Genomic DNA, 72,089 nt, shown 5'->3' on the forward strand with positions numbered 1-72,089 from the left:
CTTGTTGGTGAGGCTGATGGCAGTTGGGAAGAAGCTGTTCTTGTGGCGAGTGGCTCTGGTCTTGGCAGACCTCAGTCTCTTGCCGTGGGGGAGTGACTTGAAGAGTTTGTGGCCAGGGTGGGAGCAGGGCCGTAACCAGAGTTCCGAAATAGGGGAGGTCCAGCAAGGGGAGGCGGACTCGGTGGCGCCCGCAAGGGCGCCGCCGAAAAAAAATTTAGGGTTTTTTTTCCCCTTTTTTAGCCATATTTAGAGTAATATATCATTTTAAATCAACATTAGGATTATACTGTTGTGATGTCATTATTCAGTATATTTTCTTTCATGTCACCACCTGCTCAGCTCTCCTGTCAACATAATTGTAACTAACAAACACAAACTGTTTTAGCCAAATTCATATCAAAATGACACCTACAAACACAGGTACACAACCCAAGCCGTACACAACACACAAAGTCATCATCGATAATAAAAAAAACATACAGAGGGACATTTATTTATTCCTGATAGGAACGATTGAAAAATAAAATAAAATATATTATGTTGTTTTTAACTTTACACCACCTCTTTTTGTTACTTATTGGGTCATGAAACTGAAACCATGCATATAGCCACCTGCATACCTGACTTCGGGAGCTTGGCAATTGGCATCATGCATGATTATCCAGTAGCATCCCAACGTGTCACACAGGTAACATTACTTATGAGACAGACTAGACACTTACTTTCTTGGTTGTTGCTAAAAAATCTGTCAGTGTCACTCACTGTCTGTCGTTCACTCACTCACTGTCTCGCAGCTCGCTCACCTTCAATTATCTCGCCAGGCAGACAGACAGTCATCACTCACCACCATGCTGCTGCTCTCTCGGAATCAAGTTACCGCGGACGCGGCGTCAGATGACTTCCTGCCTGACCTGACTTTCGTTTCAAAATAAAAGCGATCCCGTGTTTTTCATGCTTTTCCATGCAGATTGTTTTATAATTTTTTTTTTTTTTTTTTTTTTTTTTCTGAAATATTAGGGGAGGTCCGGACCTCCCCGTCCTCATAGCTAGTTACGGCCATGGGTGGGAGGGGTCGGCCATGAACTTACGAGATCTCCACCGGTGTGTTTGTGCTGCAGCTGAGCCTGAGAGTAATATATAGTGACTATAGGAAGGGCAATCTTCACTGCCTCCCTCAGACACTGAACACCACTGCACACTGAATTCTGAATAGAAATGAGAGGATGAATGTATTTCTCCCACTGGAAGGCATCAATTATGAATGTATTCCCTCTGAGGGAATCTACCTGTTTAAATAGATGCTGTGACTGTCCCTCAAGGCTCTTTGTTTGTGTGTGTGTGTGCGTGTGTGTGTGTGTGTGTGTGTGTGTGTGTGTGTGTGTGTGTGTGTGTGTGTGTGTGTGTGTGTGTGTGTGTGCGTGTGTGTGTGTGCGCACTAGCTTGTGACTGCTTACAGTCACAAGCTAGTGACTGGGAACTGTGAGAGCAGGTCACGTGGGGGCTGGGTTTACCTAGGCCAGGGGTGGGCAACTATTTTTCATGGGGGGCCACATGAGAAACCCAGATTGTTGCCGGGGGCCGAACAAATATTGTCATGCCGTAACCCATGGATGGACAACTTTGATGATGGAGAAGGCCACAAAAAAAAATCCTCGCTACCAGATTTTGCTGAGGGCTGAACGGCGCCAGCGTGAAAAATTTGGGGCATTTGAAGCCAGGTTTAGAGGAATAACTAATTTTAAATTAACAATTGTGATGTCATTATTCAGTCTTAACCACCAATATTTGATCCTTTTCCTCACTCACTCCTATGTCACCACCTGCTCTCCCTGCAGGGCTTGAAATTAACTTTTTTCACCACCTGCTAATATGGCTGCTAGATTTTAAAGTTACCAGCCAATTAGAATTTCCACTAGCCGAAATGTTTTTCTTGAAATAAACCAGAATATGAGTGGGTTAATTTAAGCATAAGTATCAGTGAGTGTCCCGGGATTCTCAAAGCCTGTGTTGAGGGTCACACAAGAACAAAAATGCACTCTTGAAGCTAAATAAATCCAAAACCAACAAGTTAATTATTTAAATTTCTACAATGTAGAACAGTCATTTCTTACACATGAGATTACTTTTAGCCTTTTAGTCATAAATATTATTGAAAGATATTCCATATTCCAGACTGAAATGCTATAACAGGAGAGTATTGCCCAGAATGACATGAACATTTGGACACTTATTCAGCAGGTATATTGCATGTTGCGTTCAAGTGCACTGTAAAAAATTTTTTTTTTTTTTTTTTGCAATTCCATCGCGGGCCACACAGGGGGCGCCCGCGGGCCGTATGTTGCCCATGTATGACCTAGGGCTAGGCTATGTGCGCACACGTGTGTGTGTGTGCGTGCATGTGTGTGTGTGTGTGTGTGCGTGTGTGCGTGACTAAGAGTGATTCTCATTCTGCCTGCATTACTATTCCACCAAAGTACAGTACAAAGACAACCCAAATGCACACGATAACAAGCATCATCAAACAATATAGCTGTTTTAATTTGTTTTACTTGTGGTTAATGGCCTCATGCATATTAGCAATTGTCTTGATAATTTATTTTATAATTTGCTATATTCTGCCCCCCCCCCTCATCCCCCCCCTCACATTTTTCCAACATTGCGTTTTCAAACAGCCTCATGCATATCAGCATTCGTCATATTTGCTTTCTGTTACTTTCTATTTCCAAATTAACTTGTATACTTGTTCAATGACCTTTGTTTGCTTCACTGCTGCACTGGTATGCAGGAAGCTGTGCGAAAGAGGGGAAGGGGAGGGGCTGGGGGGCAAGGAAGGACTCAATAGCACAGATTAGATTTGAGTCCCATGATGGGACAACAAGCAACAATGAAAGCCTCAACCGTTAAACACTTCAACAACAGTGTATACAATTACTTGGTTTTGAAAGTTGGTGAAAACTTCAGGGAATTTACACCACATAGGACAGTTCATTGTTAAAATAGTGGCAAACGCATACAGTAGACGTCCCTGTTCCACAGACCAAAACCCGTCAACAACCCCCTCTTCACTGCTGCAGTTCATAACCACTTTTTATCATTCATCATTCATCTATGTCCACATCCAAAAATAAATAAATATATAAAAAAAGACCACAAGCAATAAAGATGGAATCAGGACATGTCCAGGAGCTGCTTGATTGACATGTGATGTCATAGCGTCCCCTCCTTGTCCACAACAGCTGAAAGAGACTATTCTGGCCACCTGTTTACATTTCTTCTTTTTCTTTGCATGTAAAGACACACAACTCAAAAAGACAGACACACATTTACAACAAATCTGTTGTCACCATGTTCTGCACATAGCTGAATACGTTATCAGACAAAGAGCATCTCTTCTAGACCTTGGTGTGTATCAGCCTTGCTGCTTTGTCCTATAAGAATACACATTCATTCTCACAAGCTATCAGTGTCAAAACACGTATATGTAGGTTCCTGCTGCTATATATTGATTAGAATTCAAGCGCTGTGTAAGTAGTAGGACCAAATCATGCAGTATTCAGGATGGAGAGTGGTGGGATTATCTGGCCTGATGTCTTTCTGTGTTCTGCCAGAGGCTCTCCAACAGCCATCTCACATATTCACAAGCATCCATCACTGCCTGAAAGGGTCAACGACTAGCCACCATCTCACAGAAACACACAGAGAAACACACAAACACTGACACACAGACACAAACACACAGACGCACAGACGCAAACACACACAGACACAAACACAAACGCACACAGACGTACAGACGCAAACACACAGACACACAGACACAAACACACACAGACGTACAGGCGCAAACACAAACACACACAGATGTACAGACGCAAACACAAACACACACAGATGTACAGATGCGAACACACACACACACAAACACACAGACGCACAGATGTCACAGACACAAACACACACACAGGCACAAACACACACACACACACACACACACACACACACACATGCACACACACACACACACACACACACACACACACACACACAGTAACACACACACACACACACACACACACACACACACACACACACACGCTTCATTTGATCCTGTTGTTTTCTTTCATCAAGGTTCTGTTTCATCTCAGTGTCTTAAGGCCTGCATAAGAAGTGTGAGAGTCTGATGACAGAGTGAGGAGGCTGGCTGAGGCAGCCTGTGTGTGTGTGTGTGTGTGTGTGTGTGTGTGTGTGTGTGTGTGTGTGTGTGTGTGTGTGTGTGTGTGTGTGTGTGTGTGTGTGTGTGTGTGTGTGTGTGTGTGTGTGTGTGTGTGTGCACTTCAGGGCCTCCAGGAGCCTGACCAGAGATGTGTGTACAGTGTGTGGGCATGAGCGAGTGTGCATGTGTGTATGTGTGTGTTTGGTCTGGTGTGCATGTGTGTGTTTGTGTTTTTAAGAGGGCCTTGCTGGAGCTGATAATAGGATGATGCTTAAGGACCCGGTTTCACATTTTGTGCCTAATTTCACAGCCGCAAAAATCATAGCAAGAAGGGGGGATGGGTGCAAGCGAATCCATCCACACATTTGCATATCTGTTCTAATCTGAACAGATAATATGCTTGAAAGGGCAGCCAATCCTCACAGCATTAAAACAGAGAGAGTTTTGTTTCTTTGATGGGCATTGGGTTGATATGAGGAGATTCAGTTTGGTAGAAATAAACATTTCAGGTTGGGTGAAAAGCAGTGTTCTGTTCCCTTGCTTGTTAGCTGGGCCTCTTCTCACTCAGTCTCTGCTGAATATGGCCAAGGGCGCCTGCTGGCTGCCATCACTGAAGACACTCATTCATTTACCTGGCATTCGGACGAAACAACTCCTGTGTGCAACATTAGCGGGCGCACGCGCGCGCACACACACACACACACACACACACACACACACACACACACACACACACACACACACACACACACACACACACACACACACACACACACACACACACACACACACACACAGCAAGGTACAGTAGGGAGGGGGTATGACCATGAACAAGGGCATCTATAGCTTAGAGTTATACATCAGACATAATGCAATATACAAAGCACTGATTCACACACACACACACACACACACACACACACACACACACACACAGACACGCACGCACGCACGCACGCGCACGCACACACACACACACACACACACACACACACACACACACAACACTCATATTCATAGTTTGATGTCTGCATTTGCGAGTTTATAAAGAAAAAGTTAGCTAGTTATTTCAGGGTTGGTTATTTATGTCCCTCCAAATTGGACTTCGTAGGTTTTCACCCATCAGAGACGATGTGCTAACCTTGCAAGCCAACTGGATTCTCTCGCGAGATCTTGATCAGATGTGAAAACAAAACCACCCATCTGGCAGTGTCAGGTTAACGATGTGCTGCCTACACCTACACTGCTTTTCTATTGGAGTCAGGACTCTCAGGAGTCAGGAATTCAAAAAAGGACTATACAGTAGCCCCTGCTGGTGCAAGGGAGATTATCCACCTCACCATCATGCACTGCTCTACTCAGCTTGGACTCTTTTACTGACTCCACCTGACTTCACCTCTGTCTCCCTGTCCCCATGATCAACTCTTGTTGAAGGGGACAGACAGTGCATGGCCTGCATAGCATACGTCTTGAACAGATAGCCATTAAAACAGCTGCTGTGTAAGCCTGTCTCTCTCCTTCCTAACTGCCTCACAGTTCTGGTGGCAGATATTGTGATTAACTGACACTTGTGAAGTCTATTCTAGGCTTTTACGTTTTCTTTTCTGAGTATAGAGACACACCACAATTTGTGATCCATCGTGATGAATGAAACAATTTGAAACCTGTTTGCAATTTATCTGTTGTCTGTTTGCCTCGAACTTCTTCAACAAACAAAGTGTGAGTTTCCTGTTCTCACACCTTTTTGTCAGATGCTTTTGCAGATAGAGACAAAGGAAATGAGTGTGGTCAGACTGGCAAGAACTAGTATGTGCTGCTTAGTGTGTATGTGTGTAGGTGTGTGTGTGTGTGTGTGTGTGTGTGTGTGTGTGTGTGTGTGTGTGTGTGTGTGTGTGTGTGTGTGTGTGTGTGTGTGTGTGTGTGTGTGTGTGTGGGTGAGTGAGTGGGTGGTATGGGTGGGTGCGTGCGAGCATTGCATGCATGCACATTCATGTGCATGTACCATCCGTTGTGAATGCATGCTTGTAAACTAAGTGCAATTTACGCTCAGATTTCTTAATTTGTTTTTATTCAGTTATTCATCAACCTAGAGCTAGACATATTTCTTATGCAGAAAGTCCCTGATTTCATCTGCAGGGTAACTGAACATGTTGAAGAAGATATTTGAGAACATTTGCTTGAAGGAGTAATGCGGTAGAGAGAGACAGGAAAGAGTTGAAGAGAGAGAGGGCCGGATGTGGGTCAGTGGGCCTATACACACCCTGTTCCATCACTTATTTTCACCCTGACTCAATTTCCCCAACCACATTCAACAATTTAATGATGTTCTTAATTTCTATTAATATCCTTCTAAAGAACCCAGCTTAGCTTTGATCTTAGCTAGAGTATAACACCATGACAACTTCCTCAAAATCACCCATGAAGACAGTGGCAGTGAAGCACCACTCTGTATGTCTCCTCTCTCTCTCTCTGTCTCTGTCTCTGTCTCTGTCTCTGTCTCATGACAGCCATGTTCAGCCGAGTCAAGTCAGCTCTACTCGCCAGGCACCTGCAGGTCATGGTCATCCTAATGATCAGCCGCTTTGCAGGTACAGTGAAGGTGTGTGTGTGTGTGTGTGTGTGTGTGTGTGTGTGTGTGTGTGTGTGTGTGTGTGTGTGTGTGTGTGTGTGTGTGTGTGTGTGTGTGTGTGTGTGTGTGTGTGTGCATGTGCGTGTGTGATTCACTCATTTATAATGCGTGAAAATACAAATGTTTTGTTTCCATTCACATTGGTTATTTTCTTCCACATTAGAGTTGAATCCAATCAGCTACAGAGACAAAGTGGAGGTGTCCATGGGAGATCCTGTTATTCTCAAATGCAACAAATCTGAGGTGAATTCAAAACAAATCACCTGGAACAAAGACGACTTTATAATCTTTGCTCATAGTTGGTTTGAGGATAAGACTGTGAGCAATTTCACCTCTGACAGAATGAACATTGAGCCAATCAGTCCTACAGAGTTGACCATTTTTAACACACAACAAGATGATGCAGGGATCTACCGCTGTACTGTCAGCAACATGGAAGGTGTACGAAGTACTGAGTGGAATTTAACCGTGTCTGAGAAACCCAAAGGCAAGTAGAGCACTTCTACACCAATACCTTTAGGACAAGTGTTTACGAAGTAACATCAAAACTCAAACTTTGTTTCCCATGTGATTTTGTGCAGAAACCAGTCAGTCTCACATGTACACGTTTCCTCTGGTAATTGGATTGGTTCTAAGTGGCATCACTTGTTCAGCAGCTGTCTGGCTCTGTAGGTGAGTATAGATTTTAATAAGTGTTCTCATGTTGATTCCTGCTCCTTCTTCTTGGTGCCTGTGAGTGAGATATAGGCTACTTAGGCTAAAGGAACACTCCGACATTTTGTGAGTGTCGCCTATTTGCCGTCTTCCCGATAGTGAGACGAGAAGATGCCCTTCTCTTGTCTGTGTGTGTAGAAAAGTATAGTGACCCGCCCATCCCGCTAGTTAGCTTAGCACAATGGTACTGGCTAGTCTACCCCCATTCCACAGCTATCAGACTTTACAATGCCTCCCTGTAAACACCCCCACCACCCCACACAGACAGTCACTTTCTGACAGGACCGTCACTTATTATTACTATATTATAAAACGGCTCTCTCAAATCAAGCAATCTGATTGGTTCACAGCCATTGTATAAATCCCGTAACCCACTCCAATAACCCATGCCCATGGGTTATGAGTTGCCATGGCAACTCTCTTACTAAAAGGCAAGAAAAAACAAATGGCGGAGACAGCTGTCAGATCCTTGTGAATCGATCTTCGCTTATAGCTTTACTAATACTTCGCAGAAAATTATGTTTTGTACAAGAATAGACGCGGGCTAATGTCTTCTTTGCAAAAAAAAGGCTGTTAACCCCGCATTTAACCCCGCATTTAACCCCGTAACGTTAGTTGGTGTCGGGCTTTCCAGAAAGCTCTCAGCTTCTCAGCAAGCGCTGAGGATGCAGCACTGCGCTCGAGCTGCGTGTCGGGCTTTGCAGAAAGCTCTCAGCTTCTCAGCAAGTGCCAGGATTGGCCAATGTCAACTTCAGTCTCCAGAACGATCCAATCAAATCACCCGCACGTTCTTGCGGTCCCGCCTTACAGTAGTGTTTCAACTGACTCTACCAGAATGCCATGGCAGTCGGACTTATAGTATTACTATTATTATTATATTATCATACTTGGAAACCGTTTTATAAAAGCAATATAGAACTCAAGCTGCGTGTGTTGTGGCATATATCCCCCTGCTCAGCAGTTATCCCACTCGGCCTGCGGCCTCGTGGGATAACAGCTGATCAGGGGGATATATTTGCCACAACACACTGGCTCGCATGCTATATTGCTTAATTATTACTTGTGCATATAGGTTTACACCTATATGGTAACTACGTACATTTGCTATGTATAATTTGCTATATATAATTGTGACCTATGTATATTTTATGCATATTTGTTATATATAATTATAGATGTATGTTGTTGCTAAATATGCTACGCATATTCAGGGGTGGAAGTAACGTATTACAACTATACACATTACTGTAATTAAGTCGTTTTTTGGGGGTACTTGTACTTTTAAGAGTAATTCAAGTCTGTAATTTTACTTTTACTTATGGATGGATTGCACTATGTAATCTACTTTGCTACTTTCAAAATCATAATTAGCTGAATACAATTTGAATTAACGTAAATCCAAACGTTTCCTCTGCATTTTACAATGCAGATAGGCTATCAACTGATCTCAAACGGACCAGTGAAAACCATGAAAAAGGGATGACAGGTTAGGTTTCTGCTTTGGAGAGAGGTGACCACACTGACCAGAGAAGTGCAGGAGTTCGGAGAAATTTTGGAGAATAAGAAAAATGGACAACAGCAAAGTTTTGCAAGCCTCTCGTGCTATGTTTTCCCTTTTTTCTAAATGCAGAACATATGATTTAGCAGTAGATATCACACTGGACCTTTTTGACAGTTATGTTGTATTCGTGTGAAGCTTGGGGGTTTGAAAAAATTGATATATTGGAAAAGCTACACCTCAGATTTCTCAAGTACATTTTGAAAGTTAAAATGACAACGTGTAACAATATGGTCTATGCGGATCTGGGGAGATACCCACTCTGTGTCACTGTCAAGAAAATAATGATCAGTTACTGGGGAAGGTTGATTGAAGGCGAGAACAAACTTACCCGTATTATGTACAAATGCCTGCTTGATTCGCACAACTCTGGCGTCTATGCCTCACCGTGGGTGGTGCAGGTCAAACAGATTTTGGATGACTGTGGCTTGTCTTACCTCTGGCTTACACAGCAGTGCAACAACATTGACTGGTTGAAGCTAACTGTTGAGCAAAGTCTTAAGGATCAGTTTATGCAGAAATGGCAAAGTGAGCTCAGAAGCATTGACATCATGTGACTTGTACGTAGAATTAAAAAAAGAACTCAAACTGGAAAATTATCTGCTGTATGTAAACCAAAGGCATATAGGCTACATGCAATCTGTAACTTCAGGGTTAATAACACCAGAATCCCCAAGGTTGTTGGTAGATTTTATTTATTTATTTATTTTTAGAAGTTTATTTCAGGGACAATGTACAAAAAAACATTAATCTCCGAAGAGAAAAGATGCATTGCACTAGATTATAGCTTTTGCTATTTTACATCTCCAGTCCCTTGTTCATACAATATAAAACAATACAATAAAAATATACAATGTAAAACAATAGAATAAAGTAACTCCCGCACACTGTCTCCAAATGCAAATAAAAGTTTAATAGAAGAATAACGTTTCGGTCATCACGACCTTCATCAGATTCATTCATTCATAAATTAATCTGATGAAGGTCGTGATGACCGAAACGTTATTCTTCTATTAAACTTTTATTTGCATTTGGAGACAGTGTGCGGGAGTTACTTCTTTCTCACTGTGTCGGGTTTTGCCCTTCTCCGACGCACCTGTCGCATAGGTGTGCAAAAGCCTTTTCCCCTCAAAAACAATAGAATAAAAACATACAATAACATATTAAAAGAAAACCCTATGGTCAATAAGCCTACTTACACAGAAGCCAGAGGCCCCAGTGGTTATATAAAGGACTGCATAGAAGTATGAGGATCTGTAACCTCTGTAGTGACAACTGTGTGGGAGAGGAGTATCATATTTTGTTTGAATGCAAGAATGCAATTATTTTGAATTTCAGAGAGTTATATTTACCCAGATATTATTTAACTCATCCATCTATGTTTAAATTGATCTTACTACTACAATCAGACAGACAAAAAGTAATATGTAAATTAGGTGCTTTTTTGAAGCCTCTGCCTCTGTTTAAATGACATATGCATTAGCCATGCCGTGTGCCATTGTAAATTGTTTTTGTATGTTTTGTTTGTGCTCCATACCATGTGATCATGGTCAATGAGTCACATTAAATAAATGAAATGAAAAAAAAACAAAAAAACTGGCAGCTTCCTGTCTGCAGCTGATGCTTAGAAACGATCTCAGACACGCAGTGGTTGTCAAACAGAAATTATGGGATGTACTTCTTTAAACAGACTCAACAGCCATGGAGAACTCACAGTCTGACCCTGTGGTCATGTATTTTTCCAGCAGATAAAGAGGAACTCGATCTGCCAATTGTTGATCTTTCATTCATATCATTTATCAGAGAAATCTGCTTTGTTTGAAAGTATATATTTTCTCCATGCATCTCCCGTTTCAATTGAATGTGTGTGACAGGCCTGCTAATGCAGCTATTAGACATTGATGGTTAAAAAGTAACTAACATAGTTTTTAAGGAGAGTACTTTTTACTTTTACTGAAGTATTTTTAACACCAGTAGTTTTACTTGTAGTTGAGTAACATTTCAGTACTGTAACAGACAGTACAGTACAGTATATTTTATTTCCTATTTCTATTCTTATTTTTACTGCTTGTGTGCTGCATTGCTGCTCTAATGAAGGAATTTTCCCTCTGGGATTAATAAAAGTACCTACCTACCTACCTATACCTACCTACCTATCTACCTACCTACCTAAATATCCCTCAACCTTTCAGGAACTATATTGTGTATGGTTTACTAAGATCCTAATGGGCTCTCATGACTGGTTATTATGATTGGTAACTGCCTTTCCGAAGCCCTGCCACTCCGAACGTTAACTTCCATTATTCGGACTGGCGGTCGTTCACCTTAGAAGCCGCAATGGCGACCTTAGGTTTAGGCGTGGGGGTGGGAGAGGTTAGGTTTTGGGTTAGGGTCTGGGGGAGGTTAGGTTTAGGCATGGGGGGAGGTTAGGTTTGGTGTGGGGGCTGGGAGAGGTTAGTGAAAAACGGGGAATATAGACCCCCTGCCGATATTTCGGAGTGGCAGAACGTCGGAGTGGCAGCACGTCGGAGTGGCAGCATGTAACCATTATGATTCTGTATCTGCAGAAAACTCAGAACCAGGACCAGGACCCTGAGTCAAGACCAGGCTCGTGTTCACAGGGAGTCAGGGGGAGAGGTCAGTAGAACACGACCCTTCCTCATGTTTCATTATGCTCTTCCAACAACATTTAAGTAATCCTGCTCTTCAAATCTCAGTTCTATCTTTATTGGACCATATGGTGTGTTTGATATACATCGACTTCAAACTACGTGTGTGTCTGGGGACCCGACATTGTGCCGTGCCGAATTTTGGTTTTCGAGTTTGGTCACACCCCCCAAAAGTGCCCATGGCACCTCATCTCCAGAGTCTCCACGCTAGAAACCTAAATTCTAGTACCAGTAACTTACAGTGTTACAGTGTGTAGTATTAATGCAGGAGAGATACATGCAAGATGGTCAGGACGACTGTTTCCATGGCTACCACTGTATGTCAGGTGTACTGCCCTGCCTTGTCACCTTGCTGAACGTGTTTGTGTGTGTGTGTGTGTGTGTGTGTGTGTGTGTGTGTGTGTGTGTGTGTGTGTGTGTGTGTGTGTGTGTGCAGAGTGTCACCTATGAGAACTGTTCTCCAGCCTCCAGATCCGAGGGCGACTCCACCTACCAGAGCCTCAGTGCAGCCACCATGGATCAGGACCAAACATATTCTACTCTCGGTCAGCAGATAGCGGGGGATCAAATGTTCACTCAGAATTAGTCTGGGCACCTTTCACCCCGCTTTTTGTCATGGGGCGTAAACCACAGAACCAGAATGAACACCAGAAGGCAGTGCGCCAAAAAACGTCTTTGTTGCCGTTAGCTTGACGTCTCTTGCCTCGATTAATTGTCTGATGCAAAGCTTCTGTATTGGCTTAAAAGATGTGAGATTGTGAATCTGCAATGTTTCTAAAAGAACTTCTTCAAAAACTTCGTTCGGTACGTCCATGGGTGAATCTATATGTGATTCAAATATAGCTTATTGATTAGGAAATGCCAATGGAACTTATATTTTTCTCTAACAACAAGTGTGTCTCTCTGTCTGTCTGTCTTTCTCTCTCTCTCTCTCTCTCTCTCTCTCTAGCTCTCTCTCTCTCTCTCCTGCAGCTAAAAGTGATGGGGAGATTTAGAAATTTTACTGCACTGTTCATAATGTAAAAACTTTTGACGTAAATGTTACTTTAAATGTGAAAATATATTCAAGAATGTTAAATAATATTCATATAAGTTTGGGAACCACTGTTTTAAGAAATTTAGGGCAACATTCACTGCAATATTTCTTGTTTTAATGTGATTTTAATGCACGTTCACTTTTTATAGCCGTCTTTATTTTTCTTTTAAGTAACGCACTTTGAATTTGCAACATGTATGAAATGTGCGATATACATACAGTAAATAAACTTGTCATGCCTTCTCAGCTTTGACTCTTTTACTGACTCCACCATGTCTCCCTGTCCCTGAAAAGACGGTAATATTTTAAATTGAAGGGAAAGTGCATGGCCTGCATAGCATGTCTTGAAGAGATAGCATTAAATGCCTGTTGTATAAGCCTATCTCTCAAGTTCAAGTAGTTTATTGTCATATGTATAATACAATGTATAATACAATGAAATGCTTTATGCTCTGAGCGGTTACATGCTGCCACTCCGACGTTCTGCCACTCCGAAATATCGGCACTCAGAAAGGGGGTCTATATTCCCCGTTTTTCACTAACCTCTCCCAGCCCCCATAGTCCATGGGCCAAACACCAAAATTTCACATATCGGTACCACTCAAGTGGGCAAATTCTAATCATGATTTTTGAACATGTATATATCCATAGATGATATTTTAGTATGATAGCCTTTCCAGAATGGTAGCTTTCTCACGGTTATCAGCTCATGAAGTTAGCCAGCCCCTACAATAATTTGGATTCTAGGTGCTGATGCATATCCTATTCTAGGCTCTTTTTAGGACCTTTACTCATGTTTGATGAGAATATCTTTGATATAATTTTAAAGGGTAGCTTCCTACAGTAGCTTTCATTTAAGCTCAGTTTTGTGTCTCTCTGACAAATACAGAGGTCACAGGAGCTCTTCAAACTGTCAGTGACATTCGTTTTTCCACAATTTTCGTCTAAACTATAGTTTTATTTCAGCACTGTGGCATCTAGGAACATCAGAGATACAAACAACAAACACTGGAATACTCACAGGACTATAAGGATTCAGAAAAGGTATCATGTGCCCATACTATCCCATCGTGAGGGGTGAATGTGGCCCTTAAGGTAGAAGAATGACTTCTCAAGGGAAATTAGCCAGAGCCCTAAATTTAACAAATCGGTACCAGCCAGGTGGGCAAATTTTACTTGTGATTTTTTTAAATTCATATACATCCCTAGATTATGTTTTTATATGATAGACCTTGATGACTGGTAGCTTATTAGTGCTTATCCCCTCTTAAATGATGGACTGCTGTCGTTCAAAACTAGGAAAGTGCCCTCCCTGGAAATCATCTTTCTTTCATTATCCGTTGCCTAGGGTGTGTCTGGACTACTGTTAATATTACATAGATATAGGCAAACTATCCTATGATATTGTACATACTATACTATACTATACTATACTATACTATACTATACTATACTATACTAGATATACTATGCTTGTCTACTAAAGTGGCACATTTCTCAGTCAAAAACAGAGTAAATTGACACGTTTCTCAGTCAAAAATAGTTTTATTTGTGTTACATTATATGAACAGCTACATTCAAAATGTTTCCAGTCTTTCAGGACAATATTAGGACAATCTACCCTTCCTGAGACACCATGCCACCCACGAGGGCAACACCATCATCGTCATTCACATCTGAGTGTGCTGGTTGGCACATTTTTGTAGTTTGCACAGGTTTGTGCACTTCAGACCATTATTGAGACCTGTGCACTCTGGTGGTTTGCACGACCTCACACACTTGCAGGAGAGCAACTGCAAAACGGTCTGGTGCTGGGGAACCGCACATCCACTGGATTTCAAGCTGCCCCTCATCGTCTGTGGTCCACCCATGGTCCTTGGGGCTTGGTAGAGATGGCTGGGTTTGAAGAGACCGTCTAGAGATTGCAGTCTGATCTTTTGCATGAATGGAATGCATTAATAGCCAATCCTCAAATGGTGGAAGCTGGCTGGACTCGACCTCCCCACGTCTGGTGCAGAAAAGTTGGTATCGGAGGAGGTTGACATCTGTAATGTGTGTAGAGGGTACATACACATGTGGCACATGATTTCCAGCAGCTTCTTGAAGAGCTCATTAGAGACATCCCAAGCACGGCCGAGCTCAAGGAAGGCTTCTTGATATGTCCTGTCTGTTCAGGGTGCCCACTTTTCCGTGTCCTGCAAATACGCTGACAGTGTTGCAGCCAGTGAATGTGTGCATGCCAATCAAGGCGCCAGCAATACTATCGCCGCGTGATTTGCATAGTTTGGTGATGTCCTGGAACATTGTCTTGTTCTGTGTTCCACATTTTTGGTACATTGGGCATGGGATGTCCTTGCTCCAACCCAGAGTCAGTAGCAGGACATCTGTGTCTGCCATGATGATCACTGCCTTGAAGCCAGACTCTGCTACATGGAGAGCATGCATTAGCATGCAGGTGTCAGCTTCTTCCTGAGAGGATTCGAGCTGTGTTACCTCCTCCCATTGGTTCCTGTTGATTTTGAAGCAGACTACTTCAAGATTCAAGATTCAAGATTCAAGATTTTTATTGTCACTCCATGGTACAAGTATCACGTGTGAAATTCTTGTGCTGTGGACTCCCATAGTACAAATATAACAAGGCATATGAGTGCAAAAACAATAAGCAATAAGGCAATAAGCAATAAGCAATAGGCAATAAGCAATAAGCAACAATAAGCAATAAGGCAGTATAGTGATAAGACAAGTCCGAGACAGTGGCATATTCACTGCACATAGGTGCACATGTCATGTGCATACGCTAGACGTGCTTAAACATTTTAAATTCGACGTATTTGACATACAGGTGCAAATAGCATGTACCTTATTAAACATACAATTAAACATTAGACATACGTAATGGTAGCAGCTGCAGTACGGTACGGTACGACTACTACAGTATTTGTGTATGTTAAGGAGTCTCGTGGCCTGGGAAGAAACTGTTCCTCAAGCGATTTGTGCGTGCTTTTGGAACCCTGTATCTCCTCCCTGAGGGTAACAGGGAGAACAGGCTGTTGTGGGGATGGTTTGTGTGATGATCTTCAGGGACCTCCTGAGGCACCGCTGGTTGTACAGTTCATGCAGTTCTGGCAACTCACATCCTGTTACGTACTGGGCCGCGCGCCTCACCCTCCGTAGCGCCCTGCGGTCCATGGTGGTACAGTTCCCGTACCAGGTGGTGAAGCAGCCAGTCAGCAGGCTTTCAATGGTGCCTCTGTAGAAGTCCCTAAGGATTTCTTTCCTTAGCTCAAATTTCTTCAGGTGCCTGAGTCCGTGTATTCGCTGTTGGGCCTTTTTGACAACAGTGGCGGTGTGACCGGCCCAGGTCAGGTCCTGGTGGATGTTGACTCCCAGGTACTTGAAGCTGTCCACCCTTTCCACCACTGTGCCGTTGATGGTGATTGGGGGGTGTGCGCCCCCCCCTCTCCTGTAGTCCACAATGATCTCCTTGGTCTTGGAGACGTTCAGAGAGAGGTGGTTGTCCTGGCACCATTGTTCCAGGGCCCTCACCTCCTCTCTGTAGGCCGTCTCGTTGCCCCCCGAGATCAGCCCCACGACTGCTGTGTCGTCTGCAAACTTCACGATGGTGTTTGAAGTTTGAGTCGCCACGCAGTCGTGGGTGTAGAGGTCGTACCAGAAGGGGCTGGAGACGCACCCCTGGGGTGCGTCAGATATATATGTTACACATAATGTAACATATAAGGCCTTGTCTTGTAGTTTCTATCTGTGTTTGGGTCCTTTCCATTCCTCAAACAAGAATTTGATCAGACTGACTTTGCTGGCAGCGCTGTAGAGCAGTTTCCTCCACTGCTGGATGTTGTGGCTGGAATCATGCAGGTTAGCTACATCTGGTGGGGCAACAGTTGCAGTTGACAAGCTGACAAACTCATATTGATCTGGACTGAGTGGATTCACAAAGGAGTTTCCCATGATATCAACAATGGACTGTACTTTAAGGACCATAGGTGGACCACAGATGATGAGGGGCAGCTTGAAATCCAGTGGATGCACGGTTCCCCAGCACCAGGTGCCGTCTTGCAGTTGCTCTCCTGCAAGTGTGTGAGGTCGTGCAAACCACCAGAGTGCACATGTCTCAATAACGGTCTGAAATGCACAAACCTGTGCAAACTACAAACATGTGCCAACCAACACAGTGAAGAAGAGCTTGCTGCACAGCTGACAGACTCAGGTGTGAATGACAATGATGGTGTTGCCCCTCGTGGATGACATGGTCTCAGGAAGGGTAGATTGTCCTAATATTGTGTTGAAAGACTGGAAACATTTTGAATGTAGCTGTACATATACCGTAACACAAATAAAACAATTTCTGACTGAAAAGCGTGCCAATTTACCCTCTTTTTGACTGGGAAATGTGCCAATTTAGTAGACAATTAAGTATAGCATATATATCTATCTAGTATAGTATAGTATGGTATGGTATGTATAGTATCATAGGATAGCATGCCTATATCTAGACATGTAATATTAACAGTTAGTAGTCCAGACACCCCAGGGAGAGGATATAATGAAAGAAAGATGATTTCCCATAATTCCCATAAGTCCCTAATTTAAGAGGGGTGGTTAAGCACTAATAAGCTACCATGGTCATAGGAATTTAAAAAAATCACAAGTAGAATTTCTCCAACCGGATGGTACCGATATCTTACATTTTGGGTTCTGGCCCATTTCCCTCAAGAAGGCATTCTTCTACCAAATTCAAAGGGCAAAATTCACCCCTCACAATGGGATAGTATGGGTTCATTATAACTTTTCTGAATCCTTATAGTCCTATATGAGTATTCCAGTGTTTGTTGTTTGTGTCTCTGATGTTCCTAGATGCCACAGTGCTGAAATAAAGACTATAATTTAGGCGAAAACTGTGGAAAAATGAATGTCACTGACACTTTGAAGAGCCCATGTGAGCTCTTTATTTGTCAGACAGACACACAACTGAGCTCAAATGAAAGCTAAGAAGCTACCCTTTACAATGTTGTCAAACATGTTATCATAGAACATGGTTAAAGGTCCTGAGCCTAAAATAGGTTATGGATCAGCACCTAGAATCGAATTTATTGTAGGGGTTTGCTAACTTCATGAGCCGATAACTGTGACAAAGCTGCCATTCTGCAAAGGCTATCATACTAAAATATCATCTATGGATATATACCTGTTCAAAAATCATGATTAGAATTTGTCCACTTGAGTGGTACCGATATGTGCAATTTTTGTGTTTGGCCCATGGACTAAATAGGGGAAAATAAGAAAATGTCCAATAAATATGAAAAGCTACTCCTGTGGAAAGGCTATCATATATTAATTTACTTATATTGACCCTATAAACAATTTAGTATAGGTAAAGTTTTGCCCACCCATATGGTACCGATATCTGGTCTGGCCCATGGACTACCACGCCAAACCTAACCTCCCCCCATGCCTAAACCTAACCTCCCCCAGACCCTAACCCAAAACCTAACCTCTCCCACCCCCACGCCTAAACCTAAGGTCGGCATTGCGGCTTCTAAGGTGAACGACCGCCAGTCCGAATAATGGAAGTTAACGTTCGGAGTGGCAGGGCTTCGGAAAGGCAGAGGAACCCCCATAAGTATGTAGGCTACACGTGAATACAGACATGTCTGTACACAGTGCATGTAGACATAACACAAACCACAATACAGTACAATACAATAATGGTGCACAACAAAGTGACAGTGCGTTGCAGTGTGTGTGAGTCAACTGTTCAGCAGCCTGACTGCCTGAGGGAAAAAACTGTTACTGAGATGGGTGGTGTGTGATTTGATGCTCCGGTAGGAGTGAGAACACGGTATGAGCGGGGTGGCTGGTGTCTTTGATAATGTTTTTGGCTTTCATTTTACAGCGAGTGGTGAAGATGTTATGGATGGTAGTTCTGTGCCGATGATTTTAGCTGCTGTCTTCACAGTCCTCTGCAGCAGTCGGGAGTCCTGGGCGGTCAGGTTGCCGTACCACACTGTGATACACCCTGTCAGAACACTTTCTATTGTACACTCTCTCCTTCACTGCTGTCTGTTAGTGCTGTCTCTTTCCCTATACCTCCTATAGCACAGCATGATGACAAATATTGTGATTAACCGACACTTGAAGTCTATTTTTATACAAGTATTTGTGATACATATAGTGGCAGTACAAAGTGCATGGTTAATGTAACAACATATAGTGGCAGTATAAAGTGCATGGTTAATGTAACAACATATAGTGGCAGTATAAAGTGCATGGTTAATATAACAACATATAGTGGCAGTACAAAGTGCATGGTTAATGTAACAACATATAGTGGCAGTACAAAGTGCATGGTTAATGTAACAACATATAGTGGCAGTACAAAGTGCATGGTTAATGTAACAACATATAGTGGCAGTACAAAGTGTATGGTTAATGTAACAACATATAGTGGCAGTACAAAGTGCATGGTTAATGTAACAACATATAGTGGCAGTACAAAGTGCATGGTTAATGTAACAACATATAGTGGCAGTACAAAGTGCATGGTTAATGTAACAACATATAGTGGCAGTACAAAGTGCATGGTTAATGTAACAACATATAGTGGCAGTAGAAAGTGCATGGTTAATATAACAACATATAGTGGCAGTACAAAGTGCATGGTTAATGTAACAACATATAGTGGCAGTACAAAGTGCATGGTTAATGTAACAACATATAGTGGCAGTACAAAGTGTATGGTTAATGTAACAACATATAGTGACAGTACAAAGTGCATGGTTAATGTAACAACATATAGTGGCAGTACAAAGTGCATGGTTAATGTAACAACATATAGTGGCAGTACAAAGTGCATGGTTAATGTAACAACATATAGTGGCAGTACAAAGTGCATGGTTAATGTAACAACATATAGTGGCAGTATAAAGTGCATGGTTAATATAACAACATATAGTGGCAGTACAAAGTGCATGGTTAATGTAACAACATATAGTGGCAGTACAAAGTGCATGGTTAATGTAACAACATATAGTGGCAGTACAAAGTGCATGGTTAATGTAACAACATAGTGGCAGTACAAAGTGCATGGTTAATGTAACAACATATAGTGGCAGTACAAAGTGCATGGTTAATGTAACAACATATAGTGGCAGTACAAAGTGCATGGTTAATGTAACAACATATAGTGGCAGTACAAAGTGCATGGTAACAACTTATAGTGGCAGTACAAAGTGCATGGTTAATGTAACAACTTGAACTAAATTAGTATGTTCGTAATCTATGGTTTGCCTGTAACCATTTACATTCTTCAACAGTGAGTTTCCTGTTTTCACACCTTTTCTTTTTGTGGTCAGATGCTTTTGCAGCGTTTCTGTGTCGCTGATAGAGATATGAGAAAGGTTTCCATCCTCATACAGAAAGTCTAATAATATGTCCCTGATTTCATCTAATTGTAAAGAGAATTGCGATGTTTGTTAACCCCTATGTGGCGTTAATTAAGATAACTTTTCCTGTATGCATCATAGACTATGCATACAGTATAACTTTGGAAGACAAAGTGCTGAGCTTTGAACTTTGCATGTTTTTTCTGCATTGATATATGTAATAAATGCATTGAACAGAGTTTGAATTCTGTGTTGAATATTAATTCTATGGCATAATGAATGTAATCAGTTTCCCCACCTACAAAAATTAAGAAGACACTATTGAGCAGAAATGTCAAAACTGCATTTCTGAAAAGATATTTTGACTTCATAATCTGATAAAATCATGAATCTAACAGTCAATAAGAGACTATTTGAAGTTTTAGGATGATGCTTAAGAGTGCAGAGAAGTGAGCATGAGGTGTTACACATGTGATGTCACCACTTCCCCCTCTTTTAAATGTGTTTACAAGTGGCAGTGAGGCACCGCTCTGTCTCTGTCAGTCTCTGTCTCTCTGTCATGACAGCCATGTTCAGCCAAGTCAAGTCAGCTCTACTCACCAGGAAACTGCAGTTTATGATCATCCTAATGCTCTGCCACTCTGCAGGTACAGTGAAGGTGTGTGTGTGTGTGTGTGTGTGTGTGTGTGTGTGTGTGTGTGTGTGTGTGTGTGTGTGTGTGTGTGTGTGTGTGTGTGTGTGTGTGTGTGTGTGTGTGTGTGTATGTGTGTGTGTGTGTTTGTGATTCACTCATTTGTCATGCGTGAAAATACTGATTATTCTTTTCATTCACATTGATTATTTTGTTCCACATTAGAGTTTCGTCGAGCAGCAATCAGCTACAGAGACAAAGTGGTGTCCATGGGAGATCCTGATATTCTCAACTGCAACATACAGTTGCATACTGTATCTCTGGTGAATTCAACACAAATCACCTGGTTTAAAGACAACGTTAATATCTTTGCTCATAGATGGTCAGATAATAAGACTCTGCGCAATTTCACCTCTGACAGAATGAACATTGAGCCAATCAGTCCTACAGAGTTGAACATTTTTAACATACAACAAGATGATGCAGGGATCTACCGCTGTACTGTCACTGACTCGAAAGGTCTAAGGACTATTGACTGGAATTTAACCGTGTCTGAGAAACCCAAAGGCAAGTAGAGCACATATGAGTAGTAATCATTTCTACACCAATAACTTTAGGACAACTGTTTATTGAGTAACATCAAAACTCAAAATTAATTTACATCTTATTTTGTGCAGAAACCAGTCAGTCTTACATGTACATGTTTCCTCTGGTAACTGGATTGGTTCTAAGTGGCATCACTTGTTCAGCAGCTGTCTGGCTCTGTAGGTGAGTATCATCTTTTATGACTGTTTGAAATTATGCTCATGATCGGTCTTGATATTATACTTCTGTATTAGTGAGTGGCATTTTGATCAAAGGAGAGAGGAGAAACCATAAATGAGGAATCAGTACACTGAGAGAGTCAATTCAATGTTCAATGTATGGACAGGTGCATGCTTTTGGATTGTGTGACAACCATGCCTTATTATTGCAAATATAGCCTACAACTATACAAATAAAATGCATTTTGCTGCTTTGATGTAGGCTAGTCATTTTACAAAGTTTCAAATTAATTCCTGATTTTTTTTAATAAATATTTCATGAGTTAGTTGTTTGTCAAATTTTCGTTGGCACTTGTAAATAAAAAACATTTAGAGTGATCATAACACGCCTCTTTCATATATAGGTGTGCCTTGAGATTTTGTCTTGCCCTTTGGTGTGCCGCAGGCTCAAAAAGTTAGAAAACCGCTGGTCTATCACATCCTCCCACTGATGTTCCCACTGATGTTCCCTCACATCCTGTAAGAACCAAGTTCTTAACACAGGCTGCATACAGGCATCGCTGCCTGCACATCTGGGAACCCATCGGTTAAACAAAAATATATATATATCTTTTTTCTCTAACCTCTGGGGGCAGCCCCGTTTCAATGTGGTGCGACAGGAACTCAAGAGTCCCGGTCGGCAGCGGAAGAAAATCCCTTTCCCGTATGCCCTGCCCCGTATACACACATGCAAATAGTAATTTAGTCCAGACAGTCTCACTCTAACAACCTCGCACAACAGCATAGATAGGGCAACCCACAACCACACACCATGTATTACTTTGAAGTAATATTAGTTATTTTGAAATGCAGCATAAATGACTACTATTTTAGGTCTCTATGTCACATACAGTGCAGCACAGCACAGGATATAACCTCTAGGAGTCAAAACACACACACCTCAAATCAGCCAAGGGCCAATTAAGGGCCCTCATTGGCTCAGGACTCTGGACACTTGGCCACTTTGCCCATGTGATAAACCGTCTATGATGATGAGTGATGTCACTGTGAAATTCATTCACATAACATCAATCAGCACAAGTGGTCATGTGATGTGAAGAATGAGGTTTGGGAATATTTGCACTCCGCTTGCTTCAGAACCTCAGAAATTAAAAGGTAATTTTGCTGAATCACATAAAGTATGATTTTAGCCATGTAACCCCACCTCGCCCAGTCATTTTAGAGCTTTGTGTTTACATGTAGTAGGAGCTACTAGAAGAGATGAGGAGTGACTACTATTTTCCATTCAGAGATTACTCTAAAGTTTGTTCAAAACATTGGTTCGACAACATCATGTGGACAAACTTTAGACCTCTTGGAGCACCTGGTGTATCTGCTTCCACCTGCTGGCCCAGCACAAAATCAACCTGATTTGCAAAAGCATAGAATTATGGTATGCTTCGTCCTTAAATGCCCTATCATCACATAACGAATACACCAGTTTGATACTGTTGCTATGATTTATAGCAACAGTAAAAAGCCTAAAAAGGTTATATTAAAATAACGAACTAACTAACTCAATCAATCAATCAATCAATCAATGAACCTATTTGTAACTTTATTTTTTATTTTTTTTGCTTACTCGGTTGGAATGGTGTGTGATGATCATGATTCTGTATCTGCAGAAAACTCAGAAACAGGACCAGGACCCGGAGTCAAGACCAGGCTCCTGTTCAGAGGGAGTCAGGAGGAGAGGTCAGTAGAACACATTCATGTTTTCATGTCTGCTCCTCAAAGACATTTCACGAATCCCTCGTCTTCTCTCATCTTCTTTCTATGGACAAAAAAGTCAATTTGTCTTCCACCTTCTATCCCCATAGGTGGTTCTGGGTCAACTTGGTGGCTGCCCAGACAACAGGAGAAACCACAACCCAAGGAATCAGTACACTGAGAGAGTCAATTCAATGTATGGACACATCTGAGGGGACAAGAATGCAGTTCACATGAGTGCTGAGATGGGATATGAAAAAAAGAAAAACATGTATTAGAAGCCATAAGTACAGGGGTGTGTGTGTGTGTGTGTGTGTGTGTGTGTGTGTGTGTGTGTGTGTGTGTGTGTGTGTGTGTGTGTGTGTGTGTGTGTGTTGGGGGACGGGGGTCTCAATTTTATTTAAGTTTAAAAAAATGTAAAGTTTGTGAGTTTTTAGTATACGCTTTTGAGAATGAATCAAATATTTCTGTGCATGGAGGTAATAATACTGTAGATCTGTTAATTGCCCAGGATATGGTGATAGAGGGTGTTTTTGCAGTATCATTTTAAATCTCTGGCAGATTTGGAGATTTGATTGGCTTATTTTTTTTGGTCAACTTCTGGTCAGTAAAGAAAAAGTTGGTCTTGAGGTCTTGGATTTCAATATCTTGAAAGTGGTAAAAAATGAATTCATATAATTTGATTCCAGAATCTCAACAGTATCTGGTATGCCCCTAGCCCCGTTTCTCCCCTTTCCGTGTAGACTATGCTACCCTACAAGAGTCCCGTCTCCGTACATAGACTTGCCTGCAAATTTGGCTCCCAAGCTGTCTAAATCAGCGATATGGACATACATATTTACAAGTCTCACAGAAACATTTCAAAGCCACATACATGAGAAGAAGGGTTCATAGCTTCTCGACGTCGGGGTTAGAAAGATCAACGGTGTGTGTGTGTGTGTGTGTGTGTGTGTGTGTGTGTTGGGGGACGGGGGTCTCAATTTTATTTAAGTTTAAAAAAATGTAAAGTTTGTGAGTTTTTAGTATACGCTTTTGAGAATGAATCAAATATTTCTGTGCATGGAGGTAATAATACTGTAGATCTGTTAATTGCCCAGGAGATGGTGATAGAGGGTGTTTTTGCAGTATCATTTTAAATCTCTGGCAGATTTGGAGATTTGATTGGCTTATTTTTTTTGGTCAACTTCTGGTCAGTAAAGAAAAAGTTGGTCTTGAGGTCTTGGATTTCAATATCTTGAAAGTGGTAAAAAATGAATTAATATAATTTGATTCCAGAATCTCAACAGTATCTGGTATGCCCCTAGCCCCGTTTCTCCCCTTTCCGTGTAGACTATGCCAGTGGTTCTCAAATGGGGGTCCGCGGACCCCCAGGGGTCCGTGGCACTTTGCCAGGGGGTCCGCGAAAAGTTTTTTTTTTTTTTTTTTTTTTAATAAAATGCTACATGTTACTTATTCCTTCTCAAACTACTTCCTACATGGTGCTAGTCTATCAAAATATCTTGGCTGTCATTGATTGTGTTGCATATGGTTTTCTGTACTGTTGACAAATTGTGATATTGTAAGTCGCTTTGGATAAAACAAAAGTGTCTGCTAAATGACGTAATGTAAATGTAATGTAATAAAAAAAAAAAAAATTCTTGTGCAAAATCTTCATAGTTCAACGAAAATAGTTTATGCTTTAAATCTAAAATGGTTCATGGATTACATTCTAATAACAAACCTATCAAATTAAAAGTCAAGCATGTTACCGTGGAAACAATTAAGCTTAGCCCAAAATCACAAATCAGAATCAGGGGGTCCCCGGTATATTTTCTATCTTGTAAGGGGTCCTTGGCTGAAAAACATTTGAGAACCTCTGGACTATGCTACCCTACAAGAGTCCCGTCTCCGTACATAGACTTGCCTGCAAATTTGGCTCCCAAGCTGTCTAAATCAGCGATATGGACATACATATTTACAAGTCTCACAGAAACATTTCAAAGCCACATACATGAGAAGAAGGGTTCATAGCTTCTCGATGTCGGGGTTAGAAAGATCGACGTTGCTCATAAATGCCTCTTTTCATCCGAAGTCTGTGCTGGTGATATAATTTTTTCTGGGTTAGAGTCCAGCCGTCACAGCGCTCAACAGCGCAACTCTGGTCAAAAGCTCGGTCAGATCAGCTTGAGGCTGCTTCAAGCTTCAGTTCAGCATGGCTTTGGCGTATGGTGTGTTCGGCCACTACTAGGAGACCAGTTAAACCTGTCTGTCTATGGTAAAAACAGCATCCAGTAAAACATCCTGCATACAAAAGTACCTCTGCCAGTTGAACAATTGATTGATTGATTGATTTTATTCTGGATAAAGAACAACAACATCCAAGGGATAAACATGAAAAATTGTAAACACTTATTTCCAACATGGTCCCTGGTCTTATAAAAACAGGACAAACAATAACATATAACATCATAAACAAAACAGAACAGTCTAGAAAAAAGAACAGGAGATATGAACCAACATAAGTTCCAAAATCATTTCAGCATATTACTCTAGCTTACTCAGCAAGAATTTTCCTCAGAAGGTTGTTGAAACCATTCAGAGTAGCCTCAAGCCTGCGTTAGCCCTTGTGTTCAGGCTATGAGTGTCCTGAACAGACTTAAAAGTACTTAGTAAAATAACCGGGACAAAGGCCATGAAATATCCTATAGACTATGATACGTTTTAAATGCTGTAGGCTACTCTATTTACAACGGGGAGCCAATTCAGCTCTTTAAAATGGGATGGGCCAATGTGTGTTCTTGGACCGAGGCCTAGGATGACCATTATTAGCTTGTTTTGCGCTGTTTAGAGTGTGTCTTTTGATCTTTTTGTTATACCACTATACCAGGATATACAGGTGTAGTCATAGTGACATTGAATTAATTTTTTGATTTCTGCTTTTCCATAAATGTCAACAACAATAATATTTACACACGTGTCGCTACAAGGGCAGGTTCCTATGACAGATAAGGTGTCCCCCTACATGTATCAAGTGAGTTTGATTTGCCACGATTGACTTTTGATTTTTAATATTTATTTGAAATCTGCTTCTTTCAATGGCCTTTCCCTGGTCTGAGAACGGCAAGCCTGGATTTCTGCTTTTCCATAAATGTCAACAACAATCAAATTTACACACGTGTCGCTACAAGGGCAGGTTCCTATGACAGATAAGGTGTCCCCCTACATGTATCAAGTGAGTTTGATTTGCCACGATTGACTTTTGATTTTTAATATTTATTTGAAATCGGCTTCTTTCAATGGCCTTTCCCTGGTCTGAGAAGGCAAGCCTGGATTTCTGCTTTTCCATAAATGTCAACAACAATCAAATTTACACACGTGTCGCTACAAGGGCAGGTTCCTATGACAGATAAGGTGTCCTCCTACATGTATCAAGTGAGTTTGATTTGCCACGATTGACTTTTGATTTTTAATATTTATTTGAAATCGGCTTCTTTCAATGGCCTCTGGGAGAGCACAGAAAGCCTGGATTTCTGCTTTTCCATAAATGTCAACAACAATAAAATTTACACACGTGTCGCTACAAGGGCAGGTTCCTATGACAGATAAGGTGTCCTCCTACATGTATCAAGTGAGTTTGATTTGCCACGATTGACTTTTGATTTTTAATATTTATTTGAAATCGGCATCTTTCAATGGCCTCTGGGAGAACACCGAAAGCCTGGATTTTTGCATTTCCACCAATGTCAACAGCTGTCAACAATGCAATATAACATTTTCCAATGGTATGTGTAGCCTATAGACCAAATCACCGTGACGTCACCATGTAAACAAATTTACTTCCGGGTACCACTTGGGGAAGGCGGCAGGTTTAAATGTGCGTGTTGTCAAATAAATGCTGTCAAACCCTCTCGTTGTTTTCGGCCGACTACTTTCAATTTAAATGGTTAAACGGTTGGTAAACATGTTTGTCCGACGTATCTAGCCTTTCTTCTGTGTTTGTTTTATGTAGTGTTAGGTAGCTAATAACGTTTGTTTGTCTGTCAAACTCGCAGTTTTTTTGCAGACTCGTTAACGTTACAGACAGAGCTACCGACGCCACGTTAATTTAATTTAGCGTCAAGTCTACTCTGGTCTGGTCCAACAGGTAAATTAGCTAGTCTGGTCTCCACTAACGTTAGTGAAAGTGTTGTTATGAATGATATTAAACAACAACACAACACGGACGAACCATTTTTGTCTTCTTTGTCTGTTTTTGTCTTCAACACGTCAGTTTGTGCCGTTGTTACGCGCAAATCAACCCCCCTGTACATGCGTGCCCCCCCCTGTGTAAATGCATGCATCCACTAGGGGGCGCATGCACTCCACCATTGAATCTGCCTGTCTTGACTTACTTGAAGCAAACTCATTGGCAAACTCGAGTCTGCACATGTCTGCTGCGGGGGCGGGGCTTGGTGGGGAGGCAGTTTTGTCCGACCAGCAAACAAGCTTTGTTAGAATGAATACACCCAGGTGTATCTTGCTAATACGTTGAATTACCAGGAGATTCATGTTGTATTCTTCAACTTGAAATAGATGAAAACATGCACATCCCGGAAGTAAATGTAAACATCCCGCTGATTTGGTCTATTCAATTACCATGACTTCAGCTCAATTTCTGTATTTTAGCGAGTTTGATTGACGTCTTTTATTTTGAAAAATCCTGACCGGAAATTGGGAAAAAAAATGTTGCTAGGTTTATCCATGGATGTATTATAATAAGGGTTTATCCTGCTCAATGTCGCCTAGCATATGGCTGCTGCTGATTGCTGTGATGGTGTCCACAGATGACGGTAACGTTATTACCTGGATGCAATTTTGCCTTTATTTGTTTTCCTGCTATTTTTAAGCAAGCTGATCCGTAGCCTCAACGCGTCGCGAGACTGGTGCGCATAAGGTGCCATGGCACGAGTCCGATACCTCACGAGTCCGACACCTCACGAGTCCGAAAAAAGAGGCTAACTTCCCCCAGACCCTAACCCAAAACCTAACCTCTCCCACCCCCACGCCTAAACCTAACCTCCCCCAGACCCTAACCCAAAACCTAACCTCTCCCACCCCCACGCCTAAACCTAACCTCCCCCAGACCCTAACCCAAAACCATGAGGTGTCGGACTCGTGAGGTATCGGACTCGTGAGGTATCGGACTAGGGGGCAGTCCCCGCGCATAATGGCTGCGTTTCCCAAAAGCTTCTTAACGCTAAGATGATCTTTCGTTAAGAAGGTTTTGTAAGAAGGGTCTGGGGCATTCTTAACACCTTCTGACGAAACACTGGCAGATCCAGCCGCGTCAGGCAAAAGGAGATACTTGTGTCCACTGTTCCTCTTGTGTTTTCTTTTGTTTAAAATTGGGGAACCCTTGAAAATCTCCCCTTTATGTAGCCGCAAAACGCGACTATTTCACTCGAGTACCTCTCCCATCATAGTCGCGCTCGCCCGACCCCTTTATCGAGGGAAAGTTGCACATTTAGCGATCTACAAGCTTCAAACATGCACCAATCACTAATATAAACTACGCACCTTGTTGCCACGGATGTTGTCGAGCAGGCCGCGCTGAGGCCGCGCTTTGTTAACTCGTATTTTAAGAAAGTTTGGGTTATTTGTGTGTCCGGAAACATTATTTTCCCTTCTCCAACGACTCTTCTTCTTTTTTGCTGCTCACCGGTTCAACTGCTCAACTGCGCCACCCAACAGAAACCTGTGACTGACAGAACGACACAGGGCAAACCCCATACTTGACACATGATGTAATACCCCATGATGCGGTGGCGCAGTTGAGCAGTTGAACCGGTGAGCAGCAAAAAAGAAGAAGAGTCGTTGGAGAAGGGAAAATAATGTTTCCGGACACACAAATAACCCAAACTTTCTTAAAATACGAGTTAACAAAGCGCGGCCTCAGCGCGGCCTGCTCGACAACATCCGTGGCAACAAGGTGCGTAGTTTATATTAGTGATTGGTGCATGTTTGAAGCTTGTAGATCGCTAAATGTGCAACTTTCCCTCGATAAAGGGGTCGGGCGAGCGCGACTATGATGGGAGAGGTACTCGAGTGAAATAGTCGCGTTTTGCGGCTACCCTTTATGTAGCCTATGGTTACTTGTGTTTTAAATGTTTTACCGTAGGCTATATTCCTCTAATCAGAATGGATTCCTTTTATAATAATGTAACGTATCGGTGATACGCCAAGGAACGGAGAGTTGTAGTTGGTACAGGTTCTTTATTCACAGGCTTCTTTAGCTCCTAGCAGCTAGCTTCACACCGCTAGCTCTACACACAGCAACCGGTCTCGCTCACTCCATAGCTTGACTGACATCCGGCCTGCGGCCGCTGGTCATATATACCCCGTTTCCCCTAGGAACACCCCCACACACATTAGTTCCTAGATGCGATCTAGACACTTCTATTGTACATCACATTACAGGTAATACCTGGATTACCTGGATCGCTACATACTCCTCACCCAACATTAGTTCAATGCCCACATTGACACCCACAACCCACACATATCCCCCTGTACCAAAACACACCACCCCACAACATTTTGTATTCCCCCAATTTGTCTCTTATTATTTCAGCACACTTCTTAATTTTCGTTCCACCACCACCATTTGCATTTCTTTTCATTCCTTCCTCTTTTCCCATTCCAATAGCCCTTTTCTTTTTTTACACACATTTTCCATTTAACTCAAACCCATCACATTGACATCATTTCTTTCCTCTTTCCCCATTCATTTAAATTCAACCCACATATCATTTCGGTTCGACAATAACCCCAACATTTACATCATTCTTTTTCCATTACCTTCATTTAAACCTTTTTTCTTACTCACATTATCCCACTTCACTTCAACCACTATTTCCATCCCCCCTTTTACAGCTTCTGTCCCACCTGAAGCACGCTAGTCCCGCTCAACCCCCAGTGGGGTTAGTCCTCTGCAGTGTAACTCTTTTCGGTCCCCCCTTTGTGCCCCACAGACCTCACACTCCCTGCAGTATCTCCGCAGGTCCTCCTTTTGTTTGCCCCAGTAGTACATGCCACCGATGTTGCTGAGTGTCTCTTCGGGCCCATAATGACTGGATCCAAGGCCCTTATGTGCCCACCGTAGCGCCAATCCTCGCAGGCAACTAGGCACAAGCCACTGGAACCCCGTGCGTCCGTGCCCCTTTCTCTTCACAATCCCCTGATCCAGATACAGGTCCGGAAACATGCTCCACAGTCCCCTCGTGGCACCGGAACACAAGCGAATCTCCTCCACAGGGGGCCGGCGTCCGGCCGTTACCCCCTCGAGCACCGGACCGATATCCGCGTCCTCCGCCTGCCTGCGTCTCCACTCGCGCAAGTCGACCTTCCAGATGGCCATGTCGTCGTCCAGCTCTTGCACTCGCTCGTCCTCCCGTCCCGCTCCCCCAGGGGGCGGCGTGTTGAGGGCAGCAGGGCAAACACCACCGGCGTCGATCTCCACCTCGGCTCTTTGCAGTGCAACCGTGGGGGGTGTGTAGCGGTTAGGCTGGGCCGGTTCCCCCGGCGGTAACCCCCCAGGCTCACCCGCAGGCTCGAGTGTCGCTTCCCCGACTGCCACAGCATTGCAGGTGATGTCTCCCGCTTCCCTAGGGCTGTTCACTGCTCCGCTACTCCGCTGCTCCTCTGCCTGTTGCTCCGGCTGCTCCCCCGGCTGTGTGTCTCTTCCAGCGTTCACACTCTTAGTGCAGTCTCTAGCTAAATGTTCAGGCGACTGGCAAGTCCAACAAAGCCTCACCTGTCCGCCGCCTGCACGTCTCTCCTCTCCCGCTGTTCTCCAGTCCCCGACAGCTTCTTGACATTCTCTGGCTAAATGTCCGATCGCGCCGCATGCCCAGCAGGCTCCTTGCTGTCCATGTCGTTGTCCCGCATACCCGGTCCGTCTCCCGGGTCCGCCTCGGCACCACCTCGCCACATGGCCCGGTTCTCCACAGCTCCAACACAGTCTATTTTGTGGTTCCTCCGGCCGTTCTCCACACTGCGCTCCCTCTGCGCTCATCAAATCCACCCGCTGCATGACTTCTCGCAGCGTCCGCATCACCTCTACTGCCCAGGCAGGAGTTTCTTCCACCAGCCGTCTGACTTCTTTCAACACACGGGCTTCCATGCCCGCCAGCATCGAGCTGATCTCCATCGTCAGCTCCTCTTTTCTCCCGTTCGCCGACAGGCATTCTTCTAAGCGCACCATCACACGTGGCGCTCGTAGCAGCTAGCTCACACAGCTAGCTCGCTACCGCTAGGTCGCTCGAGCCTTTGATCTCCAACTTTTCTCCGCCGTTCCTCCTCACTCTCTCCCCTCTCGACCGAAATCAGGCGTTACCGCTTCACTTCTGCACCAATGTAACGTATCGGTGATAAGCCAAGGAACGGAGAGTTGTAGTTGGTACAGGTTCTTTATTCACAGGCTTCTTTAGCTCCTAGCAGCTAGCTTCACACCGCTAGCTCTACACACAGCAACCGGTCTCGCTCACTCCATAGCTTGACTGACATCCGGCCTGCGGCCGCTGGTCATATATACCCCGTTTCCCCTAGGAACACCCCCACACACATTAGTTCCTAGGTGCGATCTAGACACTTCTATTGTACATCACATTACAGGTAATACCTGGATTACCTGGATCGCTACAATAAGAATGTTGTGGATTTATATAGCACCTTTCACAGAACCCAAGGTCGCTTAAATTCTGTAGTGTTTCTCGCAATGTTGTTGTATGCTGTAGCCTATATAAAGCAATTTGAACTGCAGTCCATGTCTGAAATAAATAATGTTTAATAGAAGAAGTTCTTGTTTAACATGACCACGATTAGGTTATTCTACAACAGTGTAGTCTAGTAGGAACGGGGCGTCCCCGCGCACCCGAAAGATATATTTTTCTAACATAGATTTTTGTACTCCTCAAGGTGTCTAATAAACAAATTTTGTTGTTACCCCGTTGAAATAGTGTCCCATGGGTCCGTTTGGCGGCCCTCTTTGCGGGCATATTGCGATGTCTGATGAAAATGGATAAAGGTCATAACTTTTGAACTAGACGTCATACAGAGACAAATGACACCACTTTTCTGTATGATTTCTGCATGAGGAATTGATTGAGAGGGTTCTTTTAATGATTTTAACAGGTTTGGTATAGTAAAACTCAAAAACATTTGAAAAAAGTGTCTAATTTACTCTCAAAATCTTGCAAAAGAAATCTATCTACATATTAGTCCATGGGCCAGAAGCAGGGCCGATTTTACCAACGGGCTTACCCGGGCTGAAGCCCGGGGCCCGGGACATCAAGGGGCCCAATTTTTTTTTTTTTTTTTTTTTTTTTTTTTTTTTTTTTTGCGAAGACCCCTGTCCAGGGTCTTCGCAAAAAATGTTTTTTTTACTGACGCCATTCAAATTTCTTTGCAGAGTAATAACATCCACTGTGAGAGGGTGTTCACCCGCTATGCCGACCACTCGCAATGGCGACCTTAGGTTTAGGCGTGGGGGGTGGGAGAGGTTAGGTTTTGGGTTAGGGTCTGGGGGAGGTTAGGTTTAGGCATGGGGGCTGGGAGAGGGGAGGTCGGAACAGCGAGAGGAGGAAAGGCTCACCCACTTGACATTGATGTCATTGGAAAGTGACATTGTTAGAACATTGGACTTCACCACTCTAGTCAAACGCTTTGCCACGGCAAAAGTCAGGAAGAAGACATTTCAGGTACGAACAGACTTGAATACTGCTTGATTGATTTGTGCAATAATTGTGAGAATGTGTGTGTGCACTGTAATAATAACAGCAATAATAAATACTAAATAATAATAATAAAAGTGCTTGTTGTGACATCTCAGTGGCAATGTTTTCTTTCCAATCAGGCTGTTTATGAAAGAACATGATGGCTAAACCTACAGTTTGTGTTTGTAAGTTAGAATGCTGACAGGAGACAGGTGGTGACATGAAAGTTAGTGAGAAAAGGAGAAGATACTGAATAATGACATCACAACAGTATAATCCTAATGTTGATTTAAAATGAGATATTCCTTTAACACATTGAATGCCAGCCATGTTTTCATTCCTGTAGGTAAGTTGTGCCAGGGGTGTTTTTGACGATTCTGGCTCATTTTAGAGACAGCCGAGGATTCTTTTCTGTTAAGAATTCATGAACACCAATCATCTAAAAATAACTAATAGAATGTGTGCTTTCTCTGTCTAAAAGAGTTAGTTTGCAGAGTTAGTAGTTATGTAGATATTAGCCGTTGAGTACAGCATGGTTTCAGCGTCTGGAAATTTATTCAGAGATAAATGGCTTTTTGTGAAACAGTCACTTTAACCATTCATTTTTGGCATCAGTAAGACCGTCAGACATTCTAAACAATAGTTTTGAACAGTAATTTCCTCCATAACAACAGGAAACACCCCTCTCATTCACCCCTCTCATTTAAACTCCTCCCTCCGTGTGTCTTCTCCTCCTTCCTCCTGGCTGTACAGCGGGCGTGTCAGAAGCGCTTTTGCTGCTGCCTGCCTGTGTGCCTGCCTGCCTGCTTGCCTGCGTGCAGACGCTCCTTGTGCGAGTCAAGATGGGCCGGGGAATGCGTGGGCGATGGGCAGATGTTGATTCTGGCCTTTCTGAGGTGTTTCAAAGTGTGTTTCACCTATGATCTATTTTGCAAATCGCTCTCCGCTCTCTGTGTGCTGCTGCCGGTGCGCGGCCGCTCTCAGGCAAGACAAGTCTGTTACTGTAAAATCGCCACGGCATTTCCTTGAACGGCTTGGTCCCGCGGCAGTTTTTTCTTTGATTTCGGTCGTCTGGGGGAGCACTGTCAACACTTAGTGGGTCGGTAAAATAGATTATACACATTATCTTGCTCCAATAGTGATCTCGAAGATGTAAAAGTTGTTGATTGATGTACCACCGTCAAAAAAAAAAAAATGTTTATGTAAGACGAGTAAACTCGGCTCTGGCACTTAAGCGTTGGATTATGTAAGACGAATTATTTCGGCTATGGCACTTAAGGTGTTAAATACGGCTAAAAAAGGTTAAAAAAAAACGGGCGCCGCCGGATTTTTTTTTTTTGTGTTTTGTTACATCAAAACCTCATGTAAAAAAGAAATGGGATAGCAGCCATATTGGTAGCCTATTTACTATGCAAAGTAGAGTGCTATAGATAGATTCAATCATAAATCTGAGTATTAAAATGTGTTTCTAAAACTCCAAAACCCTAAAATGGACACGAGTTTACTAAAAGCATCAACAGTTATGGTAAAACTCATATTCAGGTAGCCGCCATCTTGGAAAATGCAGATTAGGGGTCCACACACATCTTCATTAGTAAAGATAAGCATTCCAACACCTTTCTAATGGTCAAAAAACATAAGATAGACACCAAGTCTGTATTTCTATCTCATCTCTTTCAAAGGTTATAGCCAAAATCTTTTTCGGGCAGTGGTCATATTGGATTTGGCCATCATGGTGACCCTGGGGGTCACCGGCTCTGGCACTCTGGCTCAATTGTTAGAGCATGCCCTGGGCTAATTCTGGGCAAAATCTGTTGCTTTTAGACTTGATTTGCATGAACTTAGCCTCAAATGTCCCTAAAAGTCCTGCAACTATTATGTTTTGCCTGGTGTTATAAATCGAGTGATAACACACATTTAGCTACCATTGGTGCAATGCTCTCACATATTTTCTAACTCTAGAGATGTATACCTTGGCAAAAATCAATATGAGCATTATTCCCAACCCTTCTGGCCCATGGACTAATATGTAGATAGATTTCTTTTGCAAGATTTTGAGAGTAAATTAGACACTTTTTTCATATGTTTTTGAGTTTTACTATACTAAACCTGTTAAAATCATTAAAACAACCCTCTCAATCAATTCCTCATGCAGAAATCATACAGAAAAGTGGTGTCATTTGTCTCTGTATGACGTCTAGTTCAAAAGGTATGATCCTTATCCATTTTCATCAGACATCGCAATATGCCCGCAAAGATGGCCGCCAAACGGACCCATGGGACACTATTTCAACGGGACAATTAGACACCTTGAGGAGTACAAAAATCTATGTTAGAAAAATCTATCTTTCGGGTGCGCGGGGACCCCGGTTCCTACTAGACTAGTGTTTCTCAACCACTGGGTCGTGGCCCACTGGTGGGCCTCAGAGTGCCATCTAGTGGGCCGCAGAGGACCTCTCACATCAAGATATCACAATGATAACCTATCATTTATTTGGGAAGGTGGTCCTCAGAAATGTTTTAACAATCAGAAGCGGGCCTTTAATTAAAAAAGGTTAAGATCTCCTGTTCTACAACCATCCCACATTTGCATGCACAAACACTATGAGATACAGTAGTTCATCCCCATCAAATGGCAAATGCACACACACAAACAATGCCACGGGGCACATCAACAAATATAGCCACTCTCCAACTTAGGGATACTTTTATCCAGGTCATTGGTCATTATTTGCGTCAGTTAGTTGACGTTTTCAGATATTCTTCTGCGTGTGTAATGATACTTTTGTGGGGGAACCTGGTGTTTAATATGTGTAATGGGCAATGCGAGCAAGGCTATTTAATTTGTTTAGCACATTACATACACATTGCAAATTAATGGTACATAACGTTATCCTATTTGGAATAGGTAGGCAGAACAGCAGGGAAATGGGATTCAGCCTGCAGTTAGTATTATAATCGCGTTCGGGCGCCTCGTTTCCCTGCTTGTTCATTTTTAGCGTTATTTATTGATGGGGGTGAGTAGGACGCCACTTACATCAAAACTTCATTTGGGAGCATGTCATTATGTGGAACAATTGATTAGCCTGGCATTGATTGATTTGTTTTCAGCACCGAGATGGTGGACAGCTCCACTTAAGAAGCTTCTTTGTTGGGAAACACAGCCAATGTTGTTATCCATGGGATGGGTGCCCTGGCACTCCCAAATAGTGCGTACTTTCCAATACCGAGCAAAATTGTAAACTGTAAACTCATTTAAGCAAGCTGATCCCGTGGAATTCACGTTTTTGTCGTTTTGAGCCCTTCGGGGTCTTTCCAGTTTACAGGGCAGTCATCATGTTCTATTTGCATTAGAGACCCCCGCTTCCACCCTCCCCTCCCACTATCCCCTTTTTTAAATTCTATGCATACATGGAAATGCAATGGAAATGAAGTATGTGTTGCAGTAGTTATTTGAATGCATGATCCCCTAATTCACTTCCACCATCATAAATACTTGGGTGGAGTGCAGACTCCACTGTGTTCCCTGAAAATGTGTTTGTTTACGTAAAGGTTTGTGTGTTTCTGCATCTGATATGATAGGATGTTTCTGATTGCCTGATGTCCTGAGATCTTATGCACCTTGCAGCTATCAAGGTGCTTGGAGGAGACAGGACTGCGGTGCAGGGACAGAGCGTTTCCTTACTCTGCAGCCTGACTGAGACAGAGAAGAAAACACCTCAGATTACCTGGCAGGAGGAGATCAAAGGACATCCTGTGAACTTCTTCGTCATTCCTAAGGATGGCCCACCAGGACCATCTCACAATGGAAATGGAAATGGAAATGATGTTGATCGATTCAGTTTTATTGGGAGCATAAAAGACAACAATGGATCTATGCAGCTATCCAATGTCACATTGTTCGATGAGGGCATCTACACCTGCCACTTCACTTTCTTCCCCACCGGAATTGAGACACGGATACGTCTGACAGTGCTTGGTATGAAGCGTTTTATTCAATTAATGTTCTGGATTGTGTTTGAGAGAGAGAGAGAGAGAAAATGAGAGAAAACGCCTATTTCACATCCCACCCAAATCAGCCATTTTGTGTCTAAAAAGCAGGAATTAACACAATATAAAAAAAATTACACAGCCTGCACTGATATGAATTGTATGTTTCTCTGCAGTGGAGGAACAGCAAACTGGATCTTCTTTGCTTTACTCTCTGCCTTTTAGAGACAAAATGGCTGGTTTGGGTGGGATGTGAAATAGGCTAATTCTCTGTTGTTTTTACTTGTCGACCTATTGACTAGTTTGTTTGTGTACTGTATCTCTCTTAGTTCCTCCAGACACAAAGCTGGAGGGTGAAGATCGTCCTGTTTTGGGGGACAAGGAGGTCACCTTTGCAAGCTGCATGGCTGCTGGTGCCAAGCCTCCTGCACAGGTGAGCTGGCACACAGGCTCTCTATCGGTGAGGACAGAGACCAACTCCACCCAACATGCCAATGGCACCACCACCACAGTCAGCAGGCTGATTGGAGTACCAACCAGAGGGCTCAACCATCACTCGGTCCAGTGTGTGGTCACCCATGATGCCCTGACAACAGAGAAAACCCTGTCCTTCACCATAGAGGTTTATTGTGGGTATAATCTTACTGCTGTCCAGGTCTATCATTCTTGTGCTTTTGAAATCATATTTTTTTCATTTGGAGAGAAAGAACGTTGCATGCTCTGATTGTTGGTGTGATCATATGTATATTTTGGCTTTTTTTCCTCTCTTTTTTCTTCTTTTTTCTACTGACTAATCCATTTTAGATGACAATATTTTTCCAAAACAGATATTCACTCTTTTAGAGGAAATTAAACTTTTTTTTTTTTTTAATGTACTTTTGCACTACAGGATAAACTTTTCTAAGTCTGTTATAAACACCCCATTTAACCGCCCCATTTACACCTGGTTTTAAATGTGACCTGCATCCAGATAACCTGGATACAGGTTGCATTTAAAACCAGGTGTAAAAAGGGTGTAGTCACGAACGTTTCAGCCAGCAGGCCTTCTTCAGCGTTGTCAACGCTGAAGAAGGCCTGCTGGCTGAAACGTTTGTTGTTGTGGTCTTGATGATGGAATAAAACCCAAAAAGGACATTCACTGAGTGCTGGCGTTTCTTCGTTTTGACTATTACTTTTGTGCCGTGCACCTGGATTATTTTGCTAATTTGGTGAGTGTGCTCACTACCTCTTGCGAGCTTTGCTAGCAAGGAGTGTGTTTGGACTGTAGTCCCAGTCTGACATGTGCCGAGGGTCCAAAACTAGCACCAGTAGATGTGCTTCACTCACCAGCCCCCCCAAAAAAGTACTGTAATCTATTGAGCGGCAGGTAAAATTGGAACATTCACTAGCCATTTGGCCAATGAACAAAAAAGTTAATTTTAGACCCTGCATGTACCCATGACCTACAATGCCCTCATTGAAACTAGAAAGAAACTACTGCCCATCTATCAGACTGCACTGGTCAGAAGACAAATGGCATTTGCAAACTCAAGCAAAAGCATCGTATCATCTATAATAGAACAAGTATCAACCTGTTATCTGGGCTCCTCGTAGTCAGTTATCATTATGACTTACTATGGATGCTGGGATCTCGAGTGCACAGCTTGGTGTCACTCTATTATCATATTAATTCTGATGTCATTTATATTGATCAGTTACTGTAATAACATGTCTGTCATCTCTTCTTCTTTCTTGCAGTCTCCCCCATGTCAGTGAATATTAGTGAAGTAGCCAAAGATGTGGTTGAATGCGTTTCTGATGGCAATCCTAATGCGAGCTACACCTGGAGCAGGTAGTTTGAAAGAACTGGTTTGCAATGCATTCATTTTACCTTGTGGCTTTGTGTGGTTAGCCATTCTCACAGGCCTTGTTATCTGTTCCAGTTATAGCCGATGGCCTTTTGCCTGTGTGTAAATGTCTACAGTACACACAGGCAAAGCTGAGTTGAGAAACAACCAGGGTGTTTCACAGCACAATTCATTCTCATCCTTTCTACATACATCCACTGCATGTGTTTCTGTGTGGAGCGACTAAGTAGACCAGTGATACTCAACTGGCAGCCCGAGGGCCACATGCGGCCCACGGGCGCCCCCTGTGTGGCCCGCGATGGAATTGAAAAAAAAAAAAACATTTTTTACAGTGCACCTGAACGCAACATGCAAGATACCCGCTGAATAAGTGTCCAAATGTTCATGTAATTCTGGCCAATACTCACACTTCTGTTATAGCATTTCAGTCTGGAATATCTTTCAATAATCAATGATTTAGCTGCTAAATTGTCAAATACCGCCGTCTGCTCGCTACCCAGGCACTTATGTATGTACTTAACCTAAGTAACTATCCGGTGTGCACAACATTGTCAGACTAAACTCCGTCTGACACCTACAATCCGCTACAGAAAAATGTATATTGATATTGATTGTTTATTAACTGGCCCCTGGCCTTCTATAATTTCACGAAAGTGGCCCCCGGGCAAAGCAAGTTGTGTATCCCTGAAGTAGACCATCAATGAGCTTCAAATCTTTATATGTTTGTCCATATTTCTACATCTAACCGCAGACACAACAGTGTCTACATGAACACATTACAGAATGTTAGCATTGTTGTGCCCTCTGAACATCAATCAACTCATGCTGAGCCTTGTTGCTTTCCTGTTTCAGAGAGGGTCAGCCGGTGCCTCAGTCTGCTGTCAGAGGAGAGGGTGGAAGACTACATCTCACCACTGACCTGAGTGGCCTCTACCGCTGTGAGGCATCAAACCCATACGGAAGAACATTCATCTACATGCGTGTGTACCTGACTTCAGGTGAGATCGGTGTGTGTGTGTGTGTGTGTCTCTCTCTCTGTTTCTCAGTAGTAGTTAATAATTTGCTAATCAAAATTGTGTATAGGTATTTTCCTATACACAGTATCATTGTTTTTGTGTTTGTTTTTCAACTCTGGCCTGCATTGACTTTGTTGTTTTGGAGAAGGCTGCTATGAGGTTGTGCTGGCACCCTCCCTGTGTGTTCTATCGTTTAACACATTTCACCTGTGTTTCATTTGGCATGAGGTTGTGAGTAGATGATGACAGAATTATCATTTTGGGGTGACCCAGCATTTTGGGGTGACCCAGCATTTTGGGGTGAGCCAGCATTTTGGGGTGAGCCAGCATTGGACATTGAAATCTTATGTCTTCAAGTTTCAGACTTTAATTTGTCCTGAATGGGAAATTTGGGTGCAACAAGGCATAACGTTCACACTCACAATAGACCAAATAGAGAGAAAATGTAGAAGACACAAACACACACATTTAGACACATCAAATGAACAATGTAAAGTGGAGAACACAGCCAAGGAAATTGGAGCATGGGGTTGAGAGTTATCAAGTTAGCTATCAAGTGTCTCTCCCTCTGAGCAACGAGTATGAGTTGGTCTTAAAGTCGAACTGAACCCGTTCGCAGCCCAAGTGGCTCGTGGGTCAGAGTCTGTTTCAGACTAGACTCAGCCCTCAGTCTTAATCCGTTTCACTCCTGTAAGACTGAGAATATTACTATTTAAATCTTTGCATAACGTTAGGTGGCGCTGTTGGAAGCCTTGCATCGGAGAACCAATCATGAGTGTTGTGGGCGGGCCTGCTTTCTGGGGGCAGTGACGCTCATGCAGAACCAGTGTCTCGCAAAACATCGCCGCGTTTGCGGAGAAACATATTAATCACTTAGAAACAAACATAACCTATTAATAGGACGTGTTTCATCCGGCCCCGGCGGCTAGAGGTCTTTCCCCCAGCGATAAGCCAGACTCCCGAGGCTAACGTTACAGAGCCTGCTGATGACTCACAGTAGCAAGCGGACCACTTCCGGGTAGGAAACATTATTGTAAAATAAACAACAGCTATAAATTTTGTTTGGAGCATATCAGCTTCATGCTCTGTGTTAGGACTATGATAAATGGCATTGCCGCTACCAAATAAAATTCTAATAATAAATGTAGGCGTGTCTGCTGCCGGCCGTTCTCGGACAGACAGTTTCTGACAGTGAAATTCCCAGACGTTTGGTGGCGCAGCTCACCAAACGTCTGGGAGCCGAGACTAGTTTCAGACTGAAAACATAACTTGTCTGAGATGACAGGTTGAGAGGCGGGTCATAGTACCATGTCGATGATTTTATTTGACAATTCTGGGGACTGGATTGAGCTTTGGCCAATCCTGGCGTGTTCCACCCCCAAATCGAGTGGGATTCAGCGTGTTGTGGCGCTCTCCTCGGGAAGAGCCTGGTGACGCGAGGTTTAGTGGCTGAGTGGAGCTCGGCGAGCCGCAGGCAGCCAGCTGCCGGAGCGGAGAGTGCAGCCCGTCGGCCTGGAATCTCTGACGTGCGACCCCTGACAACCAGGCTCTCAGGCACGCGCCATTAATGCTATTGCGGTAAATACAATATTCCTGGAATGTGAGTTTTAACAAGCCAGTTACATTTCTTTGCATTCTTAGGCATTACCGTTTTCTTTAACAACATACAATTGGCCAAGTTAGTAGTTAGTTTATGGGATAGGAATTCTGCCAGATGACAGGCACTAGGTGCCATTTTCTCCATTTGGAAGAGAAAATTATCCTGAAATGAGGATTTGATTGACAGCTGCCATGTCGTGATATGATTGGTTGAAATGGGGTAGAAATTTGATAGTACTAGGTGACGTGAGCAAACTGTAGATTACTGTTATGAATGGAATCTTGAAAAATGAACTTTTGATGTGAAAAAGTCTGAAAAACTAAAGAAATTAGATTGTTGTGATTTTTTTGGCATACATTATTAAATAGGTGCACTGCATACCCAGGTATTTGAACTAAAATAAAATAAAAGTAATTTTTGGGTTCAGCTAGACTTTAAGAATTTGCCTCACCCTCTGATGTGTGCAGTGATGTTTTCAGTCTTTTGAGTTTCCTGCTAAATGAAAGGGGATATTATGACCTCAGGATGTGTAATAACTTACCAGGTCATTGTCAATCCAGTTTTTCTTCTTATCTCTGTCCTGTCTATAGGAGCCGGCACCGTCTATTGGACCTTATTTATCATCACCCTCAGCATCCTGATGGTTGTTGTTGGTGCTGGTATGTGGTTCTTGCGTAAACACCCATATTTGGCAAGGTATCTATTCATATCTTACATTTCTATTTGAAATATCTATACATTTAAAGTATATGTCTATATATATTTTACATTAATTGGTGGTTCATAAAGCAGAAGAAGAGGGACGAGTGAACCGGTGAACCTGGAAGAGAGAGCAATAGAAGAAGATGAAGAAAAAGAAGAAGAAGGACAAACATGTAAAATATTTTCTTATTTGTTTGGTTGCTTTGTGGGGTTTATTTCCCCTAAAAGTTAATATGTGCAGGTCTTCTAAAACTAAAAATGAATCAATCTTAAACTAACTAAAAATCTTTAAAGTATTACAATATCTTAAATACAGTTATTAGAAGCCTTATTTTATCACCATGATGCCATGTCAGGTTTACACTTCATGTCCATTCTTCATGTCCATTCTTCATGTCCCCCCCCCCCCTCCCCATATAAATAAATAAATAAATAAAAGTAAAATAAATATATGTATAAATAAAAAATCAAAGCTTCAATCGTTGCCATGGTACTCGATGTGCAAATCAGCGTTCAAATGCTGTTTTCCCCTCCTCTCCTCCTCTCCAACCGCGCTGGAACTATTATTAAGTAGGGGGTGCTGTAAGGAATGGAATCTCTGTTTTTTGGACTTTTATCCATATTTAGAAGAATATTTCATTTTAAATTAACATTAGGATAATACTGTTGTGATGTCATTATTCAGTATCTTCTCCTTTTCTCACTCACTTTCATGTAACCACCTGTTCTCCATTTAGTCGTTTTACACTACAACAGACAGCAACACAGGCATATATGCACTGAACGTATTATTATTATTATGGAAAACCAGATTATGATGAAAAGCAAACACTTTTGAAGAGAGCGCATATGAAATAAGATTAGAGTTGGGAAGCACAAACTGTTTTTAATGCATTTTGTTGGTGGTATAAACACAAGACAGCCAAATCCAACAATTTCAAAAATCCCATCTCTTGCCAACAGGGGGTGCTGCCGCACCCTCCGCACCTACCTTCCCCTACCCTCGCTCCTCTCTCTTTCTCTCTCCACGTGCACAGCCGGCTAAGGTGAGGTGTATCTTCATGAGACAGCCTCTCTAGTTTCCTGGCTCGGTGGGCTCCTTCAGTCCAACACTGTGCTTAACACAGAAAACTTAGTCCACCCCACCACCGGCGCCCGCTGTGTGAAAAACAAACGCACCTTGCCTTCAAAAGCCCAGCACAGCACTCAGCGGACCTGAGAGAGCTTGTGTTATAAACATGTAAAGTAGAAACTAACGTACACATGCTTTCCTAATTTCAACTCGGTGTGAGCAAACTTCCAAGTGTTCAAGTGAATTCAACTAGTTTGTTTATAACGTTATGAAGTAGCAGCAGTGACACCTTGACGAGCTGAGACAGGGAGAAGTCCACTAACATTAAGTTACAACGTGATGAGCTCACCTGAATAAATGAGCATTTCATGGCAAATATAATATTCACACTCCGTGTCTACCTTGATGGCTGCGTCGTACTGAGAGCAGTTAAATGAAAATCGGGCCCATCAGGTCAGCTGAGGAGCTCCGGTACCACCGGTGTTGTCACGAGTTTATAAGCCTAGAAGAAAGATTATGATATTCGAGCCACTACACAGCATCATCACCACAGCTGAGAAGAGAACGCACATTATTACCAGAGTTTTTATTCATTTTTTTGCAGATAAGATGGATGGACAGAGAGAGAGACACGATTTCAGACGGAAGCCCGTCTTTATTGTCACACGAACACTACAACACATGCATGCGGCCACAACACACACTCATGCTGACGGTGGCCGGTGAAATATGTCCTCTGCATTTGACCCATCCAGGCTTGTCCTTTCCTCCAGGGGGCAGGCCAGGAGCAGTGGTCACTTTTTCTTTCCAGCGCCCGGGGACCAACTTCAGATGTTGTTGTCACTGGTCGGATGACGATCTTCTGCATGTTTTTAGTGGGGGGTTATGTACGGAGGAACCCCCTGGGGGGTACGGGGAGAACATGCAAACTCCACACAGAAAGGCCCTTTCGACGAGCTAGCCCACCTGGGCAGTAGGCACTGAAGATATGGGGGGGTCACAGCTCCAGCGCCCACAGCGTCCCAGGCGAGAATCGAACTCAGGACCTTCTAGCTGTGAGGCGACTGCGCCACCGTACCCAAGCTTTCCATTAGGCTACTTGCCATAGGCCTATTCAACTAGCGGCCCGTGGAACAAGTCCAGCCCCCAATATAATCACACGGTGCCGCTTTCTTTATTTTCGTGTGTGTGTGTGTGCGTGCGTGTGTGCGTGTGCGCGTGCGTGTGTGGTGGCGTCCAGCCGCTAGTTAGTTCCAATGCAACACAATTGACTGCAGGCGCTGTTGTAAAAGAAGCAGAAGAGCATCTCCTCTTGACTTCACTATAGTCTTTGTTTGCGCTCAGACCGGAAAACCGAAAACAACGCCGCCATTAGTCTCACCGCAACGATAAAAAATTATTTTAGAGCCACAATATTGCTATAAATATCCACAACCGCTTCAAAAGTGGGCTATATGATTAATATTATTTTGTTCTATTTTTTTCAAATTTGTGTTTTTGTTTCCATTTTAATTTTAATTTTAATTTAGGGGTTAAGATCGATCAACCCTATTGATGGAAACACAGCTTTTCTAAACACAGGTGGATTTCATCTCCCTTAAAAGCTCCTGTTCTCTTACAGCCTCTGTTCAATTGGAAATTGTACGGTTCATTTTTGACGGTGTCTTTATTTTGGTTTTTAGATTAAGCCTAAATTCAGTTCCAGGTAGCATTATAAATGTCTTCAGTTTTGGATTTTTCAAACCTGCAGAATAAGATACCCTGGAAATCTTTACAGACACACTCATGAAATGAATTGCTGAATTAATGAAACATTTTTAATTGTCTTTTTCAGAGACCTCTGCATCCCCTGATTGTCTAGTCTCTTAAAACAGACTGTCTCATCTACATCCGGCGAATGCAGCTAAACAGTCTGTACGTTAGATCCCCAGAACATGCACAAGGAAGTTGGGAAAAAAACCTTCAGACTGGAAGGAAGTTCGACAAAATCCGACCAATCACGACACGTGTGTCCACGGAAAAAAATTCTGATTGGACTAATGAGCGGAAGACCCGCCTTTCTGCTTCCCATTCCGGTTGGCGCATGCTTCTCCCCCACGAATGACAAACGGTATGGCTGAAGCATTTGAAAATTGCGGAAGCCAACTCGTCTGTTCTAAGAGACTACTGATTGTCCCCAGAAACAGGAAGAGATGGAAAGCCACCAGAGCAGTCTTTGGATCCAACTTCCTCTTGCGATTAAGGAAGCCAATTGTTTGTACATGTTCGAATGCTAACTGAAAAGATAATATTCTTGCTGTCATATGACCAACCTGCAAGCCTGTCCAGTTCAGAACCAACACCAACACCTACTGTACATTCTCCTGCTGAAATGATTAGTTGATCAACAGAAGATGAATCTATTATAGAGACATGTCTGGGAACGCCAACAAAATGTTAAATGGCTGGCGCGCGAGTGGGGTAAAACCGCCCATATATCTCATGGGCTGACTCACCAAAAGACGGTGCTGCGGCTCTAAACTACAGGTTTGGGGGTTCTAGAGCAGAACACAAGACATCTGCTCAGATGTGCGTTTACTGCGGTGGTTAAATCCCCGATCGTGTCTGCCTGGGCTGGGCTATCAGCTAAATTCTAACTTTGCTGAATGGATAGAACGGGTGAATTTACCCCACCCTGACCACGCCCCCAGCAAGGCTGAGCCAGCTCAGAGCCGTTTACCCAGCATCTATTGTGGGCGTTCCTAGAGCCTGTATGGGCGTTCCCAGACATTTTGATAATGATTAATTGTTTTATTCATTTCACCAAGTTAAAATGCCAAATATTTGCTGGTTACAGCTTCACAAGCTCCTGCTGGTCAGACTAAATAAGCCCTTTAAGAATCACTTTAGTCGTTGGGCTCTGAACACTGTATCAGGTGCAGGAAGGATCAAAACAAACAAAACCAGCACTGATTAATAAGAAGATGTTTGGGGAGGTACGGTAGGGCAGTGGTAAGCGCTATCGCCTCACAGCTCGAAGGTCGTGGGTTCGATTCCCACCTGGGACGATGTGAACGCTGAAGGAATGCGTGCCCGTCCGCATGTCCTTGAGTGCCCACCACCCGGGTGGGGTCGTCAAAAGGGCCTTTCTGTGTGGAGTTTGCATGTTCTCCCCGTGCCTCCCAGGGGTTTCCTTCATATAGGAACCCCCTTCACCAAAAACATGCAATATCCTGGTTGCTAATGTGGTTCCTCCTCTGGTCGTTAAGGGCGCCTGTTCAGAGGGAGGGGAACTGGTTGGAATAGCGTGAACCTCCCACGTGCTATGTCCTACCGGTGAAGCTTCCTCTGTCAGGTGAAAAGAAGCGGCTGGCTAACTGCCCATGTCTCGGAGGAAGCATGGAGGAAGCAAGCAGTTTCGGCTCTCCCCAGATCGGCAGAGGGTGGAGTAGCAACCAGGATAAAGAAATTAACGTTAGCACTAATGGGGGATAAAAAATCGGGAAAAAAATATTTAAAAAAAATAAGATTTGTGAGTTTGTCCATGTTTTGGGACCTATTGCACACTTTCATTTGACCCAAGGTTTTCTTCTATTTATTTATTTATTTATTTAATTTCCCCCTCGGTGCAAGATTTTCTGGGGGGCGTTTTCCTTTTGGAAGATGCTTTTATTGATGACACTAGACAGTAGACACTAGACACTAGACAGTAAATAAGCTTCACTTGATTTGAAACTTGACTTATTATCTGCACCTGCTCTAGGTTATTTAACTGTCACTTTGCCATCTCTGCATGTTGGAAGATGCCAATTTTAAAATTGGTCTGTCACTCATATCAGTTTGCCTGGCTTCATACTGCTTTGTTTTTTCCTCCCTTCTTTTTGGACTCTATTACATAAACTACAAGTTGGCACTGAAAGGCAAACCAGTTAAACATTTATCAGTTTGACATGTGGGTTTTGCAGTTGGATAACCATTAACGGTTATAACTGCCAGCTGTACAACCCTTTTCAGAGGCCCCAAAGGCACTGCAAAATATTGGTAAATGGTAAATGTAAAAATATTCACTACAATACTCCCATACTCATACAATACTCATACTAATACAATACATACAATATTCACTACAATACAGTTAATTGCCTTAACCGAAGAGAGTTGATTGATAATGTTTTCTAATTAACTGGTTTGTCTGGTAATTTACATGGGTCATATCAAACTGACCTGAATTGTGTTGCAACTTGTTCTACTTGCATTGGCTGTGTTTCCCAACAAATAAGCTTCTTAAGGAGTTAAGAAGCTTCTTAAGGAGTTAAGAAGGCTCCAAAGAAGTGTTTCCCAAACGCCTTCTTAACAGCCTTCTTAACACATAGCTAAAGAAGGCTCTTAAGAAGCATCTTAACTGGAGCTGTCCAAAATCTTGATGTGAGCGCTAATAAGCTTTTGGGAAACGCAGCCATTGTGTGTGAATGTTAAGCAGTTGGCCAAAGGTTAAAAATGTGTTTGGTTCAGATTCAGTACTTCTGTTCTACTGAAGTGCATGTGCCTTATGTTGTTACAAAAGTTGGTAATATTATTGCTGCCTGGTATAACCCTGCTGAACCTACTTTATGTTTACCAGTGTTATCAACATGTGTTTTGAGCGTTTAAGTTATCGGTAGGCTACCTTGAGTTAAGATCGTCTGAACTAAAAGTGTATGTGACATTTTGAAGAAAATTAAGTTATGTTTTACACACAGTACCAAGACTAACGTCAACCAATTCTCTACTTCTCCTAAATGCATTTTAATCTTGTTTATCTGTCACGTCCGGTTGACCTTTTTAACAGCACTGCTAATTTGCTGGCTTTTTGTAGTCTTGAACTGTGTTTTTGTAGTGTGCATAGAAGTTGCAGGGACTAATAGCATTTCAGTAATACAGTATGGTGTTTTATGCCTGCTATACTGTTACATTAAGAGTAGGTTTATGAATAGCGAGGTAGACTGTATTAGTACTTTGAAGTTTGACTTGCATTTGTTAACCACTTGCTGCCGCCTTTTTTGTTGTATCCTTGATTTTGTTAGGTAAAGTTGTGTTCTCAGTGGCCACCCCTGCATCTAGATAAAGCTTTATAAAGAATGCTCTATGTCTTGTCTGAATGACCTTGCTCAGTATCACACACAGCAGAAATGTCTGCATGAGCAACAGATTCCAGGGTGTGTCTTATCACAAGATACTTTACATGACCCCCAAATATAGCCTACGCAGTCACAGTGAAGCGATGAGATGTCACAGTTCAGAACAGGTTCCCTACAAGTTCCCTATTTCCAGCATCATGCTCACAGACCGTTATATTCAAGTTGTTGCTGTGACTACATAAGTGGAAAGAAAGCAGCAGCTGGGAAGGTCTCAGTGTTATGGGACTTTACTGGTTAGTGAATAGGAGGGTTATTTATTTAACACAAGACCCAGCCTAGTCCCACTGAAGAAAATGGAGTTACTAACTGACAGACTCAGAACAGAAGGGAGGAGGAGGGGCACTGCAGAGCATCACCATGGCAACAAGGACTGTTTGTCAGACTATTTTGGCCACTTTCCAAGGTACTTTCCAGGGGTGGGGGCTTATAAATAACGCCCCCACTCTTAGCGCTGTGGCAGTAGCCTACTGCAGCAGCACCGCAGCAAAGTGGTCAAACTACTTGAGTAAACAACTGTAAATCTCTCGATTTCTGCTCATGGGGGTAACTTTCACACATGTTCACTTCATTATTTGAAACTTTGGCCACGTTTATGACTACATGTAGTAACATCATATATGTGATACAAAATAAAGAGAAGCATAATGGGGCCTCTTTAAGTAGGACTTGTTAGGAGCAGTCTTTTAAGAAGAACAAACGAGATACACAGCATGCTACATCATGATGGTGCTGTGAAATGTCTTTTTTTTTTCTTTTTTTTATAACTTTTTTTATTGGTGATAGACAGAAACACAATTCAGTAGCATGAGAGCATGTACATTGATCTGTAGCGAATCACCCTTTTTTTATACATAAATTAATTTATATCATCAAAGCTCGAAACATAAGAAAAAAGGACAAACAAAACAAAACAAAACAGATTAACTAAACATAAGACAATACCAAATGAGAAAAAAAAGGGGGGGGGGCTAGAGACTCGTCAGGGGCTTAAAAATGTATTAGAAGTGAGTAATAAGTTATGAGTATACCAGCATATCTAATGGCTCCCGTTGAGAATGTTTATATTGGATCTACACACCTTTGCATAATGAATATACATACATATGACCACACTTATAGGTGAAAAATACACCACCACAACCATTCAGGAGACAAAGTTGCAACTATCCCATGATCACTTACGTAGTTAGATTCTTAGTGTGGAGTATGAAATGTGTCTTCTGCCTCTCTCTCATCCTGCTTGTCCTCTTCAGGGGGCGGTGGGCAGCTTTGCCCACAGCGTCCGGGGACAGACTCCTTAGTAGGACACACCACTGGTCAGGCGATGTCTTCTTACATGTTTTTCAGTAGGGGTTCATATGGATGTTATATGGAGCAAGCACAGTGAGAACACTCCACACAGAAAGGCCCTTTTCACAACATAGATAACCCACCTGGGCCCTATAGGCACCGAAGGCATGGGGAGAGTGCCAAAAGTGCCCCAGGTGGGAATCAAACCCAGGACCTTCTTGCTGTGAGGTGGCAATGCAATTCCACTGTGCCACAATGCCACTTATGAATTAGGACTAATTATTATTATTTGCAAGAAATTGCAACAAATTTGAGTTGAGTTGAACTGAAAACGTGTAGTCTTGAGTTTCAGGTGGTGCTGTTCCAAACGTCTCTGTTGCTTTGTGGTGTTGTGATGTTCTTTAGCTTTGGTGATCTGTATTCACTTCACTTAATTTAGTTTCACTTTACCCCATTTCACTTCACTATTACGAGGGACGCTTCAGTTCACCTATTACATAGGACGAGATGGGAATTGGGAATGAGAATGGGTTGATTGTAAACAAAAGTCTATTAAGAACACCCACCATGTGCTTTACACCTGCAGTAGCTCCACCTGGTGGTAAACTCTTCAGTCACATGGTTTTACAAACTAAATGTATAGCAATGGTAAGGTTTTCCTGCCACACTGCCATAAGTTTGGACCTCCACCACTTTTCACTGTCATTGCCGTCAATGAGTTCTATGTCTAACCTTTGTTCCATGGGCCCAGGCATCCAGCAACAAACAGCAGTGTTTTGGGATTCCCCTTCCAACTGTTGAGTTTCACGCTACACGTACGTACAGGATGAATTCGCCTCTGAGAACAGTACTACAAACACCTTTCTTGTGGGGTTTTGTTTTGTTTTAGTAGAACACAAGTATAAAGAATTGAACAGACAGCTCATATGTTTTCAACAATTAACTTGTGTTAAACTACGCTGTTAGGTTACTTTTTCCAATAATCTCAGGAAGAAAGAGAGGCGTACAGAGAAAACATCAACAGAGCATCAAGGATCATCATAAAATTACATCTTATGTCAATTACCTACCAAATTCACATACAGACCAAGTGTAAAGTAAACGCATTGAGTAACTAAACCACAGGGAAAAAAAAGATAAAACATCATTTAAATGTGTTAATACAGATACATTATACAAAGCTGAATGGGAGAAGAAGCGAACTACAAACACCTTTGTATGTAGGATACAAGATGGACTAATTAATAGAGTAAACAAAACTAATTAAGAGCATTGATATCCCAGATATGATTGGTGTATTGGGTGTTTATTTACAGTGCTATGAATGCTGTGGTGCATCACTTCTAACCATCTCTTTCCATATATGCTTCATATCAGTGAGCCATTATAATACAGTAGGCTATATTTCGATGAAAACTCTCTGCAAGGCCTCTAGTTGACTTTTACATGAATGCAGTTTACATAAATATCTTCTCCCTGTACCTTGAAAAAGGATGATAGAACAAGAATGAATGTCTCCGTTTACATCAATCTATTGACAAGTAATTGGGAATCGTTTTACTCCAGTTTGCTATTATGAATTTTAAATTAACTCCAATCCTTATAATTCTATACATTGTTTACACTTTCTAAAATGTCATTAATTGTAATGATTACAATATTTACCATTGCTGTTGTGGGAGGTGGAATGCCAGTTCTGTAAAAAAAAGAGAGAGATTGATGTTGGGGCAGGGTTACGTTGACACAATCCTGAAATTTAGACGAGCATTCCATCTATGTTATTCATATTCTTATACTCCTTGTCACCTGTCTTTATTGCTCACAATATTTCAAGAAGCTAAAGTGAGGTTGTAAGTGCTGAGTGAATGACTACCAGAGGCAAACCAGACCTACCCCTGTGCTTTGCGGGCTCTTAGACTGATCCAGCAAACCACAACGATCAAAACGATCACAAATAGACCAGCAACAACTCCGATCACAATCACCAGCATCCAACTTGTTTCAGCTGCTGCTCCATCATCATCAGCATCTGTAAGAAGAATGTGTATAAATCAGCCATCTAGCTCACTAAAGCAGTAATGCAGTATAGGAAGCTCAAAATACACCATGTAAATACTGAGTTGTGCTTATGTGCACACAATATGCAGCTGTGGTTTGGGAGGTCACAATGAAGCAGGAAGAGACCACAGCCATCCTGTAGCAGAGTCAGTCACTGTGGGGTCTCAGTGGTAGCCTGGGTAAACCCAGCCCCCACGTGACCTGCTCTCAGAGTTCCCAGTCACTACACACACCTTGTGACTCGTAAGCAGGGTAAGCCTGAGAGCAGGTCACTGGGGGCTGGGTTTACCCAGGCTATCTCAGTGGAGCATGTGACGCATCTCTAGAAAGTACCTGTAGGCTACTTGTGCCAGTGCAAGTTCAGGCATGGCTGCAGCTCTTGTTTTCGAGGGGACCGTTTGCAGCAGGTTATCTAGACTGGGTGGGTGGACCAGGTGTGCAGGTGTGCACTGAACATGAACATTGCATTTTGCACTGTGCATAGTAGGATTATTTTATTGTCAGTTATGTTATCTTTAATCATCCCACATTCTCTATTCTCATTTATAGCCAACTTTTTTGTAACCCAATCTGCAGCTGCTATGACCCAATGTATCATGGGGTTTATTAGTGTCGGCTAATGTAAATATTGTATTAGCACACCTGTAATGAGAAGCTCCCATTTCTGCTCCCAGATTCCATCACGGGTGGTGGTCTCGCAGGTATAGTTGCCTGCATGAGACACCTGTGCTGCTTTGATGATCAATGCATAGAGTTGGCTGTCTGTGCGAGACATGTTTAATTTGAGGCTGGCGGCTTCAGGAGAGCTGAGAAATTGTCCCTCTGAGCTGTAGCTGAACAGGTGAGCCCCATCCTTCATCCATGTTAGCTGTGTGAAACTACTCAGAGATTGGTTTCTGCATGGCAGGGTCACTGTGCTGCCAGCCTGCTGTGAGATGGGGTTTCCATCTGAAACAGAAATGCGATAGAGTTAATGCCCCTAAGCCCTGTCAATATTAGGTTCAGCTTCATCATACTATAATGCTGCCTGCTCTTACATGGTGAGAAAAATAATAGCATAGCATAAAAATAATAGCATACTAAAATGCATACATGTATTTTACCTGTGTGTGAGAAAGTCCAGCTTATGCACCATATCAGAGACAATGGCCTGGTCATGACCCAATTTCTAGAAAAGTCCGCCATTCCACCTTCAGAATTACTGAAACAAAGACAGTTGAATTCTGGTTTGAACATTATGTTTATGCAAGTTAATATTGTCTGTTAAATTCTGACAACAGCCTACACTTTTTTTTATGTTGTTGTTGGGATGTGTGATTGGGCAAGCGATTAGTGCCATTTGTGGTGTTCATATTGAACCATCTGAACATTTCAGCATTTAACATGGATTTGTTGAATAAATTAATATGAAAAATGTAATTCATAAGGCACAGTTTCCCTCAGTCAGTTTCAAATAATAATGCTGAAAACAGCTATACTGTAGGTGTTAAACAATACAGCTGTCTGTAATGTAGCAAACTGATCATGTGCCTCCTATGCATACTAGTAGCAGGTAGGAGACCATTTTCAACTCTTTCACCAAATGAAGAGAAGGCTTGATCATTCGCTGTTGGGATGAATACATCACAGTGTCACGGCTTGTGGTTGGCTAAGAGTGTTATAGGAGCAGCAGCTGCCTTCCAGTCAGCATTTAGGAAAGAAAAGTCCCATGTGCCCAGAATGTTGTATCAAGGAAGGTGAATCTGAATGAAGAAAACTGAATTTGAATGAGTAAAACTGAATTTTAAATGACTTCTAAAAAAATCTTCATTACATTCAGTTTCAATTTGTAGCATACGTTACATGTTCAATTTTGGATTTTATTTATTCAACAAATCCCTTATTTCACAATTCAACAGTTCCCTATGAGTATGAAGAAAAACTGATGTATTCAATTCAAATGCAATCTCTGCAGACACTAATCTTTTTCCATATCATGTGACTCAGTTACAGTATTATTGTAATAATAGCCACTTACTGCACTGTTTGCTTTAGATAGGCAAGTTCCCGAGCACGCAGCCAATGAAGCAAAAACGAGAACATTTTAAAACATGAAAACAAGTAAAATCTTAACAATAAGACCTAGGGGCCTACTACTAGTAGGCTACTGTACTACTGTGTTAGAAAGAAAAAAAAGTCAACATTCTAGCCCAACTTGACCGAGGGTAGCATAGAGAACATTACAAATAAAATAATAATAATAATAAAAATAAAAATAAACGATGAAGAAAAAAACTCACCACTACACTGTATTAGTGCATCCATATGAATAATACTGTTGAAACACATGAGAAAGAACCTACCTAAGCCATCCGCCTTAGCCCAGAAAAAGGAAATGGTTTCTCGATACAGGAAATTGATTTTGAGCTAAGCTTGGGCAGGGTGCACTTTAATTGTAACATTTCACTTGAGGATGAGGATGTGATCTTTACCCTGTTTGTCACTGACAGTCTGTAGCAAAAACTGAGCAGACTGTCATGGGAAGTGTAGACCCCACACTGCCATAACTTGCATATTCATTGTATTCCAAGTTTTGTACTGACTCCATGCTATGGTTCTATCCATGGCCATCTGACCTGGAAGAGTTATTGAAGGTCAACACGTGTTGAAAAGTGGTGGAGACATAAGGGCTCATATGAAGGGGGGGACATTTTAACCGTCTTCAACATATTGATGTCAAACATGGTGGGAGTTTGAGTTGAGGTCACCTAGAATGAGTCAACACTGTGCTCTAACTTCACCCGTGAGGTGACTGTGACATACTTTTTCCATAGATTACCTCCTGCACCGTTTGTTAGTGTGCCGCAGTGTGACATGAAACTCATACGTCTGCCCCCCGCCTGTGCAGCGGAAGCAGAAGACAATGGACAGGCATTATGCGACACCACCTTCATATGCGATTTTTGGCAATGTAGGTTACAGCTACTGAGGGGATCAGTGTTGAGTAGACAATTACGACGAGGGAAACAACAGCGCATCAAAAGGGCCGGCTAGCCTACTACAGTCGACAATACAAAGATACTCCATCCACCATATGTCACTCAAACTGTTTTGAAGTGACTGCACACACCCACCACACGATTCATTCAAAAGCAACTTTACTTCCTGGAACACATTCCTGAGTACACAGTCTAGAGCGCCCTCCATAGGCATCATATAGAACCACATATCAATACATCTTGATTTTTTTCCCAATAAGATAGAAGACTGTATAACTCAAGGACTATGTCCCTATAACTGGAAAGTAACATAAATTAACTGTGTAACTTGTAACTGGGCTATATGACTATATAGCTATATAGATAACAAACTTTTTCTTTATAAACTCGCAAATGCAGACATCAAAACTATGAATATGAGTGTGTGTGTGTGTGTGTGTGTGTGTGTGTGTGTGTGTGCGTGTGCGTGCGTGTGCATGTGTGTGCGTGTGTGTGTGTGTGTGTGTGTGTCTGCACTTCAGGGCCTCCAGGAGCCTGACCAGAGATGTGTGTACAGTGTGTGGGCATGAGCGAGTGTGCATGCGTGTATGTGTGTGTTTGGTCGGGTGTACATGTGTGTGTTTGTGTTTTTAAGAGGGCCTTGCTGGAGCTGATAATAGGATGATGCTTAAGGACCCGGTTTCACATTTTGTGCCTAATTTCACAGCCGCAAAAATCATATAGCAAGAAGGGGGGATGGGTGCAAGCGAATCCATCCACACATTTGCATATCTGTTCTAATCTGAACAGATAATCTATGCTTGAAAGGGCAGCCAATCCTCACAGCATTAAAACAGAGTTTTGTTTCTTTGATGGGCATTGGGTTGATATGAGGAGATTCAGTTTGGTAGAAATAAATCTTTCAGGTTGGGTGAAAATCAGTGTTCTGTTCCCTTGCTTGTTAGCTGGGCCTCTCCTCACTCAGTCTCTGCTGAATATGGCCAAGGGCGCCTGCTGGCTGCCATCATTCATTTACGTGGCATTCGGACCAAAACAACTCCTGTGTGCAACATTAGCGGGCGCACACACACGCACGCACGCACGCACGCACGCACGCACGCACGCACGCACGCACACACACACACACACACACACACACACACACACACACACACACACACACACACACACACACACACACACACACACACACACACACACACAGCAAGGTACAGTAGGGAGGGGGTATGACCATGAACAAGGGCATGTATAGCTTAGAGTTATCAGACATAATGCAATATACAAAGCACTGATTCATACACACACACACAGACACGCACGCACGCACACACATACACACACACACACACAAACACACTCATATTCATAGTTTGATGTCTGCATTTGCGAGTTTATAAAGAAAAAGTTAGCTAGTTATTTCAGGGTTGGTTATTTATGTCCCTCCAAATTGGACTTCGTTTTCACCCAACAGAGACGATGTGCTAACCTTGCAAGCCAACTGGATTCTCTCGCGGGATCTTGATCAGATGTGAAAACAAAACCACCCATCTGGCAGTGTCAGGTTAACGATGTGCTGCCAGCTGCCTACACTGCTTTTCTATTGGAGTCAGGACTCTCAGGAGTCAGGAATTCAAAAAAGGGCTATACAGCAGCCCCTGCTGGTGCAGAGGACATTATCCACCTCACCATCATGCACTGCTCTACCCAGCTTGGACTCTTTTACTGACTCCACCCGACTCCACCTCTGTCTCCCTGTCCCCATGATCAACTCTTGTTGAAGGGGACAGTGCATGGCCTGCATAGCATACGTCTTGAACAGATAGCCATTAAAACAGCTGCTGTGTAAGCCTGTCTCTCTCCTTCCTAACTGCCTCACAGTTCTGGTGGCAGATATTGTGATTAACTGACACTTGAAGTCTATTCTAGGCTTTAATACGTTTTCTTTTCTGAGTATAGTGACACACCCCAATTTGTGATCCATCGTGATGAATGAAACAATTTGAAACCTGTTTGCAATTTATCTGTTGTCTGTTTGCCTCAAACTTCTTCAACAAACAAAGTGTGAGTTTCCTGTTCTCACACCTTTTTGTCAGATGCTTTTGCAGATAGAGACAAAGGAAATGAGTCTGGTCAGACTGGCAAGAACTAGTATGTGCTGCTTAGTGTGTATGTGTGTAGGTGTGTGTGTGTGTGTGTGTGTGTGTGTGTGTGTGTGTGTGTGTGTGTGTGTGTGTGTGTGTGTGGGGGTGAGTGGGTGGTATGGGTGGGTGCGTGCGAGCATTGCATGCATGCACATTCATGTGCATGTACCATCCTTTGTGAATGCATGCTTGTAAACTAAGTGCAATTTAGGCTCAGATTTCTTAATTTGTTTTTATTCAGTTATTCATCAACCTAGAGCTAGATATTATATTTCTATTCTTATGCAGAAAGTCCCTGATTTCATCTGCAGGGTAACTCAACATGTTGAAGAAGTTATTTGAGAACATTGAAGTAGTAATGCGGTAGAGAGAGACAGGAAAGAGTTGAAGAGAGAGAGGGCCGGATGTGGGTCAGTGGGCCTATACACACCCCGTTCCATCACTTATTTTCACCCTGACTCAATTTCCCCAACCACATTCAACAATTTAATTATGTTCTTAATTTCTATTAATATCCTTCTAAAGAACCCACCTTAGCTTTGATCTTAGCTAGAGTATAACACCATGACAACTTCCTCAAAATCCCCCATGAAGACAGTGGCAGTGAAGCACCACTCTGTATGTCTCCTCTCTCTGTCTCTGTCTCTGTCTCTGTCTCTGTCTCTGTCTCTGTCTCTGTCTCTGTCTCTGTCTCTGTCTCTGTCTCTGTCTCTGTCTCTGTCTCTGTCTCTCTCATGACAGCCATGTTCAGCCGAGTCAAGTCAGCTCTACTCGCCAGGCACCTGCAGGTCATGGTCATCCTAATGATCAGCCGCTTTGCAGGTACAGTGAAGATGTGTGTGTGTGTGTGTGTGTGTGTGTGTGTGTGTGTGTGTGTGTGTGTGTGTGTGTGTGTGTGTGTGTGTGTGTGTGTGTGTGTGTGTGTGTGTGTGTGTGTGTGTGTGATCCACTCATTTATAATGTGTGAAAATACAAATGTTTTGTTTCCATTCACATTGGTTATTTTCTTCCACATTAGAGTTGAATCCAATCAGATACAGAGACAAAGTGGAGGTGTCCATGGGAGATCCTGTTATTCTCAAATGCAACAAATCTGAGGTGAAGACAACTTTATTATCTTTGCTCATAGTTGGTTTGAGAATAAGACTGTGAGCAATTTCACCTCTGACAGAATGAACATTGGGCCAATCAGTCCTACAGAGTTGAACATTTTTAATGCACAACAAGATGATGCAGGGATCTACCGCTGTACTGTCAGCGACATGGAAGGTGTACGAAGTACTGAGTGGAATTTAACCGTGTCTGAGAAACCCAAAGGCAAGTAGAGCACTTCTACACCAATACCTTTAGGACAAGTGTTTACGAAGTAACATCAAAACTCAAACTTTGTTTCCCATGTGATTTTGTGCAGAAACCAGTCAGTCTCACATGTACACGTTTCCTCTGGTAATTGGATTGGTTCTAAGTGGCATCACTTGTTCAGCAGCTGTCTGGCTCTGTAGGTGAGTATAGATTTTAATAAGTGTTCTCATGTTGATTCCTGCTCCTTCTTCTTGGTGCCTGTGAGTGAGATATAGGCTACTTAGGCTAAAGGAACACTCCGACATTTTGTGAGTGTCGCCTATTTGCCGTCTTCCCGATAGTGAGACGAGAAGATGCCCTTCTCTTGTCTGTGTGTGTAGAAAAGTATAGTGACCCGCCCATCCCGCTAGTTAGCTTAGCACAATGGTACTGGCTAGCCTACCCCCATTCCACAGCTATCAGACTTTACAATGCCTTCCTGTAACCACCCCCACCCCACACAGACAGTCACTTTCTGACAGGGTCACTTATTATTACTATATTATTACTTGTGCATATAGGTATACACCTATAACTAACTACGTACATTTGCTATGTATAATTTGCTATAGGCTATAGGCTATAATTGTGAACTATGTATATTTTATGCATATTTGTTTATATAATTATAGATGTATGTTGTTGCTAAATATGCTACGCATATTCAGGGATGGAAGTAACGTATTACAACTATACACATTACTGTAATTAAGTCGTTTTTTGGGGGTACTTGTACTTTTAAGAGTAATTCAAGTCTGTAATTTTACTTTTACTTATGGATGGATTGCACTATGTAATCTACTTTGCTACTTTCAAAATCATAATTAGCTGAATACATTTTGAATGAACGTAAATCCAAACGTTTCCTCTGCATTTTACAATGCCGATTAAGGCTATCAACTGATCGCAAACGGACCAGTGAAAGCATGAAAAGGGGATGACAGGATAGGTTTCTGCTTTGGAGAGAGGTGACCACACTGACCAGAGCAGTGCAGGAGTTCGGATAAGTTTTGGAGAATAAGAAAAATGGACAACAGCAAAGTTTTGCAAGCCTCTCGTGCTATGTTTTCCCTTTTTTCTAAATGCAGAAAATATGATTTACCAGTAGATATCACACTGGACCTTTTTGACAGTTATGTTCTATTCGTGTGAAGCTTGGGGGTTTGAAAAAATTGATATATTGGAAAAGCTACACCTCAGATTTCTCAAGTACATTTTGAAAGTTAAAATGACAACGTGTAACAATATGGTCTATGCGGATCTGGGGAGATACCCACTCTGTGTCACTGTCAAGAAAATAATGACCAGTTACTGGGGAAGGTTGATTGAAGGCGAGAACAAACTTAGCCGTATTATGTACAACTGCCTGCTTGATTTGCACAACTCTGGCATCTATGCCTCACCGTGGGTGGTGCAGGTCAAACAGATTTTGGATGACTGTGGCTTGTCTTACCTCTGGCTTACACAGCAGTGAAACAACATTGACTGGTTGAAGCTAACTGTTGAGCAAAGTCTTAAGGATCAGTTTATGCAGAAATGGCAAAGTGAGCTCAGAAGCATTGACATCATGTGACTTGTACGTAGAATTAAAAAAAGAACCCCACCTGGAAAATGATCTGCTGTATGTAAACCAAAGGCATATACATGCAATCTGTAACTTCAGGGTTAATAACACCAGAATCCCCAAGGTTGTTGGTAGATATTATTTATTTATTTTTAGAAGTTTATTTCAGGGACAACGTACAAAAAACATTAATCTCTGAAGAGAAAAGATGCATTACACTAGCTTTTGCTATTTTACATCTCCAGTCCCTTGTTCATACAATATAAAACAATACAATAAAAATATACAATGTAAAACAATAGAATAAAAATATACAATAACATATTAAAAGAAAACCCTACGGTCAATAAGCCTACTTACAGAGAAGCCAGAGGCCCCAGTGGTTATATAAAGGACTGCATAGAAGTATGAGGATCTGTAACCTCTGTAGTGACAACTGTGTGGGAGACGAGTATCATATTTTGTTTGAATGCAAGAATGCAATTATTTACCCAGATATTATTTAACTCATCCATCTATGTTTAAACTGATCTTACTACTACAATCAGACAGACAAAAAGTCATGTGTAAATTAGGTGCTTTTTTGAAGCCTCTGCCTCTGTTTAAATGACATATGCACTAGCCATGCCGTGTGCCATTGTATATTGTTTTTGTATGTTTTGTTTGTGCTCCATACCATGTAATCATGGTCAATGAGTCACATTAAATAAATTAAATGAAAAAAAAAAGAAAAAAAGGCAGCTTCCTGTCTGCAGCTGATGCTTAGAAACGATCTCAGACACGCAGTGGTTGTCAAACAGAAATGATGGGATGTACTTCTTTAAACAGACTCAACAGCCATGGAGAACTCACTGTGAGTTCTCACTGCCCTAGACGCAGTCTGTCAGACTGTGAGTTCTCCATGGCTGTTGAGACTGTTTAAAGAAGTACATCCCATAATGAGTCTGACCCTGTGGTCATGTATTTTTCCAGCAGATAAAGAGGAACTCGATCTGCCATTGTTGATCTTTCATTCATATCATTTATCAGAGAAATGTGCTTTGTTTGAAAGTATATATTTTCTACATGGATCTCCCCTTTCAATTGAATGTGTGTGACAGCCCTGCTAATGCTAGCCTGGGTAAACCCAGCCCCCAGTAACCTGCTCTCAGGCTCACCCTGCTTACAGTGACTGGGAACTGAGAGAGCAGGTCACGTGGGGGCTGGGTTTACCTAGGCTATGCTAATGCTGCCATTAGACATTGATGGTTAAAAAGTAACTAACATAGTTTTTAAGGAGAGTACTTTTTACTTTTACTGAAGTATTTTTAACACCAGTAGTTTTACTTGTAGTTGAGTAACATTTCAGTAATGTAACAGACAGTACAGTACATTATATATTATTTCCTATTTCTATTCTTATTTTTACTGCTTGTGTGCTGCATTGCTGCTGTAATGAAGGAATTTCCCCTCTGGGATTAATAAAAGTACCTACCTACCTACCTACCTACCTACCTACCTACCTACCTACCTAAATATCCCTCAACCAACCTTTCAGCATTCCGAACCGCCCACTGCTGGTCAGACCAATCAGACGACATCCTGAGGGACTGTTTTGACCAAGTAGCATGGGAGGAGTTCAGAGTGGCAGGAGACCTGGGTGCGTACGCAGAGACGGTGTCATGCTTCATTAAGAAGTGTACCGAAGACATAGTCCCGACAAAGAAAGTCAAAATAATGCCCAACCAGAAACCCTGGATCAACAGCGAGGTCAAGGCAGCCCTGCACGCCAGGACCACCACCTACAGTTCTGGCACACCAGATCAATACAAGCAGGCACAATATGCCCTCCGGACCGCTATTAAAAAAGCACAGAGAGACTACGGAAGGCAGCTGGAGTCAAAACTGGACACAAACAACCCCAGACACCTGTGGAAAGGCCTCCATGCTGCTACAGACTTCAAAGAGGTGAAACGACAGAACCCCAGCACGTCACCCACCCTACCGGATGAACTCAACGCGTTCTACGCTAGATTCGACCCCTCTGCCAGAGCGCCTCCCATCCACCCCCCTCCCACCCCTCTCCCACTCTCCCCCCCCCCATCACCTCCCTCCCTCCCCTCACCCCCCCCCCCCTCCTCCCCTCCCCCCCCTCACCATCCCCCCCCCTCTCCGTCCACCCTTCCTCCCCCCCCCCGACCACCATCCCTCCCCCCCCCCCCGACCACCACCCTCCCCCCTCTCCCCCCCCCCACCAGCTCCCCTCCCCCCCCCTCCCACCCCTCAGCACCCCTTCCCATTCACACCCAACCACCAACCCCCCCCACCCCCCACCCACCCCCCCCACCCCCACAGATCCAGACCACCCTCTCACCATCACTGAGGATGAAGTGTGCCGGTCGTTCCTGCGTATCAACCCACGCAAGGCGGCCGGCCCGGATGGCATCCCCGGGCGGGTCCTCAAGGCCTGCGCTCACCAGCTGGCACCCGTATACACAGACATCTTCAACCAGTCCCTCTCCCTCCGACGAGTCCCCCCCTGCTTCAAAGCAGCAACAATCATCCCCATTCCCAAACAACAAAAAGTGACCAGCCTCAACGACTGGCGCCCAATAGCCCTCACGCCAATAGCCAGCAAGTGCTTTGAGAAGCTGGTCATATCAAAGATCCGCCCCACACTCCCCCCGGACCACGACCCGCTGCAATTTGCATACCGCCCCAACAGGAGCACAGCGGATGCAGTAGCACACGTGCTCCACACCGCCCTGTCCCACCTGGAGGGGAAGGACACCTATGTAAGAATGCTGTTCGTGGACTACAGCTCAGCATTCAACACCATAGTACCCTCCAGGCTGGTAAGCAAACTCAGGGATCTGGGACTAAACACGGCAATGTGCGACTGGATCCTGGATTTCCTGACAGACCGCCGCCAGGTGGTGAGGGTGGGCAACCTCACCTCCTCCCCACTGACCATTAGCATAGGAGCGCCCCAGGGGTGCGTCTCCAGCCCCTTCTGGTACGACCTCTACACCCACGACTGCGTGGCGACTCAAACTTCAAACACAATTGTGAAGTTTGCAGACGACACAGCGGTCGTGGGGCTGATCTCGGGGGGCGACGAGACGGCCTACAGAGAGGAGGTGGGGGTACTGGAACAATGGTGCCAGGACAACCACCTCTCCCTGAACGTCTCCAAGACCAAGGAGATCATTGTAGACTACAGGAGAGGGGGGGGCGCACACCCCCCAATCACCATCAACGGCACAGTGGTGGAAAGGGTGGACAGCTTCAAGTACCTGGGAGTCAACATCCACCAGGACCTGACCTGGGCCGGCCACACCGCCACTGTTGTCAAAAAGGCCCAACAGCGACTACACGGACTCAGGCGCCTGAAGAAATTCGGGCTGAGGAAAGAAATCCTCGGGGACTTCTACAGAGGCACCATTGAAAGCCTGCTGACAGGCGGCTTCACCGCCTGGTACGGGAACTGTACCACCATGGACCGCAGAGCGCTACGGAGGGTGAGGCGCGCGGCCCAGCACGTAACAGGAGGTGAACTGCCAGAACTGCACGAACTGTACAACCAGCGGTGCCTCAGGAGGTCCCTGAAGATCATCAAAGACACAAACCATCCCCACAACAGCCTGTTCTCCCTGCTACCCTCAGGGAGGAGATACAGGGTTCCAAAAACACGCACAAATCGCTTGAGGAACAGTTTCTTCCCGCAGGCCACGAGACTCCTAAATATGCACAAATAGTGCAGTAGTCGTACCGTACCGTACTGCAGCTGCTACTATTACGGATGCCTAATGTTTAATTGTAAATTTAAGTGTATGTTTAATAAGGTGCCTAACGTTTAATTGTAAATTTAAGTGTATGTTTAATAAGGTACATGCTATTTGCACATGTATGTATAAAACGTCGAATTTGGAATGTCTGAACACGTCTAACGTATGCACATGACATGTGCACCTATGTGCAATGAATATGCCACTGTCGTATAAGCCACCGACTTGTCTTATTGCTTATAGATGCCTATTTCTTATTGCCTTATTGCTGTCTTATTGCCTATTTCTGCCTATTTCTTATTGCCTATTACTTATTGCTTGTTGCCTATTTGTACTATGTCGTAAACGGAGTCCACTGCACAAGAATTTCACACGTGGTACTTGTACCATGGAGTGACAATAAAAATCTTGAATCTTGAATCTTGAATATTGTGTATGGTTTACTAAGATGGAATGGGCTCTCATGACTGGTTATTATGATTCTGTATCTGCAGAAAACTCAGAACCAGGACCAGGACCCTGAGTCAAGACCAGGCTCGTGTTCACAGGGAGTCAGGGGGAGAGGTCAGTAGAACACGACCCTTCCTCATGTTTCATTATGCTCTTCCAACAACATTTAAGTAATCCTGCTCTTCAAATCTCAGTTCTAGCTTTATTGGACCATATGGTGTGTTTGATATACAGTAGTAGACCTTGACATACTTGTAGGCAGACTGGGAAAATGTAAACTGGCTAAATCTTACTTACAAGACAGAGACTACTTTGGATCTATTGGTAACTAACTACGTATCTGAGCAAAGAAAAATGTTGGAGTTCCCCAATCGATTCTTGAGCTTCTTTTGTTCAATCTTTACATGCTCCCACTACCTCAAATTATGCAATGGTCACAGACCACCTACTGGCAACACACACAAAAAGTGGATCTTAAGAACTGTTCATCCGTTCGACTTCAATCTACATGTGTGTCTGGGGACCCGACAGTGTGCCGTGCCGGATTTCGGTTTTCGAGTTTGGTCACCCCCCCCCAAGTGTGCCCATGGTGCATCATCTCCAGAGTCTCCACCCTAGAAACCTAAATTCTAGTACCAGTAACTTACAGTGTTACAGTGTGTAGTATGAATGCAGGAGAGATACAGTACATGCAAGATGGATGACTGTTTCCATGGCTACCACTGTATTTCAGGTGTGCTGCCCTGCCTTGTCACATTGCTGAACTTTTTGTGTGTGTGTGTGTGTGTGTGTGTGTGTGTGTGTGTGTGTGTGTGTGTGTGTGTGTGTGTGTGTGTGTGTGTGTGTGTGTGTGTGTGTGTGTGTGTGCAGAGTGTCACCTATGAGAACTCTTCTCCGGCCTCCAGATCCGAGGGCGACTCCACCTACCAGAGCCTCAGTGCAGCCACCATGGATCAGGACCAAACATACTCTACTCTCGGTCAGCAGATAGCGGGGGATCAAATGTTCACTCAGAATTGAGCGCGTGTTAGAGCAGAAATCAATACGCTTTACAGAGAGAAATGTATTTGAGATGTTGGGGCAGGACACAATGCAAAAGTGTAAACCAATGGGAGATCAGAGGGAGAGAAAGGATTGGATTTTGATATTAAAAACCACCAAGCAAAAAAAAAAGATTCATAGAGTTGCTGGAAAATTATCTAACAAGGTTAAAAAGTAATTTTTTATGTCATTCTGACAAAAAAAATCATGCCAGAGACCTCTAGTTGTTTGTCTTTCAATCATTAAGTCAAGTAAAGTGTATTTATTTATGTAGCATGTTTTGACATCAAGTTTACTTGGGAAGGGGGGTAAACCTGCCACCTCTCCTCCTGTGTTAAAGCCAGAGTGATGGTACAGTATCTTATGAAACTCAATCTGGGAACCCATCGGTTAAACAAAAAATAATAATATTTCTTTCACCTCTAACCTCTGGGGGCAGCCCCGTTTCAATGTGGTGCAACAGGAACTCAAGAGGCGCGGTCGGCAGTTGAAGAAAATCCTTTTCCGCTCCCTGCAAGCTCTGCCATAGACCCTTTTCACGGGGGCCATTTTGTGTCGAAATGGCCGAATAAACACAGGTGCGAGCAAAACACTAACGAGGGTTTCCAAATTCCAATCATGGAAGTTGGAAACCCTCATAAGTATTTTGCTTGCACCTGTGTTTAGCCTGCCTTTTCGACACAAAATGGCCTCCGTGAGAAGGGTCTATTGGCTCCAACCAAGCGGCTCTTTTCCGCTCCCTGGGTGTTGCTCTCAAATCCGTCCGTCGCTATGAACAATAACAACTCTAGCTCGTTGCTAGTAGCACGTTGAAAATGGTAAAAGTGTTGACTACACACTGTTCACTTCATTTGGATCAGGTAAAGTGCAGCATGCGTGCGAGCGCTGTTACACCCCTTTTGACAGAGGCTGCCGACAGATTTTCGATGCAAGTCGAAAGTCTGTCTCGAGAGATTATATGAAACTAGATCACATGCCATGCTAACTGGCATGCTAGCTTGTCGGGAGGGGGTCTAAATAACGCTCCAAATTTGGGTTAAATCTGTCTGTCTGTCTGTCTGTCTCTCTCTCTCTCTCTCTCTCTCTCTCTCTCTCTCTCTCTCTCTCTCTCTCGCTCTCTCTCTCTCTCTCTCCTGCAGCTAAAAGTGATGGGGAGACTTAGAAATTTTACTGCACTGTTCATAATGCAAAAACTTTTGACGTAAATGTTACTTTAAATGTGAAAATATATTCAAGAATGTTAAATAATATTCATATAAGTTTGGGAACCACTGTTTTAAGAAATTTAGCCAACATTCACTGCAATATTTCTTCTTTTATCCTGTCTTGTTTTAATGTAATTTTAATGCACGTTCACTTTTTGTAGCCGTCTTTATTTTCTTTTAAGTAATGCACTTTGAATTTGCGACATGTATGAAATGTGCGATATACATACAGTAAATAAACTTGTCCTGCCTTCTCAGCTTTGACTCTTTTACTGACTCCACCATGTCTCCCTGTCCCTGAAAAGACGGTAATATTTTAAATTGAAGGGAAAGTGCATGGCCTGCATAGCATGTCTTGAAGAGATAGCATTAAATGCCTGTTGTATAAGCCTGTCTCTCTCCTTCACTGCTGTCTCTTAGTGCTGTCTCTTTCCCTATACCTCCTATAGCACAGCATGATGACAAATATTATGATTAACCGACACTTGAAGTCTATTTTTATACAAGTATTTGTGATACATATAGTGGCAGTACAAAGTGCATGGTTAATGTAACAACATATAGTGACAGTACAAAGTGCATGGTTAATGTAACAACATATAGTGGCAGTACAAAGTGCATGGTTAATGTAACAACATATAGTGACAGTACAAAGTGCATGGTTAATGTAACAACATATAGTGACAGTACAAAGTGCATGGTTAATGTAACAACATATAGTGGCAGTACAAAGTGCATGGTTAATGTAACAACATATAGTGACAGTACAAAGTGCATGGTTAATGTAACAACATATAGTGACAGTACAAAGTGCATGGTTAATGTAACAACATATAGTGGCATTACAAAGTGCATGGTTAATGTAACAACATATAGTGACAGTACAAAGTGCATGGTTAATGTAACAACATATAGTGACAGTACAAAGTGCATGGTTAATGTAACAACATATAGTGACAGTACAAAGTGCATGGTTAATGTAACAACATATAGTGGCAGTACAAAGTGCATGGTTAATGTAACAACATATAGTGGCAGTACAAAGTGCATGGTTAATGTAACAACAGATAGTGACAGTACAAAGTGCATGGTTAATGTAACAACATATAGTGGCAGTACAAAGTGCATGGTTAATGTAACAACATATAGTGGCAGTACAAAGTGCATGGTTAATGTAACAACATATAGTGACAGTTCAAAGTGCATGGTTAATGTAACAACATATAGTGACAGTACAAAGTGCATGGTTAATGTAACAACATATAGTGACAGTACAAAGTGCATGGTTAATGTAACAACATATAGTGACAGTACAAAGTGCATGGTTAATGTAACAACATATAGTGGCAGTACAAAGTGCATGGTTAATGTAACAACATATAGTGACAGTACAAAGTGCATGGTTAATGTAACAACATATAGTGACAGTACAAAGTGCATGGTTAATGTAACAACATATAGTGACAGTACAAAGTGCATGGTTAATGTAACAACATATAGTGACAGTACAAAGTGCATGGTTAATGTAACAACATATAGTGGCAGTACAAAGTGCATGGTTAATGTAACAACTTGAACTAAATTAGTATGTTCGTAATCTATGGTTTGCCTGTATCCATTTACATTCTTCAACAGTGAGTTTCCTGTTTTCACACCTTTTCTTTTTGTGGTCAGATGCTTTTGCAGCGTCTCTGTGTCGCTGATAGAGATATGAGAAAGGAAATGAGAATCAATCTATAGGTTGAAAGGTTTCTATGCTCATAACGTCTAATAATATGTCCCTGATTTCATCTAATTGTAAAGAGAATTGCGATGTTTGTTAAGAGAACTTTTCCTGTATGCATCATATGACTGTATGCATACAGTATAACTTTGGAAGACAAAGTGCTGAGCTTTGAACTTTGCATGTTTTTTCTGCATTGATATATGTAATAAATGCATTGAACAGAGTTTGAATTCTGTGTTGAATATTAATTCTATGGCATAATGAATGTAATCAGTTTCCCCACCTACAAAAATTAAGAAGACACTATTGAGCAGAAATGTCAAAACTGCATTTCTGAAAAGATATTTTGACTTCATAGATAATCTGATAAAATCATGAATCTAACAGTCAATAAGAGACTATTTGAAGTTTTAGGATGATGCTTAAGAGTGCAGAGAAGTGAGCATGAGGTGTTACACATGTGATGTCACCACTTCCCCCTCTTTTAAATGTGTTTACAAGTGGCAGTGAGGCACCGCTCTGTCTCTGTCTGTCTCTGTCTCTCTGTCATGACAGCCATGTTCAGCCAAGTCAAGTCAGCTCTACTCACCAGGAAACTGCAGTTTATGATCATCCTAATGCTCTGCCACTTTGCAGGTACAGTGAAGGTGTGTGTGTGTGTGTGTGTGTGTGTGTGTGTGTGTGTGTGTGTGTGTGTGTGTGTGTGTGTGTGTGTGTGTATTCGTGTGTTGGTGATTCACTCATTTGTCATGCGTGAAAATACCGATTATTATTTTCATTCACATTGATTATTTTGTTCCACATTAGAGTTTCGTCCAGCAGCAGTCAGCTACAGAGACAAAGTGGTGTCCATGGGAGCTCCTGTTATTCTCAACTGCAACATATCTCTGGTGAATTCAACACAATTCACCTGGAATAAAAACAACTTTATTATCTTTGCTCATAGATGGTCAGATAATAAGATTGTGAGTAATTTCACCTCTGACAGAATGAACATTGGGCCAATCAGTCCTACAGAGTTGAACATTTTTAACGCACAACAAGATGATGCAGGGATCTACCACTGTAATGTCATTGACTCGAAAGGTCAAAGGACTACTGAGTGGAATTTAACCGTGTCTGAGAAACCCAAAGGCAAGTAGAGCACAAATGAGGAGTAATCATTTCTACACCAATAACGTTAGGACAACTGTTTATTGAGTAACATCAAAACTCAAAATTAATTCACATCTTATTTTGTGCAGAAACCAGTCAGTCTTACATGTACATGTTTCCTCTGGTAACTGGATTGGTTCTAAGTGGCATCACTTGTTCAGCAGCTGTCTGGCTCTGTAGGTGAGTATCATCTTTTATGACTGTTTGAAATTGTGCTCTTGATCGGCCTTGATATACTTCTGTATTAGTGAGTGGCATTTTGATCAAAGGAGAGAGGAGAAACCATAAATGAGGAATCAGTACACTGAGAGAGTCAATTCAATGTTCAATGTATGGACAGGTGTGCTTTTGGATTGTGTGACAACCATGCATTATTATTTCAAATATAGCCTACAACTATACACATAAAATGCATTTTGCTGCTTTGATGTAGGCTAGTAATTTTACAAAGTTTCAAATTAATTCCTGAATTATTTTTTTAATAAATATTTTATTTAAAGAGTTAGTTGTTTGTCAAATTTTCGTTGCCATTTGTAAATAAAAAAACGTTTAGAGTGATAACACACCTCTTTCATATAGGTTTGCCTTGAGATTTTGTCTTGCCCTTTGGTGTGCCTCTGGCTCAAAAGGTTAGAAAACCGCTGGTCTATCACATCCTCCCACACTGATGTTCCCACTGATGTTCCCTCACATCCTGTAAGAACCAAGTTCTTAACACAGGCTGCATACAGCCATCGCTGCCTGCACATCTGGGAACCCATCGGTTAAACAAAAAAAAATATATATCTTTTTTTCTCTAACCTCTCGGGGGGCAAAAATAAATAAAAATAAAAATAAAATAAAAATCCCGTATGCCCTGCCCCGTATACACACATGCAAATAGTAATTTAGTCCAGACAGTCTAACTCTAACAACCATCGCACAACAGCATAGGGTAATCCACAACCACACAGCATAGCCTACATGAACTCGCCATGGACCCACACGCAAATAGTAGTTTGGTCGGGTCGCACAACAGCATAGATAGGGCAACCCACAACCACACACCATGTATTACTTTGAAGTAATATTAGTTATTTTGAAATGCAGCATAAAATACTACTATTTTAGGTCTCTATGTCATGTACAGTGCAGCACAGCACAGGATATAACCTCTAGGAGTCAAAACACACACCTCAAATCAGCCAAGGGCCAATTAAGGGCCCTCATTGGCTCAGGACTCTGGACACTTGGCCATGTAATAAACCGTCTATGATGATGAGCGATGTCAGTGTGAAATTCATTCACATAACATCAATCAGCACAAGTGGTCATGTGATGTGAAGAATGAGGTTTAGGAATATTTGCACTCCACTCGCTTCAGAACCTCAGAAATTAAAAGGTCAAATGCTGAATCACATAAAGTATGATTTTAGCCATGTAACCCCACCTCGCCCAGTCATTTTAGAGCTTTGTGTTTACATGTAGTAGGAGCTACTAGAAGAGATGAGGAGTGACTACTATTTTCCATTCAGAGATTACTCTAAAGTTTGTTCAAAACATTGGTTCGACAACATCATGTGGACAAACTTTAGACCTCTTGGAGCACCTGGTGTATCTGCTGCCACCTGCTGGCCCAGCACAAAATCAACCTGATTTGCGAAAGCATAGAATTATGGTATGCTTCGTCCTTAAATGCCCTATCATCACATAACGAATACACCAGTTTGATACTGTTGCTATGATTTATAGCAACAGTAAAAAGCCTAAAAAGCTTCTATTAAAATAACTAACTAACTAACTCAATCAATCAATCAATCAATCAATCAATCAATGAATCTATTTGTAACTTTTTTATTTTTTTTGCTTACTCGGATGGAATGGTGTGTGATGATCATGATTCTGTATCTGCAGAAAACTCAGAACCAGGACCAGGACCCGGAGTCAAGACCAGGCTCCTGTTCAGAGGGAGTCAGGAGGAGAGGTCAGTAGAACACATTCATGTTTTCATGTCTGCTCCTCAAAGACATTTCACGAATCCCTCATCTTCTTTCTATGGACAAAAAAGTCAATTTGTCTTCCACCTTCTATCCCCATAGGTGGTTCTGGGTCAACTTGGTGGCTGCCCAGACAACAGGAGAAACGACAACCCAAGGAATCAGTACAGAGAGAGAGTCAATTCAATGTATGGACACATCTGAGGGGCCAAGAATGCTGTTCACATGAGAAAAAAAGAAAAACATGTATTAGAAGCCATAAGTACAGGGGTGTGTGTGTGTGTGTGTGTGTGTGTGTGTGTGTGTGTGTGTGTGTGTGTGTGTGTGTGTGTGTGTTGGGGGAGGGGGGTCTCAATTTTATTTAAGTTTAAAAAAATGTAAAGGGTGAGTTTTTAGTATACGCTTTTGAGAATGAATCAAATATTTCTGTGCATGGAGGTAATAATACTGTAGATCTGTTAATTGCCCAGGAGATCTGATAGAGGGTGTTTTTGCAGTATCATTTTAAATCTCTGGCAGATTTGGAGATTTGATTGGCTTATTTTTTTTGGTCAACTTCTGGTCAGTAAAGAAAAAGTTGGTCTTGAGGTCTTGGATTTCAATATCTTGAAAGTGGTAAAAAGTGAATTCATAGAATTCGATTCCAGAATGTCAACAGTATCTGGTATGCCCCTAGCCCCTTTTCTCCCCTTTCCGTGTAGACAGTCGTTAGTTCTCCGAAAATGTCACTGTGAGTGACCTCTGGGTGGGTTTGACAGTCTGTCACATTTTTTTCTATACCCCTTCTTAGCTTAGCTGACAGTGTGATGTTATAGAGGGGGACTTCCTGAGCATGTGTATGTTTGGCAAGCCGCCACATTGAACACACACACATGTAAAGGCTATGCACTCAGTGACCAGCATTTATCCATTTAGATACT

Source organism: Poromitra crassiceps, assembly GCF_964638095.1.
Source record: "Poromitra crassiceps genome assembly, chromosome: 6".
Lineage (NCBI taxonomy): Eukaryota > Metazoa > Chordata > Actinopteri > Beryciformes > Melamphaidae > Poromitra > Poromitra crassiceps.